At 30.6% G+C, this 72,089-nt stretch overlaps 7 protein-coding genes across 9 annotated transcripts; 2 read left to right on the forward strand and 5 right to left on the reverse strand.

Moving 5' to 3' along the window:
• Positions 1-14,909: 14,909 nt before the first annotated feature.
• LOC108456312 (vacuolar-processing enzyme) lies at positions 14,910-17,968 on the reverse strand. Its single transcript, XM_017754913.2, has 9 exons — positions 17,590-17,968; positions 17,289-17,453; positions 17,052-17,208; positions 16,835-16,920; positions 16,535-16,734; positions 16,180-16,228; positions 15,733-15,942; positions 15,391-15,597; positions 14,910-15,304 (listed from the first exon to the last, which is right to left on the reverse strand). Exons 1-9 carry the CDS (start codon positions 17,794-17,796, stop codon positions 15,122-15,124), a joined length of 1,464 nt encoding a protein of 487 aa, XP_017610402.1. The 5' UTR covers positions 17,797-17,968; the 3' UTR covers positions 14,910-15,121.
• A 180-nt stretch (positions 17,969-18,148) lies between these two features.
• On the forward strand, positions 18,149-20,254 carry LOC108485263 (uncharacterized). Its single transcript, XM_017789097.2, has 4 exons — positions 18,149-18,522; positions 18,601-18,706; positions 19,283-19,426; positions 19,842-20,254. Exons 1-4 carry the CDS (start codon positions 18,260-18,262, stop codon positions 20,007-20,009), a joined length of 681 nt encoding a protein of 226 aa, XP_017644586.1. The 5' UTR covers positions 18,149-18,259; the 3' UTR covers positions 20,010-20,254.
• A 256-nt stretch (positions 20,255-20,510) lies between these two features.
• Positions 20,511-22,719, reverse strand: LOC108485792 (NADH dehydrogenase [ubiquinone] iron-sulfur protein 7, mitochondrial). Its single transcript, XM_017789929.2, has 2 exons — positions 22,165-22,719; positions 20,511-21,000 (listed from the first exon to the last, which is right to left on the reverse strand). Exons 1-2 carry the CDS (start codon positions 22,566-22,568, stop codon positions 20,766-20,768), a joined length of 639 nt encoding a protein of 212 aa, XP_017645418.1. The 5' UTR covers positions 22,569-22,719; the 3' UTR covers positions 20,511-20,765.
• A 7,432-nt stretch (positions 22,720-30,151) lies between these two features.
• LOC108459668 (serine/threonine protein phosphatase 2A 55 kDa regulatory subunit B beta isoform-like) lies at positions 30,152-36,981 on the reverse strand. 2 transcript variants are annotated; one of them, XM_053031101.1, is made up of 14 exons: positions 36,253-36,981; positions 35,306-35,409; positions 35,094-35,192; positions 34,863-34,982; positions 34,491-34,676; positions 34,243-34,334; positions 33,848-33,966; positions 33,307-33,430; positions 33,066-33,189; positions 32,839-32,907; positions 32,649-32,740; positions 31,784-31,861; positions 31,543-31,610; positions 30,152-31,326 (listed from the first exon to the last, which is right to left on the reverse strand). In XM_053031101.1, the coding sequence occupies exons 1-14, from the start codon at positions 36,365-36,367 to the stop codon at positions 31,184-31,186; spliced, it is 1,533 nt and encodes a 510-aa protein (XP_052887061.1). In that variant the 5' UTR covers positions 36,368-36,981; the 3' UTR covers positions 30,152-31,183. The 2 variants fall into 2 exon arrangements, with proteins under 2 accessions (XP_052887061.1, XP_052887060.1); XM_053031100.1 differs by having other exon boundaries at positions 34,488-34,676.
• A 13,969-nt stretch (positions 36,982-50,950) lies between these two features.
• LOC108469428 (protein NDL1-like) lies at positions 50,951-54,518 on the forward strand. Its single transcript, XM_017770315.2, has 11 exons — positions 50,951-51,281; positions 51,893-51,992; positions 52,276-52,373; positions 52,470-52,558; positions 52,910-52,970; positions 53,095-53,181; positions 53,260-53,337; positions 53,424-53,480; positions 53,601-53,656; positions 53,833-53,968; positions 54,085-54,518. The coding sequence occupies exons 1-11, from the start codon at positions 51,222-51,224 to the stop codon at positions 54,295-54,297; spliced, it is 1,035 nt and encodes a 344-aa protein (XP_017625804.1). The 5' UTR covers positions 50,951-51,221; the 3' UTR covers positions 54,298-54,518.
• Positions 54,519-55,848: 1,330 nt separating this feature from the next.
• On the reverse strand, positions 55,849-61,111 carry LOC108469722 (homeobox protein ATH1). 2 transcript variants are annotated; one of them, XM_017770731.2, is made up of 6 exons: positions 60,726-61,111; positions 59,497-60,481; positions 57,453-58,797; positions 56,693-57,045; positions 56,510-56,570; positions 55,849-56,399 (listed from the first exon to the last, which is right to left on the reverse strand). In XM_017770731.2, the coding sequence occupies exons 3-6, from the start codon at positions 58,617-58,619 to the stop codon at positions 56,235-56,237; spliced, it is 1,746 nt and encodes a 581-aa protein (XP_017626220.1). In that variant the 5' UTR covers positions 58,620-58,797; positions 59,497-60,481; positions 60,726-61,111; the 3' UTR covers positions 55,849-56,234. The 2 variants fall into 2 exon arrangements, with proteins under 2 accessions (XP_017626220.1, XP_017626228.1); XM_017770739.2 differs by having other exon boundaries at positions 60,198-61,107.
• Positions 61,112-69,164: 8,053 nt separating this feature from the next.
• On the reverse strand, positions 69,165-70,146 carry LOC108485138 (abscisic acid receptor PYL2-like). The gene has a single exon (XM_017788987.2). The coding sequence runs from the start codon at positions 69,879-69,881 to the stop codon at positions 69,333-69,335; it is 549 nt and encodes a 182-aa protein (XP_017644476.1). The 5' UTR covers positions 69,882-70,146; the 3' UTR covers positions 69,165-69,332.
• Positions 70,147-72,089: the final 1,943 nt, after the last annotated feature.

Below are 72,089 nucleotides of genomic sequence, written 5' to 3' on the forward strand. Positions count from 1 at the left end.
TATTGTGCTTTGTACCTCCTTCATACAAGTCTTTCAGGGAGACCGTGATGTAACGCCCCCACGCCCGAAACCATCACCGGAGTCAAGCTTGAGGTGTTACTAAACTTATCTTACCTTTTAAACAACTCTAAATCACTTATTTTAATTTTCGGAATAAACTGTTTTTCTGCGTCATGGTTACTTAAAAATTCATTTCTCGAGTTTCAAAACTCGAAATTAAGATCCGTAAATTTTTCATGAAACTAGACTCATATATATATCTACTAATTGTTTTCTAGAATTTTTGACTTAGCCAATTAGTACAGTTTATTAGTTAAAGTTTCCCCTGTTTCAAAACTCGACTGCACTGACCTCTTCTTACTACGAACCATTTTTCTTCCTGTACAAAATTCATATGACTAAGTCGTTTGTTTCTCTCAAAACTAGATTCAACAAGAATTCTAACCATATAAATTATACCTTCTAATTAGTTTTGTACAATTTATGGTGAATTTCTAAAGTTGAAATAGGGGATCCAGAAATCGCTCTGACCCTGTTTCACTAAAACTCAGATATATCATAAAATATAATACTTTTACCTGTTTTGCTTATTCCATAAGAAAATATACATAATAAGATTTAATTTCATATATTATTCATCTTCAAACTATGTTTCTACAATTTTAGTGATTTTTCAAAGTTACATCATTTCTGTTACTTGAATCTGTTTTTAGGTTACTTTCACATTTTCATAATTTTCATGTGATAATCATCATTCAATCATACATATTAATAAATATGTATATCATCAGCTATTTTCTTAGCTAATCACTAGCAAGTATTTACACATCATTCATTATTCATATTATACCAAAAGTAGCTAAGTTTCTATACATGCCATACCCAAAACAAAACGTCTAGTTATACTGAGTTATTTCTTTGATAGTGTGATCGGCCTCCGACATTTCCTTCGATCCCGAGTGACTAGATAAGTACTATAAGAAGAAGAAAATAAAGAGATTAAACACTAGGCTTAGTAAGCTTACAAGCAAATAAATCACAACATTTAACATAATGGATAATTATGCATAATATCATCTAACATCATAAATTTCTTTACTTCTCAATTTCTATCTTCTTCTTTATTCCCTTACCTTCTTTCTTACCGACCTTTCCTTTTCATAACTATAATCTACTTTTCCTTTGCTGTTAATTCACTGTAATTTAACTCAGATCCTGACCCGTTGAACCACTTGGAATACTAAGGATACTAGGGTCGTTCTGTCTATCAATATCTCCTTAATGCCATGTCTTTGACATGGACTTACATGAATTATTCTGTCTCCAATGCCATATATAATATGGACTTACATGACTCAATCCTGTCTCCAAAGCCATATTTCTAATATGGACTTACATAGCTCATTTCATTACATCTGTCAACCCTAATATCCTAACATTCCTAGGGTTCAACCGGGCTTTCTAACACTTTTCCTCTGTCACTTCACCTTAAATTCGACTTTAAATATTTTCGTAACATAATATATAAATGCTGAAATTGACAATAATAATGTAAAATAAAAGAATATTGCATTTATTTACTGTAAACTTACCTTGATACAAAATGTGACTAAACCTTACAATTTAGTCCTTTACTTTTCTTTTCCTCGTTCTTCTTTGGATTCTTGATCTATAATATAAAATATTTCTACTCATTAGCATTGATTTGATTTCTATTTCACTTTACAATTTATGCTGTTTAAAATTCGAAATTGCACTTTTACCCCAAAATTTACAGTTTTTACAATTTAGTCCCTACTCAATTCACCCATCAATTGAACTAATTTTTTATAAATTAACACTTTTATTTTATCATTATAAACTATTTCACAGCCTTTGATATTCTGAATTTCAACACCAACATCTAATTCACAATTTTGCTCACAATTAGGTCCTAAATACCATTTTCTATCAAAATGACTTAATAAAACAACCTTAATATGAAATTAGAACTTCAATTTCATAATAATTCATCATAAACTACCCTTACTCAGCCAGGGTAACTTCCAATTTCACCCACCAAATCAAAAACTAATGAATTAGATGATTGGACCTAATTGTAAAAGTCACAAAAACATAAAAATTACTAAGAAATAGTAAAAATTGAACTTACATGGTGCAAAAATATGAAAAACCAGCATAGGAGACCTGCTACGGCGTTTCTGGCTGAGAAAGATGAAGAAATGTCTAGATTTTCAATTACATCATTTTTTTAACTATTAATTTTTATGCTAATTCCAATTTTGTCCCTTGTTCACATTGTTTTCTTGCTTATTTCATACCCAAACCGTCCAGCCATTAACCTTTGGGTCTAATTGCTCTTTAAATCCATCTTTTAAATACTTAAGCTATTTACTCACAATTTAACAAATTTTGAGCTATTTTCGATTTAGTCCTTTTAATTAATTAGCTATCCAAACATCAAAATTTTCTAACGAAACTTTAATACTAACTCAATGACACTTCATAAATATTTATAAAAATATTTATAGCTCGATTTTCAAATTTGAGGTCTCGATACCTCATTTTTGACTGTCGACCTAATAAATTATTTTAATTCACTAATTTCACCATTTCACAAATTCTTCTAAATTCTTACTTGACTCATAAATATTAAGTTACTATCTTGTTCAATCTTATTTATCCGATTTAGTGATCTCAAATCACCATTTTTGACACCACCGAAAATTAAGTAGTTACATTCTACCTCGGTTTGTGGTTTCGCAACCATTGTTCGTTTAGGCCCTATTTCGGGATGTTACATTTCTCCCCTTTAGGGATTTTCGTCCCAAAATCTTACCGTGAAGAGATTTTGGTACTATTTTTGTATAGCCTCTTGGGTTCCCATGTAGCCTCGTCTTCCCATGTGTCTATTCCATAGTATTTTCACAAGTGCAATACTTTTGTTCCTTGATTGCTTTACCTCTCGAGCTAGAATCTTTACCAGTTCTTCACCGTAAGTCATGTCGGTTGAATCTCAACCTTTGTCTAAGAAATCACATGTGACGGATCCGAATGATAACGACGTAGCATAGACACATGAAATACATTTTGAATCTTCTCTAACTCAATCGGAAAGCTAACCAATATGCTAATGGTCCGACTCTCTCAATCACTTCAAATGGTCCAATAAAACATGGACTTAGTTTGCCTTTCTTGCCAAATCTGAGAACTTTCTTCCACGGGATACTTTCAAAAAAACTTTGTCACCAACTTGATATTCGATCTCTTTTCTTTTAAATCTACATATGACTTACGCTGTCTGAAGTCGCTTTTAAACAATTTCGATAACTTTCACTTTTCTTCTTTCTTTAACTAGATCAACCTCAGAATCCGGCTTTCTTTAAGCTCATCCAATATAAAGGTGTGCGACATTTACGTCCATACAAAGCTTCATAAGGTGCCATCTTCAAACTCGATGATAACTATTATTGTAGGCAAACTCTACTAATGGTAAATATTTTTCCCAACTGCCTTGAAATTCCAGTACACAACATCTAAGCATATCTTCAAGTACTGAATAACTCTCTCGATCGACCGTCGGTTTGAGGGTGGAAAGTCGTACTAAAACTCAACTTTGTGCCCAAAGCCTTCGTAATTTCTTCCAAAACCGTGAAGTAAATCTTGGATCTCTGTCTAAAATGATCGATAATGGTACCTGTGTAGTTTGACTATCTCGACATATACAACTCGGCCAACTTGTCAAGTGAATAATCCATACAACCGGGATAAAATGAGCCGACTTCGTTAACTTATCAATCACAACCTATCTTGCATCTTTCTTTCTCGGTGTAAACGGCAATCTGTCACAAAATCCATAGTAACTCGATCCCATTTCCACTCGGGGACTAGCACAGTGCAATAAACTGAAGGTACACGATGTTCGGCCTTTACCTGGCGGCAGATCAAACATCTAAAACAAACTCGAAATGTCCTTTTCATTCCTACCCACCAAGACATTTTTTTAAATCATTATACATCTTTATACTACGGATGAATAGACAAAGAACTACTATGTGCTTCTGTAAAATCTTTCGAATAAGCTCATCATTCTTGGTATGCATACCTGTCTCGGAACATCAAACAACCGTCGAATCGATCTGAAAATCGACTCTACATCCGACTCAGACCGATCTCTTTTGGTTAACAACTCACTTGTCATTTTTTTTGAGCTTCACAAATTTTTCAAGAAACATCGGTTTAGCTCTCAACTCATTAAGATAAAACCATCATCGATAAGGCTAGACTAGTGTTCAAAGCTCTTAATGCAAATAAAGATTCCTACTCAAAGCATCAAGAACAACGTTTGCCTTACTTGGGTGATAATCGATCACTAGCTCATAATCTTTAATCAACTCTAACCATCTTCTTTGCCTCAAATTCAAATCTTTTTGAGTCATCAAATATTTCAAACTTTTGTGATCAGTGAATATGTGGCACTTCTCACCGCACAAATGATGTCTCCAAATCTTGGTACAAAAAACAATGGCGCTAGCTCTAAATCATGTGTCGGATAGTTCTTCTCATGTGGCTTTAGTTGTCTAGAGGCATAAGCAATTACCTTCCTTCTGCATAAGTACACAACCAAGTCCATTCATGGACGCATCATCAGAATCACAAACTCCTTACACGGTTCTAGTTGCACTAAAGCAGGAGCTTTAGTCAACAATGCTTTTAACTTGTCAAAACTCGTTGACACTTCTCATCCATTCAAACTTGACATCCTTTCGCAGCAATCTTGTCAGCGGGGTAGCTATCATGGAAAATCCCTCTACAAATCGCCTATAATATCTGGCAAGACCAAGAAAACTTCTAACTTTTAATACATTTCTAGGAGGCTTCCAATCAACAATGGCTGAAATCTTGCTCGGATCAACCTTAATACCTTCACCTGAAACAATATGTCCAAGAAAACCAACTTCTCGTAACCAGAACTCACTTTTGTTGAACTTGACATACAACTGATTATCTTTCAGAATCTGTAAAACTGTTCTCAAATGCTCTGCATGCTCAGTCTCATCATGAGAATAAATCAAGATATCATCAATAAACAAAACTACAAACTTATCCAAGTACGGTCGAAAATTCGGTTCATTAAGTCCATGAAAATGGCGGGAGCATTAGTCAAGTCAAATGGCATCACAAGGAACTCATAATGACCATACCTAGTCCGGAAAGCGATCTTCAAGACATCGACTCTTTAACTCACAACCGATAATATCCGGATCTCAAATCTATCTTGAAAAACACAGAGCTCCTTCAATTGATCAAACGGATCATCAATTCTAGGCAATGGATACTTGTTCTTTCTTTGTTACCTTGTTAAGTTGCCGATAATTTAAGCGAATCTCATCGATCCGTCATATTACCTTGTTTCAATTCCAGAATTCCTTTCTCTTACGGTCAATAAACCTCGGTGATGTACTTTTTACGAAATTCCTCCCGAAAGAAATCCCAAGTGACCCTCTCCTTTGGTATAAGCGATACAAGTGTCTTCCACCAAAGAGTAAGTGAGTCTCTAAGAAGTGATACTACACATTCCATACATTCCTCGGTGTACAAGATAACTCATCAAAGACTCGATAGTATTTTCTAACCAAAATTCGCTCTTTCTCATCATCATCTTTTGTTGCTCGGAACTCTTACGCCCTTGTTTCTGATTCTATCAATGGTGGCTTTTCTCTTATCAACTGCACTGTGATTGGGGAGCTTGAGCTACATGGGTAGCCCGAGAATCATGAGGGGTGGAGGTCTAATTGCGGATTCGTCTGAACGAACTCGGCAAACAAATCATTCAAAGCTTGGAAGAGAGCTTCTCAGTCACTCCTCCTCGATTAAGCATTCTCGCCTATTCTCGGATGGCGCTACCCTTCTACGGGGCGGTAGCATTACTTTCTACATCATCATCACCAGCTCACTCGGGATCCATTACAATAAAACAAAATATTTAAAAGTCGTAAGGAGTCGTCACACTATCAAAATACAAGTATGGCATGTATAGCTAGACTTTTTCTCACACTAGCTGTTCCGAGAACCGACTAAACCTGCTCTGATACCAATAAATGTAACGCTATGCTATTATTGTGCTTTGTACCTCCTTCATACAAGTCTTTCAGGGAGACCGTGATGTAACGCCCCCACGCCCGAAACCATCACCGGAGTCAAGCTTGAGGTGTTACTAAACTTATCTTACCTTTTAAACAACTCTAAATCACTTATTTTAATTTTCGGAATAAACTGTTTTTCTACGTCATGGTTACTTAAAAATTCATTTCTCGAGTTTCAAAACTTGAAATTAAGATTCGTAAATTTTTCATGAAACTAGACTCATATATATATCTACTAATTTTTTTCTAGAATTTTTGACTTAGCCAATTAGTACAGTTTATTAGTTAAAATTTCCCCTGTTTCAAAACTCGACTACACTGACCTCTTCTTACTACGAACCATTTTTCTTCCTGTACAAAATTCATATGACTAATTCGTTTGTTTCTCTCAAAACTAGATTCAACAAGAATTCTAACCATATAAATTATACCTTCTAATTAGTTTTGTACAATTTATGGTGAATTTCCAAAGTTGAAACAGGGGATCCAGAAATTGCTCTGACCCTGTTTCACTAAAACTCAGATATATCATAAAATATAATACTTTTACCTATTTTGCTTATTCCATAAGAAAATATACATAATAAGCTTTAATTTCATATATTATTCATCTTCAAACTATGTTTCTACAATTTTAGTGATTTTTCAAAGTTACATCATTTCATTACTTGAATCTGTTTTTAGGTTACTTTCACATTTTCATAATTTTCATGTGATAATCATCATTCAATCATACATATTAATAAACATGTATATCATCAGCTATTTTCTTAGCTAATCACTAGCAAGTATTTACACATCATTCATTATTCATATTATACCAAAAGTAGCTAAGTTTCTATACATGCCATACCCAAAACAAAACGTCTAGTTATACTGAAGTTATTTCTTTGATAGTGTGATCGGCCTCCGACATTTCCTTCGATCCCGAGTGACTAGATAAGTACTATAAGAAGAAGAAAATAAAGAGATTAAGCACTAGGCTTAGTAAGCTTACAAGCAAATAAATCACAACATTCAACATAATGGATAATTATGCATAATATCATCTAACATCATAAATTTCTTTACTTCTCAATTTCTATCTTCTTCTTTATTCCCTTACCTTTTTCTTACGACCTTTCCTTTTCATAACTATAATCTACTTTTCCTTTGCTGTTAATTCACTGTAATTTAACTCGTATCCTGACCCGTTGAACCACTTGGAATACTAAGGATACTAGGGTCGTTCTGTCTATCAATATCTCGCCAATGCCATGTCTTTGACATGGACTTACATGAATTATTCTGTCTCCAATGCCATATATAATATGGACTTACATGGCTCAATCCTGTCTCCAAAGCCATATTTCTAATATGGACTTACATGGCTCATTTCATTACATCTGTCAACCCTAATATCCTAACATTCCTAGGGTTCAACCGGCTTTCTAACACTTTTCCTCTGTCACTTCACCTTAAATTCGACTTTAAATATTTTCATAACATAATATATAAATGCTGAAATTGACAATAATAATGTAAAATAAAAGAATATTGCATTTATTTACTGTAAACTTACCTTGATACAAAATGTGACTAAACCTTACAATTTAGTCCTTTACTTTTTCTTTTCCTCGTTCTTCTTTGGATTCTTGATCTATAATATAAAATATTTCTACTCATTAGCATTTATTTGATTTCTATTTCACTTCACAATTTATGCTGTTCAAAATTCGAAATTGCACTTTTACCCCAAAATTTACAGTTTTACAATTTAGTCCCTACTCAATTCACCCATCAGTTGAACTAATTTTTCTAAATTAACACTTTTATTTTATCATTATAAACTATTTCACAGCCTTTGATATTCTGAATTTCAACACCAACATCTAATTCACAATTTTGCTCACAATTAGGTCCTAAATACCATTTTCTATCAAAATGACTTAATAAAACAACCTTAATATGAAATTAGAACTTCAATTTCATAATAATTCATCATAAACTACCCTTAATCAGCCAGGGTAACTTCCAATTTCACCCACCAAATCAAAATCTAATGAATTAGATGATTGGACCTAATTGTAAAAGTCACAAAAACATAAAATTACTAAGAAATAGTAAAATTGAACTTACATGGTGCAAAATATGAAAAACCAGCATAGGAGACCTGCTACGGCATTTCGGCTGAGAAAGATGAAGAAATGTCTAGATTTTCAATTACATCATTTTTTTAACTATTAACTTTTATGCTAATTCCAATTTTGTCCCTTGTTCACATTGTTTTCTTGCTTATTTCATACCCAAACAGTCCAGCCATTAACCTTTGGGTCTAATTGCTCTTTAAATCCATCTTTTAAATACTTAAGCTATTTACTCACAATTTAACAAATTTTGAGCTATTTTCGATTTAGTCCTTTTAATTAATTAGCTATCCAAACATCAAAATTTTCTAACTGAAACTTTAATACTAACTCAATGACACTTCATAAATATTTATAAAAATATTTATAGCTCGATTTTCAAATTTGAGGTCTCGATATCTCGTTTTTGACCCGTCGACCTAATAAATTATTTTAATTCACTAATTTCACCATTTCACAAATTCTTCTAAATTCTTACTTGACTCATAAATATTAAGTTACTATCTTGTTCAATCTTATTTGTCCGATTTAGTGATCTCAAATCACCATTTTTGACACCACCGAAAATTAGGTAGTTACATTCTACCTCGGATTTGTGGTTTCGCAACCACTGTTCCGTTTAGGCCCTATTTCGGGATGTTACACGTGATTTATGGCAGAGACAAACTTTCGTTCGAAGATGTGAAGGGTCATTTGTTGAGTAGAGACAAACTTGAAAATGAGCTTCATTTGGATAGCAAGACAGATTGGCAAGCTTCCATTTTGGTAGCATCAAAGAAATGAGACAAAAGGTGTCACTATTGTAAAAAGTTAGGTCACATCAAAGTAGATTGCTATAAACTGTGAAATAAAAGAGCTGCTAAGAGTAACGAGGAAGATGTAGCTGGTGCTAATTTGGCCAATGAAAATGGTGATGATTTCTTGTTAGTGTCAATAAGTGATAACTCCAAGCTCACGTCCGAGTGGATCCTAGATTCAGGATGTTCTTTCCACATGTGTCCCAATAGAGAATGGTTATCTACATACAGTTTGGTTGAATGTGGAGTTGTGCACATGGGAAACGATTCATCTAGTAAGGTAATTGGTATTGGTACTGTTAAAATTAATATGCACGATGAGACGGTTAGGACACTTTCAGATGTCAGGTATGTACCTGATTTACGAAAGAATCTCATCTCCTTGAGTATTTTAGACTTGAAAGGATGCAGAATTAACATCGATTCAAGAGGCATTAAAGTATCTCGTGGAACTCTCGTTTTGTTAAAAGGTAAAAGAACCGACAGTCTTTATATTCTAGAAGGTTCTATAGTGACTGGTGAAATCGGACATCCCTCGTCCGTTACGGAGTTGAAGTCAACTCGGTTGAAGCGGAGGCAACTTGGTCATAGGAGGGAAAAATGTATAACTGTTTCGTTGAGGAGAGGTTCTCTTTTGGATGCAGGTTTTGAAAAGTTAGGATTTGACAGTGTACAAGTCGAAGGCTAGAAGTCTTTCTGTTTCTAAGCACAAATTCGACTCAGTTAATTCCCTGCATAGGTTAAGATAGGCTCGTGGCGGGCTTTGGCAAAGATGGCATTGTGGAAATATGAGTCAAGGTGGAGATTTGTTAAATATAACTCCTATTTTTAGTCAAAATTTGAAAAATAATCTTTCAGTTAAACTCTGTTTACTTGTTTCAATCAAACACTGATTAGTTTAGATTATTTCATTATTATTTGACCTATGAATTTAGCCTATAAATAGGCTCTTTTACAACCTTAGAAAAAAGACACCCATTAGAGATTATAACTCATAACACATTTAGAGAATTTTTTGTTTACGTTTTGAGGGTTCTTTGTTTTCGGGTTTTCGGGGTTTAGTCTTTATCTCCATCTTTTGTACTATTCGTTCTTTGACCATTATAGTAAAATTATCTTTGCCCGTGGTCTTTTATCCTCTTTAGAGGGGTTTTTCCACATTAAATTTGTGTGTTCAATTTCTCAATTTATTCCGCTATTTTTCTTGTTCGTTGCTTAATCGTGTCGATCCTAACAACATGGATCAACTAATCTAATCCCTCAATTAAACTGATATCCTGACTGATTCTCGATCTGGTTCAAATAACATTGGTGATTTCTTTTTCTTGCTTTTGGTTATTATTAATTATTGCAATTTCCTTTTTTATTTATCTGCTTTTGATGTTGTCTGCTTTAAAATTCTTTGTATTCCGCTGAAGATGGAGAATTTGGATATCTCTGAATAGTATTAGAAGCCAAAAAAAGTTGAAAAATGAGAATTTTGAGCTAACACTAATAAAATTTGTCTAGATATAAACATGAGTTTGAACTCGAAATTATGTAACTAAGCTCATGTTATTAAGCGACTTTGAGTATTTTATAATATTTTAATATTAAATTATTATTTTATTCTTAAAATATATACATATAAAATTTAAACCCTAAAGCTTGTTATTTAAATATAAAAAAATTGTATATAAAATGAGTTTCAACTTAAGCTCGAGCATGTAAGTCATGTAAATAAACTTAATTGAGTCAAACTCAAATAGTCCGAATTTGGTTTGAGCTCAAACTTTTATAATAATATTGTGAAAAGCCTTGATGGATCAAATTTTTCTAAGAAAGGGATGAATTAGTATTTTACTATTTTCTAAAAGCTTAACTAAAAACCTCCCCATTTTTCAAAGGTGAATGCGAGTAATAAAAAATACCTCTCTAACGTAAGTGTTTATGAAGTATAAGCTATCAAGAAGAACATAAGTGTTTACGAAGTATAAGCTATCAAGAAGAGTGAATAAAATTTGGACAAAGATTTACAATAAAGTTTTCCATAAAATTTGTACAAGAGAAAGATGTAGAAAAGAAAGCTCTATTAAATTTTCTCTTGATTTCTTGTATGGATACGAGTTTATTGCTTCTTGAAGTGTTTTTAAGATATATTTATAACAAAAATTCGATTTCTAAAGTCATCAGGGATGAAAAATGATCGTTCAAAGTACAAAAATCATGTTTTGCAGTAGTGTAGAAAAACTAGTTGTTAGCCATAGGGGATCGATCCCTTGGGCAAATCAATCTCCCACCTTTCTCAAAACCTCCTTTAGCTAGTCAATTCCCTGTGTTTCTAAAATGTTGAAACAGTGCTTTGAATCACTTTAAATTAATTTTAATTTAGCTCAAAATTATTTTATAAATATCAAATCATTTTAATAAAAGTGATTTTTGAGATTTAAAGTTCATGAAAATATTTAATGAGATTCCAATAATATTTTCATAAAATGATTTAGGAAAATATTGTAAATTTCATTATTAAAAGTTGTTATATTGAAAATTTGGTAAATGAAAACTAACCTATTGGATTGAGTTTGAGACGAATTTTATGCCACAAGTTTCGAGTTAAGCTTAAAATCTAACTTATTACTATTTGAGATCCATTCGATTACAACATCAATTGAAGCTAGTGATGCTTAGAATAAGATTGTTAACATCTTATTTGGAGGGGGTTGGATTGAGATTTGTGTTTTGGGCTGGACGTATGAAGAATCTTTAAAACAACAGGAAACTTATGGAGGTATCAAAACTTATGTTGTAGGAAGCTTTCTTATGCCTAAGTTGGAGGAAGTGATAAAGGTAATTTAAATAGATTTATCCCAAAAGGATTAAGGATATTCTATAAAAGTAATATACTTCTGACAAAGTCATTGGACGAGTACTTGTTAAATAGTTTTCATAATAGTATATAATAAGGAAGAGCTCAGTCGTGGAATGGCTTCGTGACTAAGTATGTTCATAATTAATAGGTAAAAAGTTGGAACTTCCGCTAGCTCATTAAAACCATAAATGAATCACATGTAGAATCAAATGAATAGAAATGAATGGAAACGATGAAGTAAGAGAAATATATTTCACAATGAATGTGTTTTCTCATTAAGTACAAAAATTACTTGAGAATTAATTGAAGGTTTTTTGAATTATTATTTAATTAATTATAATTAAATAATTAAAATTGAAAATGAAATTAGGCTAATTAGTCATCATGAATATGTTGAATAAAAAATTAAATATATTTCCTCATAGATTCTATTACGGTAAAATAGTTATAACTTTACCGAATTAGAATTTAGTTAAGAAAATTATTTAATTGAGAAAGTAATTTAGTTAATTTAATTAATTAAATTAATTGATTAACAATTATTTATTTGAGAATAGAAAATAAATATTGAGTTGGTTTAAATTATAAAGTGTTAGATCAAAATTTCAGAAAACACATATAATTAAATCTAATACATGAGAGGCTAATTTACCCGTCATGTAACATGAGGAGGTGACAGCCCTAGTAAAATTATGAAGGTGTGCTACCCTCCTTTGTCTCTCTTTCTCTCAGTTAGCCAGAGAGTATATTTTCTATTTAAATAATATTACTTATCAAAGATTTGTTTAAATAGGATTCTTGTATTTCCCTCTCTAAATAAAATGGATCGATTGACCTAAAAACACTTCATATAATTATGAGATATTGTTATTCAATGAAAAGTAGTGATAATTTATTTATTTAAAATAAATATTATTTTCTAGAAATTATAATCTTTATCTGGAGAGAAATTACTTTCCTACTAAAAATAATTAAATTTTTTATTTTGTGCTCTTGATAATAGTTTGGTGCAATTAACCCTTTTTATTATTATTTTATAAACATTTGTTTACATGATTTAAAATTGAAACCCATGCTTTATCTACGTTGGTTTTATCGTTTTTGTACCACTTGTATATTAAAATTACATAAAAATAATTATATGCAATATGGTTGAAAAAGCTTTCTTGTTTAAAAAAAATTTAATTATCATATGGTGTTAATAGTAATTAGCGTAAATATATTGTCTTTTTGTATTAAAAAACGAGAATTAAAAAGTGACGTAACTTCAAAATTTCTGACTCCCAATTTCAACTTATAAAACCACCCCAAGCAACTCTCGACACATTCACATGAAGAGTCACTAAATTCCAACCTTAGGAAAAAGGGCTTAAATTCCTGATAATGAGCCACGGAATTGATTGAATGATTTGTACTTACGCCAATTACAAAACCCACACAGCCTGGATTATGCATATGTTGATATTATATATCCAACCAATGATGAAAGTTTTGAAGTGTGTTTGCTTAGACCCACCCGTCACCTTCCAAATCACTTCATTAACCTATTACTAATGGTAGATGAAAAACATGCCAAAATGGCTACTTTCAGCTCAGTTTCTTTCTTTATTTTTGTCCTTAAAGATGACAATGACCCAAGGGGTTACCACCATGCTCTTTGATTGGAAAATAGAGGGATCTTCTCTTTAAGCACAAGTTAAAATTTTTATTCGTACCGGGGTTTGTTGAGTGGTGGAATAAAAAATTTATTAATGTTTTTTAAAATAAAATTTTGATTTCGTAATTTAAGGACGGAAAAATACAATGTTAAAATAAATTACTTTTCATTTAATAATATGATTAGCTTCAACTTCAAATTTAATTAGAATCAAATGTAATTACCGGACAGTTTGATTTTCGTAAACTTTGGACCATTATCTTCAACAAAATAGTGTAAAAATAAGGTCTTCATGCAGTTTGATGTCATTCAACGTGTTTCATTTCTAGTATTATTTGGAAAAATATTAAGATAAGCTTATATTAAAGTATGATGTAATTTATAATTTAATTTAATAATACTTGTAAAAAAGCTAAAATAATTCTATTTTTATATTTTTAATTAATAATTATTGAATATAATATTAAAACAAAAATAAGTAATTAATACAGAACATATTTATCTTTTAATTTAAATTTCAGTTAATAAATAAACCTTAAACATATTGTGTATTTTCATTAAACATTAAAAGAGTGAATGAATATTTTTAAAATATAAAAATATTTTTTTTATTAAATCTTAGAGGAATTGAATACTTTTCCTTATATGTACTAAAACAAAAAAAAGTAAAATATTCACCAAGTCCCTATATCTTTTGTAGATTTTAGAATTTAACCACTCTAGTTTTATTTTAATAAATTTAGTCTTTTAATTTTTAAATTTAAAATGCAGGTCCAATTATTAACATAATTAATATTATTTTATTAAATTTGTTGGTTTAATATTTTAAAATTAAAAAATCCTCAATTGGTAACCATGTAATGAAAAAATGTTGTAATGACCTAAATTTAATAAAAAATTTAACAATATTAACAATTGGATCTATTTTTAAATATGAAAACTAAAGGAATTAAATCCTAAAAATAAAAAAAAAGAGGACTAAATACAAAAGTACAAAAAATATAGGGACTTGAAACATATTTTAATTTTAAAAAAATTAAATCCAAATATGTGAATATAATTTTATTTTTATTTTTATTTAGCAACTTCCTAAATTTTAAGTTTCTCCAGCATATGTCCGTTACAAACAGTCTCAATATCCTTTATCCTTTATGCAACGTAAAGAATAACTGATAAAAATTCCAATATCTTTAAGCAAAGTTTCGGATTCAAAACTTGAAGAGAGGAAAAAAAACTGCAGTGTCAAAGTGTTGCCCTGCGGAGATTTAAATAAATTTATTTTAATGTAATTGAAAGATGTTACACCAAAAAGATTACATTTTAGGCTTTGCAATATTTCATTTGAATCATAACTGAAGCACATTAATTTAAATTAAGCATGTCTGGTTCAGTGTGGCTACCCAACAATTTTGGGCAGAAGCAATCACATGAATAATCATAAAAATGCAGAGAGTTTATATATATATACATATCTCTTAGGAAAACACATTATGAAATACAACATCATCAAAGTTAAGGTCTTCAACAGTTGACAATTCTGCTACATTTTATGCACTGAACCCTTTCTCAACAGAACCCCAATGTCCTGAAGGAATGTTGACACAAGCTTGTGCCGATACCTCACCCATCTTTTCTGTCTCAATTCCAGCATTGCAGATGTTTGCAAGGGAACGCATGTGTTTCATCCCGTACTGTGCCAGTGATCCGCAGTGCGTCTCAAAGGTTCTGACCTGTGTCAATGGACAGAGCATCTTCGTATGTTGCATGATGAGAAAAAGGAAAATGAGGAAGAGGGACTGAGAATCAAGGGTATTACCATTTTCTTAAGGCATTTCCAGTCATCAACAAGAGGTTGACCAGTTGGTCGAACAGTGTTTAAAACTTCAGGGCCTCTTTCGACTCCGAATAACAGCTTTCCAATGAGTTGTATACTGTTGTCTACATGCATTCTATGGGACATGGCTTCCATAACCTGCTTTTGAGCTTCAACCTTCCTAACTGAGCCATCAGGTGCCTTGCGATACTGCACAATAGGTTCAAAAATAACTTGAGTGGGATGAGCTCTAAACTAGCAGTTCAGCTTTCAAAGTACGGAACAAAGTGTTCATATCTTACTCATTCACAGTAATATCCGATGCAAGAGATATAAGATACAAACCTTATCCCAGAAATGGACAAGATCAGCATCGCGCTGATTAACAGCTTTGGTGGGTGGCAACAAAGAGTTCTCATCGACGGATTTGAAATTATCGTTAGCAGGATTAGTACCCAAATATGTGAAGAGATTGTCCATGCTAATTCCTATATCACCAAATTGCATAACATGAGAGCCATATGCAGAATTGCCATTGATAGTCCTCCTTTTTACCTGTAAAGACCAGCACAGTGAAATTTCACCATATAACGCAACCGGGTAACCATTTAGATTTTAGCATAATACTGAATAGACTCATTGGCACTTCAATTCAGTGTCAAAGGAACTTAGACCGACCACTCATTTTCAGTATATAGTTTCATATTTATTTATATCTATATAGCAGTAATAAATAACTTCTATAGGAAGATGACATTGAAGTCGCAAAGCATAGGTTTAAAAAAGCCTTACAAGTTCATATTGCTGGTGCAAAGTCTCCTTCCGCAGATTATGTATGTCGCTGCTCAACAAGATACAGAACATTAAAAATACATTCTGAGAGATGTAACTCAACTATTAAGAAAAAAAACTGATTCCTTAGGATTAAAATATATCCTAATTTAATCCAGATGATATCAAAAGAATCAGAATATATCCACCTACCTTGCCTCTGATTTTTGTATTTGTTTACCAAATTCTTAGAGACATGAAATAAACTGAAGATGCCAAACTTAAATCTATCGAAAACAGATATAGGCAACAGGCTTCAACTTCAAAAACCTCACAGATTCAATGATCCGAAGGGTAGATGAAAAATTATATGTACCTGTCCTCCATCCAAGCAACACTGTACAAGTCTCCCAAGCAGGTTTCATACTCTGGGGGAGGACTTGGATACTCTCCAGGACAATAGGTTCCCCAGCTACTCTCGACTGCATTTGCCGCAGTCGTTGCATAGATGTTCAAACCCTCGGGAAGAAGACCCTCAAAGATACTTCCAGACTCACAAGCTTCAAGATAGAATACCTACAAAGTTACATACAGGCAGACAAGAAATTAAAAATTACAACATAGTGATGAACAAGACATCTAGAAACCGACAGATATTTAGAACAAAAAAATTTACCAAGCTTTTATAGGTCCCGGAAGCATGTTTTTTCTTTAAAACATCAATCAAATCATCAGCATAAAGATAAGGTAAGGTAGGCATGCCTGGATTAACACACAAGTCATCATTATTCATTAGCAACTCTATAAACCAATATTAAGTTTCAAGCCGAAATGACATACAAGAATCCAAGGTAATAGATATGAAGTTAATGACCAAGCTAATGAGAACTAACCAAGTACACCAGGACCTCCATGGTCAGAGTAATATATGAAGATATGATCACTGGGGCCACTATTAACAACTTTGCCACTACCCCCTGTAAGAGCAGATTTGTTTCCAAGGATAGCAGCAAAAAAGTTGTTAACAGTAACATTTTCTCCAGTGTAATCCTGCATAAGAACATCAATTAGGCATACAATTTATAATCTTTTTAAAGAAGATTACAAGTAACCATGAAAAAAGAATAAACCTTTGGAACACCCTTATAAACATCATCACCATGGGGATTGTTAATGATGATTCCAGGTCTAGGGTTTTCTTCATTGTAGGCAATATCATCATACATAAAAACAATGATATTTTCCTCTTTTAGGCCACCATTTCTCAACAGTTGATAAGCATGACAAACATCAGCCTGAAACAAATATATAGATAAATATGTCCTTCAAAATTAATACGACCCATCAATCATTATGAATTAAAAAACAATAAATTCATCATAAAATTCCCCAAAATAAGTAACTTTTTTGACAAATTAGGCTATTTATGACCTGATGCCTGTAATTCCAATATCCATTAGATCCGGCAATCAAGACCGCCCATCTCGTGCCTTCAACTTCATCATCGTCGCCCCCATGGAAGAACTTATTAGCTTCTGAAGGTAACCGGAGTATGTCTCCGGTTACATCTCTACCGGCTGAGACAATTCCGGTCAACGACAACAAGAGAAGAATCGCACCAACCACAAGAGATGTCATGATTTGGCCAAATTATAGAGAACCATAAAAAGGAAACAGATTCTTCAGACCTTTTGCAGCTGCTATACATAGATATATTTACATTATCACATAGTAAAGGATACGTAAGGGGCCCAGAGCTACATTATCTATAATTTTTTTATAAAAATGTGTGCTTGCATCTGGGGCGTCGATATTGATGATTAGGAATCGTATATAATTGGCGGTTGTGATGAGAGTTGCTTAGAAAATTGGGTGAAGGCCCATTTAAATTTTTTTATGGGCTTTCTCTCCGACAATCGGCTCATACTATTCAGTTGGGCTTCCCTTTGCATTACATATACAAAACCGAAAAATCCCCACTAATATACACTCAAAAACGTTCGCACGTTCACCGAAAGCTCGGCCGGTAAACTTCTCCATTGTCCATTTAAGGGCCATAAAATTTAATTTTTTTGGGATTGTTTTGGTTTTGAAATTCTTGATGGAGAAAGGAGAGAGCATATTGGAAGCGATTTACGAAGACGAAGATTTAGGATATGGAGAAGATGTAGAGATGGTTGACGTTGAAGAAGGAGAGCTCGTGGAATGTTGTAACTCGGGAAATGACCGGGAAAAAAGCGGCTCTGCTGCTGTTAATGGTGAAAATCAGGTGCCCCAAAGTAAAAATAAAAAGCGCCGAGCAAATAAGAGGAAGAATAAGAGAAAAAAGGGTGGTTCTGGACATAAACCTTCGGATATAAACCAGTAATTCTCTATGAAAAATTTTTCTTCCATCAAAACATAGTTAATTTGTTTATAAATTGATAAATGTGGGTTTTGCAGGTTTGTGTTAGACACTTGTAGACGATTAAAAGAAAAGAAGTCATACATGGTGTACAACGCTGTGGGGTGCTTGGGGGTTTCTGCATTGAGTGATCTTGTCGTGGAGGTATATTTTTTACTCAATTATCTGTGTTTATAATGTACAAATGATGGGTTTATATTTATCATTAGTATCCCATTTGCAACTGATAATGGTTAAAACATTGAGCTTTTCTTTTGATTTTGGAGCTATGTTGCTCGGACTTCTCATTTTTCTATATGTGCCCGACGTATGTGATATGACCTTTGAGTACAGGAAAATCTAACCATACACATGTCGGATACATATACCCAAGTATTATGTGACATAGTTTTGGAGATTCCTTGATTTGGTGTCCGGTGTGGAAAACAATTTTCATCATGGCCATGGCTCATAAGATTGTTGTGTTGAAGTCCCTCACCTTGGCTACCATTGCTTGATGTATATATAGGAATAAGTGGAAATTCATGACTTGTTTCTTCTTCCTTATGCCCTTTTTACCTCTGTTGCAAATTATGGTTTTTGTTATATGTTATGATAATCTCAATATATCTTACTGTTCTATTCCATGCTCGGTTTGATACTTTCTTTCCTTCATTTTCCTTCATTTTTCCTATTGCAATTTTCCTTCTGGGATGGTATGATGAAATACAAAGTTCCCAGGTGGGTGCAATTCAATCTTGTGGAGGTCAGATGACTGCCGATGGAAAACGTTGTCGGACAGGTGGTGGCATATTATGGAATATCCTAAAAGTGCGACAACCCGCTGCTTATCGCGAAATAATGAAAAAAACCAAAGACTTCGAGGTGCGTATTAATAGGCACTTAAAGTAAGCCTTTTGATTAGCTTGCCTTTTCATTAGCTTATGAATATATATATACACGTGTATGCATGAGAGCTTTCTGATTCATCCAGCAATCAGATGTCTAAATAATTGTCTGGTTTATATCCAAAGGTAAACCGTTAGCGGTTAAAGCCTGATGTTTCTTATAGTTTGGCTACCTAATGACTAATCTAATTGCATATGACATGTTCCTTTATGTTGAAATATAAGTATGATTCAAGCAACTCTTGTTTTTGATATAGTAGCCATTGAACTTGGGTTTAGATTTCCAGGCCTTGGTTCTTGTTTCATGTTATGAGTAACCAAAGCTAGTAATTAGTTTCGTTCTTCGAATTGTAACATCGAATATGTGAGTTGTGGTATTTATAATTTTGCAGAAGCAATTCAAGCAAGAAAATGTCGGACGGGCACTAGCACAGAACAAAGAGAACTCGTCCCGAGAAACTGCTTGCAATCTGACTAATGGAACCTCGGTAAGTGTTTTGGAAGATTCTCAACTGCTTCCACAAACTCGGGAGGAACAGTTCAGTACCGAAGGAACATGAAAAGCTATTCATGACAGGATTAGAGTTCCTATTTCGTATGAAGACATTCTTGGTGAGGATCTAAAAGAAGATCCATGTCATCAGTAACTAAACTTTGAGTTTGGATTGCCATCGGTTTTGAATGCAGAGAATTGTTGATAGAAGGGATTTTCTCTTATTTGGGAAACTACATATGAAAGCATCATTAGTTGTCCTTGAATCAAAATTCACTTTTGGAATAAAATGGTTGTTATTAGGGTATAAAAGGCCTTTTTTGCAAGGTTAAATTTTTGGTACTGCCGACCTAAAACAATTTATCTAATCAAATCAATTTAACATCGATAGGCCGATTCAATAATGAATTCTAATAATCAATAATTGACCAATTTAACATCATAATTGACTAAACCAATAAAATTGAGTTAACCAATTATCAATAGAACTTTTTTGACCAAATTCGTCTTCCACAAAATAAGAAGATAAACACTTGCATGAATGCAAAAACCATCAAATCCAGATAAATACCACAACAAAACAATGAAATTATTCATATTTCATACCCATTTAAATCCGAAACAAAAACTGTAAGTTCCAAATGATACAGGAAGTACAGTCACCATGCAAAGTAATAGAAACCCCATGAACTTTTATAATCAAAAGCTTTTCTTAACAATCTCCATCTACATGGCATTTCACCGGAAAGTTTGATTTTATTTATTTGTTACTCAACACTGCAAAATGCAGTGCAAATAGCCCTGAAATAACTTGCAAAATTTCTTACTTGGACCACCAATGGAGGAAATCCTTGCGCCTGTTGATCTTTTTCTGCAATTGAAGAACTCCGTACAATAACGCCTCCGCAGTGGGTGGACAACCAGGAACATAGATGTCAACAGGGACGATTCTATCGCAACCTCTTACAACTGAGTATGAGTAGTGGTAGTACCCACCACCATTTGCACAACTTCCCATTGAAATCACCCACCTAGGCTCTGGCATTTGGTCGTAAACCCTAAAAATATTACAAACCATAAACTAAATTACCAAAGCAGAGCATAACCGAAGACTGGAAAACAAACAGGAAATATGAAGACAGGCAGGAAGAAGAAGCAGAAATGGAGACACAGTGTTGATTCTTTGCCAAGTCATTCACATAATTCGTAGAGAATCCCTCGAGCCTAGAGTAACAAACTTCAAAATGAAGAATTTGTAACATACACGACCAAGCAACAAAATTTGGGGAATGCTAACAAGAATCTTAATATTCAAAGCAGAGAGTGGGATACCATCAGGGGTGAAAACTTAATAGGTTGGATTTGTTCAGCACAACAAAGGGAATAAATCATATTTGTCAAAATACCATTAAAACAAGAAAACTTTTCACGGACATCCCACTCTGAATTCACCATCAGACGTTTAGGCTAAGGCTGTCATGAGACAAAATTGCATGCCAAATAAGCTAGCTCATTCTGGGTTTGGGTAGTTCTCCACAAGTCCAGAAACACCATAAAATAAAAGTTAAAAATAAAAATAAAAAATCAATGTGTACTAATATGTTTGTAATAACTATGAATCTTCTTCCTAAAACATCAAGCCCCAGTTAGACCACACGAACTTATCCAGGACCATTCAAGCTTGAGCTTCAGGTTTTACACCATTAAGATCTATGTTTGGTCAACCGAGCTAAGGGCTTAAAAGATTACAGATACAAAATGATGCAATCATAGTTTTTTATGTTACTAACTCTTCAACAATTCTCCCGATAATCAGAAAGAAACTCATAAGTTGAATAGAGTAATAGAAAAAATATACATAACCTTCTCGATTTATGTATCATGTTAAAGAAGAAACAGCCTCAAGTAGCTTTTCAGTTCATTTTTAATTTATGTATCATATTCCCAAAAACAATCCACCAATTTCAAAGAAAAAAATATCTTCCAAAAATCAAAGCAATTCAGTCACAAATTAAATTGTAAATATATCCTTAACACAAATCAAATAGAGGGTTCACGAATTGAATTTTGCGATTACGCCTGTAACCCAACGAGCTAAGAAAAGGTTGGGACTGCAACAGTTCACATTCTCATGAAATCCCAAATCTAACATACAGATCAAAATAAAGGATCATAAATTAACTTTTTTTAAATGAAACCCTAAGAATGAGATGAGATAATACTTGCGAAGAGCAGGGGCCATTTTGTTGGTGAGAGTGCCAGCAACAATCATGCAATCGGATTGGCGAGGGCTAGGCCTAAAAATGACACCAAAGCGATCGAAGTCGTAGCGAGAAGCACCGGTGTGCATCATTTCGACGGCGCAGCAAGCGAGGCCGAAAGTCATGGGCCAGATGGACCCACGACGGGCCCAGTTCAAGAGGTCATCGACCTTGGAGATCACGTACTCAGCAGGCTTAGAGAGACTGGAGGGAGTGCCGGAGGTGGACGGCGGAGAAGGCCGGGCGTATGTGGTTGGGGTGGCAGAAGAGGAGAGAGAAGGGACGGTGGTGTGAATAGCGAGGGCACGCTGTAGGGAGAGGAGGTGAGGGAGGCGATTGGCGGTGGTTCGGGTGATTAGAGCCATGGCTCGACGGTGGTTTCTAGAGAAGAGAGGATTCCCTTTGGAGAGGCCCAGAGATTTGGAAGATTTTGACTCAGTTACCAACTCACTCTCGGGTTATGGTTTATGTTTTGTGGTGTTATTAATTGTCTTTGTTGTAATGGTTCGTTGCCTACCACGTGTGGGTTAGGAGACTAAACAAAGTGTTTTCTTTCGTAATGCATCCATTTTAATCCGGGAATCAATCTAATTTAATCATAAAAAGACAATAACTTAAATCTAAATCGATTCAAAACTAAAATTCGTGGTGATTCGAGCTTGAAATATCTCAATTTAAATAGTTTAAAAAGATTTAAAGAGATCAAAACTCAAAATTATACAAATTTATGATGACAGAATTGAGCCTTAAACTCGAATGATAACTTGAATAAATTCTACTCAAAACTAAATTAATCCGTCCAATTATTAAGTCCATGTATATTTTATATAGATATTTATAAATATTGATTAAATCTCATTTAATTACAATTGTAAATTTTAATTTAAAATATTATTTTAAAAATTTTACATTTTATTAGATGTCTAATGCAATGTTTCACATGTTTGAAATAAGATAATTTAATAACACGTGTGATTTGTTAACGCAATCTAAATTCACCAATTTTACTCTACTTAATTTTGTTAAGTGAATGATTATATTCAACAAAAAATTTAAATTCATATTAAAAAAAAAGCTCAAGATACGTTTACACAAAACACCTCCAATGTTACAATTATTCACCCCAAACAATTTTACTTAAAACAAATTTTATTCTCCAATGAAATACCTAACACAAATGCAAAAATAGGGAGCAAAAAACCACTTGACAAAAAGCACTGACGATTCACCCCCAACATGTGGGGTAATAAATAGGCCGAGTTCTACATTTTCTCCAAGAAACAAAGGAGATAAATCAACATTTAAAATAAAGAAATTATTGACATAAAATCTTCTCTTTTAATTTTAAGAAATGCTTCATCTCTAATTAAATCTGATCAGCTTTATGTCCAAGAAAAATAAATTTATTTAAACCTTAATACATAAGGATAAAGTTTACTTTAAATCAACCGATCCTTCTTCCTTCTTTTCTTTGAAATTAAATCTACCAACAAAATAAGAAAAAAGTACAGCTTCAATCAAAGATAGAAAACTTTCAGGAAAGAAATAGGATGTCAATAGTCTTCCTTCTTCGAAATAGTTCAGGTATTATTATTCCACTTAAATTAAGATGTTAATATTCTTTCACTTTTAGAAGTTGAAATCAATTGTAAGTTCTATAATAATTTTTTGTTTTTGTAACGGTTATTCTCGTTCTAATTAATATTTCTATAAATAAAATAAATTGAGTAAACTTAATATTAACAAATACATAAAACAATTGTATAATAATTGAGGAAAATTTAAGAATGACAAATTTTGTGAAGAGGGTGATAATAATGAAGTAAACGTACTATCCTAAACTCTAATTATACTCTTTTGAGGGCGAGATCCAAATATAAGGAGAAAGATCTTTGTACGAGGATTTGAATTGATAATATTTTTTCAAGCTTCCATCTTTCAAATGAAAAATATCAATATCTCATATGTATCCCTATCAATAAAATCATCCGTGAAATATATAGAATTAGGCTGGCCTTCAGGAAAATCCAAAACTGAAACTGCTAAGGTCTTATTATCACCCACAAAAACTATATCTCCATCTATACTGTCTACCTCTTTCTTTTCTAACAATTTACCGTTTTCATCATCTAAAATCAATTTGAAAATTGTGAATTTTTTTTTCCAATGAACACTTCTTTCACCAACCTCTTCAAAATCTAGATGTTTATGGATGGAGTATAAATTTCCCATAGATGACTTAACAAGATATACTTGTGTTCAATTTTGGTGGCTTTGAACTTTCATCATCTTCTACACCATTAACATCGAATGATACAGATAGCATAAACCAAACCTTTATGGAAAAGAATATCAAGGAAAAGAGATTGATCTTCATCGACATCCATGTATATCCAATTTTCTTGGCGAGGCCTATAGAAGGCTAATCTGCCATAAACACTATAAATTATGACAACTACAAAATCATTCGGATGCAACAAGGGATCATCTGATAACACAACCTTTAAAATTTTATATGTGTAGTGCCCACTATCATATGCCATGCTGTCAAACTGAGGAAGATGAATGCTAAGATTTTCAAAAGGATTTGAAAGAGTTATATTGAAGCTCTCATCTACTGTGGCTAACCAACCATAATAAGAACCACAGTATCTCTGTAACGCCCCCATTACCCGAGACCGTCGCCGGAGTCGAGCACGAGGCATTACTAAACTTATTTGAGCACTTAAACAAATTCAAACAATTTATATCACACTTTCCAGACAAGCTGTCCAACTGTGTCATAGTTGCTAAATAATTCATATCTCGAGTTATAAAACTCGAAATCCAAATCCATAAATTTTCTCTGAATTTATACTCATATATCTACTTACCAATTTTTTTCTAGAATTTTTGGTCAAGCCAATTAGTACAGTTTATTATTTAAAATCTCCCCTGTTTCAGGGTTTGACTACTCTGACCTTTGTGTATTACGAATCAGATATCTCTCTGTACAGAGCTTCAATGACTATGCCGTTTGTCTCTAATAAAACTAGACTCAATAAGGAATCTGTACATATAAAGTATGACTTCTAATTATCTTTGTAAAATTTATGGTGAATTTCCAAAGTCAGAACAGGGGATCCAGAAATTGCTCTGGCCCTGTTTCACAAAAATTTAAACATCTCATAAAATATAGCTCATATACCTATTTTGCTTCTTCCATATGAAAATAGACTCATCGAGATTCGATTCCATAATTTATTAATTATTTAATTCAATTTCTACTATTTTTAGTGATTTTTCAAAGTCAAACTACTGCTACTTACGAAAACTATTTTAGTACAAATATTGTTAACTAGTTTATAACATCTTTACTTCAATTCATTCAAATTCTATACATGCCATATAAATCTTCAAACATAAAACAAAAGCTACCGAATTGATCTGGATAGTGTGCTTTGTTGTGTTGATCCGATCTACCCACTTCACTTCAAGTCAATCTACATAAAATATTAAACACACACAAGTAAGCTTATTGAAGCTTAGTAAGTTCATAGGTTAAAAGTAATGCTTACCAAACATAATATTTCCAAACAATACCAAAACATTTACTAAAGTTTCCTGCGATTCACAACCATTGTTATAATAATTCACATAGTTGAGCTCAACAAGAATAACTACTCAATCTCTTTCATTTGGATCACTTCTCTTTTATTTCTTATAATCAAATTAGGAAACGGCTTACGAAATTGAGTACGTCGTTGTTCAATGCCACGATTCACAACTCAGTATGGTTTTCCTCATTGAAATACCATACCTACATTTTTTAACTCGGTATGGGAAATGCCATACCTACATTTCTTAACTCAAGATGGATTTGATAATACCATACCTACATTTCACATGACTCGGTATGGATAATACCATACCTACATTTCACAACTCAGTATGGATGATACCATACCTACATTTCACACTTTGCCATGGAACAACCATGGTCTTATCCAATCAATTCATCACACGTCACGATACTGAACGTACTCAATCTGCGTTTTTCCTAATTTGCATTTCCACATTTATTCTTTCATTAACAAAATCTACACAATCCCACAACAAATTCGTATATAATAACACATTATATACTTCAATCATTCACAAATAAACATCTAATTTCAACCATATGAACTTACCCGGCTAATTTGTAGAAGATATTGAAATTTTGGGACTATTCCGCAACTTTTTCTTTTCCTCGTTCTTCTTTAGATTCTTGATATATAATATAAAATATTTCTACTCATTAGCATTTATTTAATTTCTATTTCACTTCACAATTTATGCTGTTCAAATTTCGAAATTGCACTTTTACCCCAAAATTTACAGTTTTCACAATTTAGTCCCTACTCAATTCACCCATCAATTGAACTAATTTTTCTCAATTAACACTTTATTTTATCATTATAAACTATTTCAAAATCTTTTATATTCTGAATTTCAACAGCAACCTTCAATTCACAACTTTTTCACAATTAGGTCCTAAATATCATTTCCTATCAAAATCACTTAATAAAACCACCTTAATATTAAATTAGAACTTAAATTTCATAATAATTCATCATAAAATTCCCTTATCCATCCAGGGTAACTTCCAATTTCACCCATAAAATCAAAAACTAATGAATTCTACAAGTGGACCTAATTGTAAAAGTCATAAAAACATAAAAATTATCAAGAAAAAGCAAGAATTAGACTCACATGATGTAAAAATATGAAAACCAGCTTTCTCCAGACCTTCTATGGCGTTTTGGCTGAGAAATTATGAAGAAAATGTCTAGATTTTTCAATTACATCATTATTTAACTATTAACTTTTATCTATTTCCAAATTTTGCCCTTGTTCACATTGTTTTCTTGCTTATTTCATACCTAAACCGTCCGCCATTAACCTTTGGGTCTAATTGCTCTTTAAATCCATCTTTTAAATACTTAAGCTATTTACTCACAATTTAACAAATTTTGTGCTATTTTCAATTTAATCATTTTCAATTAATTAGCCATCCAAACGTTAAAATTTTCTAACGAAACTTTAATACTAACTCAATGACACTCCATAAATATTTATAAAAATATTTATAGCTCGATTTTCAACTTTGAGGTCTCGATACCTCATTTTTGACCCGTTTGACCTAATAAATTCTTTTAATTCACTAATTTCATCTAAATTCTTACTTGACTCATAAATATTAAATTACTATCTTGTTCAATCTTATTTGTCGAATTTAGTGATCTCAAATCACCATTTCCGACACCACTGAAAATTAGGCCGTTACAATCTCCATGTATAAGGCTTGGGAAATTCAATCTCAGCGATTTTTGATTTGGCTTGTAGGTTGTATATTTTTCGCTTTGTGGTGCTCTTTTTGGATGGAATCATCAGCATTGGAACTAGATTTGTGGATGTTCGCCTCTTGATGTCAAGAAAAGTATTGAAAAGTGAATGCCAATATCTGCTAACAACACCAAATTGAACCCGACTGATGGGTTCATCTATTTTCTCAAAAACAGGAAGAAGACAGAATTCTGGTAGATATTCCCAATCTGGCATAGAATTCTCCATACTTGTTCTTTCAGAAAACCAGTAGCAACTTGGTCCCTGCAAATAATTCAAGTCAGGAAATAAAATAAGAGGTGATGAAACTAAGTATTTTCAGCACTTATATGGGTATTTAGAGCGTGCAAATATTAGATTTTTAAATTTAGAGCGTGCACTTAAATGGACTTCAAATATTATTTTTCCACTTAAATTAGGTTGTTAATAGTCTTCCACTTTTAGAAGTTGAAATCAATTGTAAGTTTATTTAAATTAGGTTTCTATAATAGTTATTTGCTATTCCTTATTAAAATATTCCTTAATTTACATACCTTTTTTTTTTTTCGTGTTGTTAATTCACAGAATTACAATCTTCAACTTCTAGTTTCAGTAAGTAAAGGATTAATCAATTGTAAGCTAATTTAAATTGGGTTAAGGAATAGGAGAAATAAGTCTTTGAAACTGTCCATTACAAAACTTTAATATCAATTTTTATCTTTGTGCCATAACTTTAGGTAAAAATTATATTTGTTTGTATTGCAAAATTCCTAATCTGTTGATAATGAATGGTGGCAATAAACTTTGTAAAATATTTTCCTACGATCGAGATTCCACCATTGATGGAGTCGCCATGGATGTTGTTGTTTCTCTCCAGCTTATACTATTGATTGATGAAAATGGTTGGAATCTTCGATACGTTAGAATCTACGAGCCATTTCACTCTTGATTTTGTTTCATCGAATGCTTTCAATTCATTTTTGCAATTGTAATCGGGCGCTTCAATTGCTTCTAAAGCTTGTTTTCGCCATTTTTAACAGCAACTCGAGTAGGTCTTTTGTTCAAATCATGAACAGCAACTGGAGCAGATTTTTTATTCGAATCTTGAGCAACAATACAAACTCTACGAACCCAAATATTTGCAATACAAATATATCAAAACCCTACATTTCTTTCTAGCGCTCTTAACAATCTATCAAAGTCCCTAACCTAAATTTCTCAGCTTTTGGAATTTTTGGGATTTTTTATCCCGATCCGTCTAGACGATATCAAAAGATTTAATCTGTCTTTTTAGGGCTACAAAATGTTTCAATTTTTTTTTACATGGAAAAAAAATAATTTTATTGACATCGAAAAAATTCACGTGGTAATGAGGTGACTTGTAATATCAGATGTCGCTAATGACTTGACGGTTGAGTGATTAAAATGGAAATTATCCTAACAACAGGAAAGTTTTTCCAACAACGATGAAAGTGTGTTTTTCCACCCAAACGCAAAAGTTGGAATTTAGGTGCTTTTAACTTTTAACTTTTATGTTTGAAAGCGAAAATAATCAAAATATCCTTATTTATATTAGTTATTTACAAGTACATAAAAATTAGATTAATTTATATTTTATGTACCATTATATCAAATTATTTAAATATAATTTATCATTATATTAGATTATTTAAATATAAATTATTATTATATTTAAGTTTTTAAAGTAATTTATGTATCATTAATTTACAAAAAATTATATTAATTACTTAAAATTATTTAACATTTATACTTTATGTACCATTATATTAAATTATTTAAATATCATATAATTTAATTAATTTTAAATTTCCACTATCATATTCAAAAAGTACATTTTAACCTTCAAATGAAATTTTAATAGTAATGGAGAACACTAAAATTAATAAACTATATTTTTCACAATACTTTTCTTCCAAGCTTTTTAAAAGCATTTTTCTAAAAAGTATTTTTCAACTATAACAAGAATGGAGAACTAGCCGTTAATAATTACTAATTACTTAGGATTCAAGTAAGGCTAAGACATGCTTATAAATAGATAATCTAGCCTACCACCATAGCATGTATTATGTTTGACTTTCTATAAGTAAAATGCTCAAGGGAGATTTTCTTATAAGATTAATTTCTTATTTCTTTTTTGATAGAACTTTTACTTCAATTCTTTAATATTGTGGAGGAGGTTATCATAACTTCAGCTTGTTTAATTTTGAAAGAGTTGATTAAAGCCAATATAGTTTTTTTGTAAATGGTTGTTGTGATATTTATAACAATAAATTATTTATCAAATTCGCACTTGTGTTAGGAATAGACAATATAAGATATTCCTAGCTTTTGACTAACACGATCTTCTCTATTATTCTCAAATCTCTACTTACTTAGACTGTAAGCTCTAATTGCGAAGCAGTGAACACTTAATGAAAACTTTATTGATACTTGAAATGAATATCAATAACTCTCAAAAGTTAAAAACTGAAATACAAACCCTCTTAAAATTTAGAATTTATTTAAGAAAATAAATCTAACTAGATTTTAATAGAGTGTCAACACTTAAGTGATGCCTTTTTAATCAAACCAATAATCTCTATTTATAAAGAAAATCATAAAAAGTCTTAATTGAACAAATATGAACAAAATAATAATATTTTAATAAAAAAATACAAATAGTCCATACTCGAAATACATAAGGGTGGTCTAAGAACTAAAGTTGCCACCCACGACATGCCAAATAGGCCTTTGGGCTTGTCTCTTGTACTAGGAACAATTCAGGTACCTAAAGTTTATAATACAATAATGTCCAATAAATTTAATATTTAAACATTTGCATCTCTGTCTTATTCCTTTATTTTAATTTTTAAGCTACAACCGAAGCTGATATTGTGTGCATAGTGCATACAACTCATAATTTCAACATCTACACAGATACTGATAAGTAATTAGCATTTTATTATTTGTTTAGATCAATTAAAATGGACATCAGTAAATTTGATTTAAAAGGAGAGCTTCTTCCACTTCTACACCATCCAAAAACCAATACAAACCAGCGGCAATTCTGTGGAGTAACAAAAAGAATAGTTAGGAATTTGATAACAATAATAATTATTAATAAACTAAAATTCAGAAATGTGTTAAACTTATATAGTCTAAATGGTACAATAACATTTTAACCAATGAGAATTATAAGCTCCTTTTTTTCCTGAAGATTTTGGTTGACATCTCATTTATCTCAAACTCAAACCTGGTAACATTGCAGCAAAAGCCTCTAATTATAGAAGTTTTTTTTTTTTTTGGGGGGTGGTGGTTGAGTTGTTAGATGGAGTTGTGCTATTGAATTTTCTTCATCCTAATCAAAACAGAATAGGGATAGCACTGTGTGTCTATCCCTACAAAAGAATATTAATATCAGTGGCCATCAAATCATAAAGTCAATGTACTTCATCGACAAAATCAACAACAGCGGCATTGAGCTTTGGTGGTGGTCGACATGATTGGACTTCGAAGCCAAGAGTTCAACAAATGGGTGCAGCTTTTCTGCATCATTAAATAAGGTATGAAGGCAAAGCAATCTCTCCAAAAGCTCTGCCCAGCAAAAATAATTGCAAGCTTCGTTGGATCCTCTTCATGCATAATACATGTAAAGACTGTTGGATGCAGCACAGGCAATAGAGTTCTCGGTTGGATGCCATGCTAAGTGTAGCAGCTTCGAAGTGAAATCAAAAGCATTTCCATTTGCATCAACTCCCGAGTTATCTGCTCCATTCACTAAAATGGCGACGAGAGATGCATGTAGTTAAATAGATGTTTACCTCAAAAGATATTATATATAATGCTTTTTGAGTCGATTATTTGAAAACTAGGTGCTCAGGAAATGGCTATAATACTAATTCACTAATAATCAAGCGAAATCATGAAAATATGCAATTAAATGAGTTACAAATCATTTCAAATTACGAATCAGTAAGGATGTGAAACACAAACCTCGTCGGACAACACCAGAGAGATTACCAAGAGATCTTGAAGGCCTTGATGTCGCCTGACCTTGTCTCCTGGAAATTAATCACAAAATTAAAAAAGGGAATTTCTGACAAATGATGATACATCCTTTTGACTCAGGAGTTCAAAAATCAGGAAAGGTGAAACAATTTTCACTTTTATTTTTTTTACAGCAACTAGCATCACTAATATCAACAATAGCCAAGCAGACAACATCAAAACATACCTCATGGGGTTTTTGCTGGCTTCCAGTGTTGTTGCTTCCGTACTACCTTCAGAACAACCAAACACCCGAAACAGATTGCTGGAATCACAGAAAACACTAGATTATATGATGCTCAAGTCCTGACATATTGTGGATGTTTTATTTCGGATGATAAAAAGAATCACTACTAAAAGAGTTAATTGCACCAAACATCCATAAACTATGAGCCAAATTCTAAATTGGTCTCTAAACTCTTAAACGTTCTAATTAGGTCTGTAAACTATCACATTGTTCCAAACAGGTCCTTCCATTAGTAATTCTGTCAATTGGTGACGCATATCTAGTTGCGACACCTATTTGCTTTTTCTGTTTTTGTTTTTATACTTTATTCTTTTCTTTATGTTCTTTATTCTTTTATTCCTTTTTTTATAAACAAATAAGAATAAATAATAATTTATGTTATAATTAAAGAAATTTAAAATTTTATAATTAATTAGAAAATTATTCATTTGAATTAATTTTATAAAATAATTCTAATTTCTTTTTTATATAAATAAATACAGAAAAATAATAATAATTCATATACTAATTTAAATAAAATTCTAATAAACAATTTATTAAAATCTATTCAGTTATATTAATTGTATAAAATTATTATTTTTATTTGTATTTTTATGAAAAGGAAGAAAGAAATGATGAAAGAAAAAAGTTTGAAAAAAGAGACGTGCTGCATTCAACTAGTGACGTGTCATTAATAGACATATAATACAAAAGTCAACAGAATGGCTGACAGAAGACCTGATTGGAGTGATATTGATAGTTTGGAAATTCAATTAGATCATTTTGAAGTTTAGAGACCAATTTAGAATTAATGTAATGTGCGTACCTGTAGGAACCAGTAGCCACTCGAAGTCCATTTCCACTTAGGCAACATTCAAATTTGTCAAAGATGGAATCATTTTCATACAGATCACAAAGCTGTTCAGGGTCCAAAAAAGAGAGGAAAACATCATACCGGGTAAAATATATAGCATTTTTTAAAAATATTATCTAAACCAAATAGTAGAATATACTACCTTAGGTCTAAGATATTCATGAACCTGGAAAGTTGCAACCGGACCTGAATCCATATTTATGTCCCACAACTGAGCCAATAAATCAAAACCTTGTCACAAAACAATTGAAAAAGGAGGAAATATATAGAGAAATTCAGCTATTATACTGGCATCATACCCAGCAGGTATGACGCAAGAGCAAAGTGTAGTTCAAAAGAGAAGAATCAATTCCGTAAAAACAAATAAACCTTAAGGGTCATATAGTCACGAGTTAGTATATGCCTTCCATCTTTGGCAAACTTAATGTCGGAGATTGATGCTATGATCTCTGTGAAGAAAGACCTGGAACCTGGAGCTTCTTGTCCCTCAAACCTGTACCATCAAGGGGAAACTTATAAAACCAGAAAGAAAACAGCATAAAAAAAGAATATAATAGTACAGAAAGCTAGTGATGACTTTTCAAATGACATGATAAAACAGGTCGCTTACAATTTGCTGTGAGTATCACATAATGCAGATTGTCGCATATCAATAAGACGAATTGAGCCCTTAGAACTACTATATGCTAACATATTACAGTGTGTAGGATGAAATTCTGCTGAAGTTATCACCTCTGCAAGTATAAATAGCAAACGGATCATGCAAACAGGAAAATACATAATAGTATTATCTTTACAGGGAAACATCATAAATTCATAATATCAGCAGAATCCAAAGTGTTGTATGAGGACAGAAGAGAGTCAATGAAGTACAGGATAATGGGAGAGAAGCAACTCAATTGCTACTCCTCCATAGCGCTTACCTCCCTTCAACCTCCCAACCCCCACCCCTGGTAACCCAATGAAGAGGAGGGTGTTGAAAAGAGGAAGAAAAATTTGCAAATAACCAAAATACATAAGGGGAAAAAAAGAGGGATGGGAATACTGGAAATAACTGAATCTTTTACCAATCAACCCATAAGCAATAAAAGATGAAGATAAAAAATATCAAAATTAGATCCATAATTTCCATTTACAAAACAGATACAGACCAGTCAAATCCTCCATGTTTGCAGGTTTCACATCAACAATGTTAAAACTTTGGCTGCTAATTTCCAGGTTCCAAAGATTGATTCGCAGGTCGTCTGCCGAAATAAAAGTTTCACCATCACTGCAAATCAAGAAAGGAACAATAAGTACTTCATAAAATAAAGAACAAGCTTAGAAGACCAAGTATTCTAGGTTCAAAAGTTGAGCAGCAACTCCTATTACTTTCTCTCAATCTATAATTTTTATACGTGTAACACCACCCCCCCCACCCCCCAAAAAAAAAAAAAAAATTAAGCACAAAAAGGATTCAGCCCCAAGAAAGTGGAAACCCAATGAAAATAAAAGAAATCTACCATATGTAAGGGTTTGCTAAATTCAGCCAAGTAAGTATACGCACCTGTTATTGGATATGGAATTGATATGATAGTCGTGAGCATGAGTATATATTCTTCGACATCTGGCCATAAGGTTTGTCTCATGACTGGTTACCTAGATATGACAGAAGCATTACATGTTAGATCAGTAAACCATATAATAAAAGTATTGGCATATCAAACACTGCCTAAACCACGGAAATATGACAAAAAAAATTAATTGATTCCAAAGTATCTTAACAAATAAGCATTCTGGATTCACAACAACTACCACAGGCAAATGCAAAGATGGGAAACCCCCAGTTGGGAATGAGAAGTCATTGCTCGTGCATCCTCCATTTGCAATGTATTGTTTGGAGCTTGTTGATATACTTGAACCAACAATAGGACCATTTCCCATGGCTTTGGTTGAGTCCACGTTCATGTTACATACTTTTTTGACTTTCTTCTCTTGTACCTTTACAAGTTTGAAATGACATTAGAAATACCCAACAGGATAACAAGGTTAAATTTGTAGATTTGCTATGTTGCTGCTTTGGGATATTGATATTCCTTGGGAAAAAATAGTGGAGTTATCACAATAATAATTTGTGTATAACTTCATAACTGTAAAATCCAGAATAGAAAATATGCCTTTACCTACCTTCCATAACTTGATTGTTTTGTCATTTGTCGACAAAAGAAAAAGAGCACCATTAGATGACTGGCACCACCTAATTTTGTTAATTTTCTCCTCAATTTCCAAGCTCTTCAGATAGTCAAACTGTATTAAACCAAGGGAGTACGCATTTTCAATATTCAAGTCCAGAAAGTTTTTAGCATGTACTCCCAATAATCACTATGTTTATGTCTACCACAAACCAAACAAAAATACCTCAGGTTCGTGGCTCTGAAACTCTGTTTTATAGCGAAACTCAGGATGCCTATTGATTGGATAATCCATCTTCTCTAGATCTCTTCGATGTCCAACATGCTACATATTATAAAACGGTATGACAAAGTGTAAGAACAGAACACTGGAGAATCACAATAAGTGAAACAAGCAGGTTCAGAAATATTAAAAAGAAAAATGGTCAGAGAACGTACGTCTTGAGTGTCAGTCCTTTCAAACAAAACCACCCGACCCCCACGATCACCGGTAGCAAGGTGATCGCCATTTCTATTGAATTCAATTGCAGATATGATATCAACTGAAAAAGAAACAATGGCATGTAAATGAAGTGAAAAGAGAAGCAAAACATGTAGGACATATAAGTACCAAGTATATCACGCCCGCAACTGTTTTCTTCACACAAGCAGACTCATCAAGCAAAGTGCATCATGGAAAAGCTCTTCAAAATATTCTATTTAATCACGCTTAGAATTGAGGCCAATGCAAGGAAGGAATCATGAAGAGCAAAACTAATAACAGCCAAGGCCGAGGTGGTTCACAAAGAAATTATGGTTCTTACTGGATCAAAACCTCATCGAACTGTCACTTGCATGGCCAGACTCCTAAGTAAGACCATCTGATTAATGCATGAAACTAGTTTTACTTCCATGTTAGTCCATAAATAACACCCTAAAGTCAAAGAGCATCAGTCACGCAGGCAAACTCAGTCTCTTACCACAAAGGACTTGCTTAGTACATTTTTTACATGGTGCACCACCCTCCAAGACCAGGAACCTAGTAATTAGATCAATTTAGAGTTCATTGAATTCCTTCTTCAGACTTTCAGTAAATAACATCTAATCTCAACTTAATTACTGAACTCAACCGATAATTAGTTAATTCCAGAACACAAAAAATTCTTCATTGCTTCACATCACACCTTGAGAAGCTATAGAGTGCGTGAAGCTAGACCTAGATCCTAACATTATACACTAATCCAACAATATATATTACCAATTTAAACAATGGAAAAATAAATAGCAACGGAAAAAAAAAGATTATTAGCTATAAGGATTAAAAAACAATAAAATTCCATAATTCTTAGCACTGAGACAAAATCAACACTAAGAGAAACAAAATCGAATAAATCCAAATAGCACACCTTCCTGAATTTCCTCTCCGGCCGTCCGTTCTCCGAACACCTGAGAGAACTTCCAGTCAAGCGGTTGCGATCCTCCCACCGGAGCCACGGCTGTTTCGGAACCGCCGTTGATCATTGTTTTCCCCAAAAAAAGGAAGAAAGAAAATTATATCGATTCCACTCCAAAAACAAAAGAAAGAAAAAAAGTAAACTCAATGCATCAAGAAGCCGATCTAACACTCAGATTCATAACAAAACCGGAAACACTTCATCGATTCGAAGAAATCTCCATTTAACAAAACGCAAAGTGTCGATCGATCATCATCTACACAAGAAACAGCTACCGCAACGAATAAATTATCGGTGCTCTCATTCTTTACATCGATTGGATAATAATAGTAGTAAATTTATTTCTCCTTAAATGAAATGAACATCGACGAGATTCTTTTCTTTTTTTTTACTACTCTCTTTAGCTAGCACACTCTATCGCCGTCGATTTCAACTTGCACAACAAAGGAGATTGGAAGATAATGACGGAGCTGGAAAATGGCGACGTAGCTATTTTGGCTGATTATTGGATCTCTCTATTTATTTTATTTTATTTTTAATTTTCATTTTTGGTGACTGTTTGATGGAAAACGACGTAGAATTCTTTTGTTTCGATTTTAATAGCTTAGCTTACCCTACTCAACTTTTTTTGGATGAGGTTTTTTTATCATTTATGTCATGTTTGCGTAGCTTACAATGCTCTATCCTAATCGATTTTCTGCACCAACTACTAAATAAATAACACTAGTTTTCTTAGTTGTGGGGTGTGATCGATTGTGCCAGGTCAGTTTAATCTATATTTTAATATTATATATTTATTTTTTATATTACAAAATCAAAAAACAGTTCGGATTAAATCGGATTTAAACTTTAAATGTTTAAGTCTAAATTTAACTTATATTTTAAATGAATTAATTTTTTTAACTAAGCTCGTTTTTCAAACTTAATGTTTTTGCTCAAGTTCTCCCATATTTCATGTAAGCTTTCGAATTTGGACAGGTAATTTATCCCTTAAACAAGATTAATTGTATGTATTAATTGAAAGGGTAAATTATACAAATTATTCCTTAACTTTAGTTAAAATTATGTTTTAGTCACCAAACTTTTAAAATTATCACTTACAGTATCATGTTGTCACACAACGATCGCCCACTCATTATCTTTTATTACTAAGGTAATGAGTTTCCTACGTGACATGTTAGTTTGTCACATGGTTTTCACGTGAAGTATCATGACATACATTTAGGAAAATTTTAAATTTTCTAATGTAAAAAGTTAAAAATAATTATGAACTGAAAAGATAAAAAAAAAAAAAACAATTTATTTTGTTCTCTATTTAAACCCTAAGCCTATTTTGTTTCTTTACATACCGTGAAGAAGAAGAAGAGGAGGAGGAGCCCAATGTAATTTCAGTGTGCTATTATGGAATCCGAAAAATTTAAGATTATATTTGCGATTGATTATTTAGCATCGTCTTAATATTTTTATTGTCATTAAGATTTATTGTGTAATACTTACAATCTTTTCTGCTAAACTTGACATATTTATATTTCGAATTGAATATCCACTTAATGCCTCCAACCTAGATTTTTTTAAGATTATCTCTTTTCATATTCTTTAAGGTAGCATCATTCTTAAAAGTCATATCAAAAGGAGTTTCTAGTTGAAAAAAGACACCATATTCAATTGAAATAATATATCCATTCAAACTAATTTGGACCATAAATCAGTTTATCATATTCTCAACTGAGCCTACTAAATATTAAATTTGAACATTACAAACAATACTAACAATTTCAACAATTCTTAATAACAAATAACTCAACAAAATCAACACTAACTTACTACAATTACAAACAAAAACAATAATACAATTTCCTTATAGAATACATATAGCATATTCAACTACTGATAATAAAAGTAATAACATAATATTTACTTTAAAAAAACTTACAAATTTACTATCAACTATTAATAAACTCAATAATAACATAATATTGGTAAAAATTTAAGACAACTTTCATATTCCTAATAAAATAAAAGCTTATAGTAGGCCCTTAAGTAAAAACCAAAAAGTTATTAAGTCCATTGATTTAATTTGAACCCAATCGAGCCCTTATCATTAACCTAAAAATTAATTAAGCTCTTATGTTAATAATTTTCACATTTGATTGTATTAATCATTAAAATCAATCGATAGACCAATCAAACAACGAAATGTGACAAACTGTGATTTAATCTTTCATATCTCCAATAAAAATCATAAAATATCTATCTAAAAATATATAAAAGCACGAGTTTTAAAAAACTTTGAAACCGACAAAAATATCATTTATTGTTAATTATATTACTAAATTACATTAGAATAATAATAAGTAATATTAATTAAAATGATAATATATTAATATGAAATTAATTAATTTGGTCATATATTATAAAGGCTCTACTTAAAAATAACATAATATATTATTAATTAATAAAATTATAAATCTATAAAATCATGGAATATAATTGAATGAATTTAAAACAATAAGAAATCAAAATTTTAATTAAATAAATATATTTTTTATATATAAAATATATTTTATATATAAATACTCTTTATAAATTTAAAATAATTATAATTTAATAAAATTTGTGAGACAATTATTATTAAAAATATTGTGCTAATTTTAAAATAGAATTGTTATTTAAATAGAACCCCAAGCATAAAATATAGGAAAAAGATAAAAACTTATGATAATTATAATTATATTTTACTATTATTAGTTAATAAAATTTGACGTTGTTACTTTTATTAAAGTAAAATAGAATTATTACTTAATTAGAATTTTAAATATCTTAATTATTACTTAATTAATATTTAATTTAATTAAAAAATCATAATTAAGTTCATAAAAATTATCAAAATCCTAACAAAATTCTCACAAAACTTAAAATCATGTGGATTCAATAACATCCAATTCATGGATAATATAATCATCCATTGTTCCACAAACCATACATTCAATCCAACAGTAGAGTTTAATACCTAAACATTTAATGCCAAAATTTTACGGGAAAATATCGAAATCCTTCCTTACAATATCCAAATCATATCATAAAAACCATAAAACCTAAAAACGATTCATTCAAAAAAATAAAATTTAATTTATTCTCAATAATTCAACATGACGAAACTCGAATATCACTTGTTAGAATTATAAAATTTTAATATAAAACTTAAAATCGTAAACCAATATCTATCATATCATATCAATAATAATAAAACTAGATGCGAAAGCGTACTTGAATTCATTGATATCTTGAAGACTTCAAGTTTTATGGTTTTGATTTTTAAATTAATATAAATATTTTAGAAACACAAATATTTTAGAGAATGATGGCTTTCTCTTTTCTAAATATGGGATATTAGAGTACGTGTAATTTGAAGATTATAACCCTAATATATAACTTTTGTACATTAACCTTAATTTTTAATCAACCTATCATCGATTAGAAACTAATTACTAGAGTATCTACACATATTTGACTTAAACTTTTATTTAATAATTGAAGCCTGTAATTATTATTATACATGTAATATCCATAATTTTTCAACATTTATTTTATGCAAACATAGTTAATTTTTCTATATATTTGAAGAATTCTTAAAGATTATATCATTTTATCCATATATCAAATAGAAATACTTTATGAATAATATTTGATTGACATGACAAATTGTGTATAGGAAGCCACTATGGGGAATCTGATGTCTGCTTCTGCTTCACAATGCTTTTTATTCATAGCTTATCACCAACTATGACATGATATTCCTTTTTGTCATAAGCTTTGTTTTATATCCTTGCAACGTTAGTAGTTGTAGTTCATTGATGTTGTGTCACTCATATTTTGCTGTTGGGGACCAGTTTTTACATGTCCACTTTAATTTCTTGGTCTCAGATCATAGGATAAGTAGTTTTGCTCCTTTGAAATTACATTTTAGAGTTCAATAGCTACATGTTGAAATAGCAAATTTTGTCCGATAGGATTATTGTTTTTGGTCATTCATATATCTTGGAATCATGTACCATCAAGTTATATCTTCCCTCTAATAAGAGATAACTTTACTGTAAGACGTTCAGTGACAATTCATCAATAAAAAAAGACATAATTTAGAGATGTTTTCCTTAGATACTTACATAACTAAGGCACACAATTAACCATACTCCCCAACTCTCGATTCAATCTCCATCCCCTTAAATCTTTCAAAATCCTCCCATTTCTCACAAGTCTCCTACCTCCGTAGCTAATCAACAGGGAACATCTTATTACTATGATATGAATTTTAATCTGGTCCTTGCTTTCTCATTAGCTAGCGCTTATGTAGGATTTTTTTTTCAACAATTTATTTAATTAAATAATTAATTTTAAATTAAAAATTTATTAGTCTAAGTAATATTTTAATTTTATTAATTTCAGATTGCTAAAATATATATAGCGTAAAAATTTTAAATACAAATTCTTTATAATTTTTTTGAGAAAAAATTCCTTTATAACTTGAACAGTTGGGTTAGATGCTTAATCCACCGGATAGGTGGGCTTCTTGGGCTTTAGTTATATAGTAAAAAAAGTATTTGGATTTAAGTTTGGTGGTAGAATAAATTTTTATAATTTTTATTTTTAGAAATAATTATAAATTATTTTTATAATTTTATTTTAGTAAAAACATTTTATTCAATTTGTAATAATATATTTTGGTTAATAATATTTTAATATTATAGAATATAGATTAAACATGGTTACCAATAGGATTTTAATTTAATAGAGTTGTCCATTAGTTGATCTAGGTCAATTTCGGGTCAAATTCATATATATAATATTTGAAATATGAACTTTAAATTTTGGTCAAACCTATTACTTTTATATTCTATTGATATTTTAAACAATAACAACATTAAGTTTTTTTAATATTTACACTATATTATATTTTTAATTTTTATATTATATAAATTATACAATATATCAAAATAAATGAATAATAATATATTATAATATTAAAAAAGTTATGGTCAAGTTGGAGATCACTTTGAATATCAAAACTCAATTTTGACTAATATTTTAAATAAATATATATATTTTTTGTCTAAATTCATTTTTCAAATATATTATTTTATATCTAAATCCTATAAATATCGAACCAATCTTCAACATTGAACAAATAATCATTCCAAAGTTTAACTTTAGATGCATTGATTTGTTATTATGGACTTACATTTATTTTTATTCATACTCATTTTTCTAAAAGTAATTATTTTATTTATTGTCGATGGATTGAATTTTACGAGTGAATTTAAGATGATGTTAGATATCTTTTTAAATTATTTTATTACACTTTAAAAATAAATGATATCATTCTAGATTTATTTATGGAGTTTTTTTATGTTTCTAACTATGTATAAAATAATAATCTATTTTAAAAATACGAAAAAGAAAATTTAACAAAATTAGCTTTGGTTTGGTATAGATAAAAGAAAAAAAATTTGCTTGGAAGGATAGAGTTGTGTTTAGTTTGGTTTGATTGGATTGGATTGGATTTTTTAGATTTTTAAAATATTTGAGGTAATTTATTTCAATTTTGTTTTTAGTTGTTTTAATACTGATATTTAATTGGCTTATCAATAAAAAAAAACTGTCGATGAAAAAAAACCTAAGTAAATCTTCAACAAAATTTAGCACTTAACTGAGCCTTTAAAGGATGAAAAATTAATCAATCAATTCCCTCCGTTAATGGTGATCAAGTTTGACCATTATGTTTCATTGATGTGGTTGATAGACCAATCATATGGTGACACATGGTAGACACATGTACATCATTCTAACGTGGCAAAATGTCATTTCAGCAATTAAAAAAATTATTAAAAAAATTATTTAAAATCGCATCTAGAATGTATATGGAGAAACAATTGTCCATATGCATTTAAATCCGCACAATTATATGTCCGATTCTTCCTAATTATGATTTTTTAAAAATAATTACTATAAAAATACAAAAACATATAAAAATTATGGAAAACTTATTAAAATAAAAATAAAAATAATTATAAGAAGTTATAAAATTTATTAAAATTAATAAAAATGTTTAAAAATTTATTAAAAACCATGGTTGGAATGAACTTGGGCAAGTTAGTTCTCTAGATGCAATTGAACCTAGACAACTTGTAGTCTAGGTTCATTCTAAGCTTGGTTTTTAATAATTTTAAATATTTTCATTTAAAAATAATTGTAATAACTTTTTAAATTTTATTAATAAATTTTAAATTTTTTGTACCAAAAATAATTTAAATAAAATTTCAATAATTATTTAAAAAATCACTTCTAGGATGAACGTTTGTCTTAGTTCAAATGAATATGGCCAAGTTTTTATCCGATTCATTCTAAATATGATTTTTTTTAAATATTTACTTTTTAAGATTTTTTATTTTTTCTAAATATTTATTAATATTGTATTTTTTCACGTCAGCATAATATACATGTAGCTCCACGTGTCATCGTCTAATTAGTCTATTAATCAGATCAACGAAACATAACGATGAAACATAGTCAATATTAATGGAGTAACTTGATTGATTAATTTTTCATCATTTAAGAGCTCAATTCAGTGCTAAATTTTATTGAATGCTTAATTTTATTTTATTTTGTAATTTTTCACTGAATACTAATAAGTCTTTTGAATTTTAAATTTTTATTTTGACAAAACAAAATTAGCTATATGAATTTTGTACAAAATATTTAATTTAAATTTTTTGAAATAAATAAAACAACCAATCATTCTTATATTATATTTTAAATTATCCTTTGATATCTTAAAACTAAATTAATTATTAATTATTAATTATTAATCAAATAATCGTAATTTTTAATTTCATTTTTTTTTCGGGGCGGGGGGGCACTGATCTCCATAAAAGAAAACTCGTATCATCACATGTAACTCATGGTAGGTCCAATTCCAACCATAAAATAAACATTGCCGAAGAAGATTTCATAACCTTTTTTTTATTTTATTTCTAATTTTACTTTTTAATAATTCATAATCAATTCATCAACACATATAAGTATACACAAATTTAAAATAAAATCAGTACACATCCCAATCATTACAGTTCAATGCCCTCTAATTCAAGCAATAACTAAATTACTTTATAATTAAACACGTGGCTTCTCTCCCCGCCATGACATCACTGTAACGTCATCTTTGCATAATTTAATTTCAAACTCCATAATTTATCGTATATAAAAAAGAAATTCAAAAAAAAAATCATTCACCAAATTTTTCCAAGTCAACGAGAAGGTGACACGTAAATAGAAATTTTTGCACTTTTTTCTTAAAACTTTGCTTTGGTCCAAATCCTCATCCCTTATGACGGCCGATCAAGTGATCCAACTAATCATGTCAGCCGACATTTTATATTTATTATTATACTAGTTTTTAAAACATTAAAATTTAAATTTATGGTTTTATGGCTTTTAATTTAAATTTATATTTAATTAATTATAGATAAATTATTCGAAGCGGCTTCAAAGAAAATTTTAAAAAGAAATCCCTTTTGCTTTACACTTCAGAAATAAAGAAATGTAAAGACAAAGTGGCAAACATGTATAAATATATTTAATTATTTTATATGTAATTTATATGTATTTCCATAGCTTTTTCTTTTCCCCTTCTATCCCTGTGCACAAATAAATGACTTTCACTTAAAAGTTATTATTTTTACCAATAATATATTGTTTTATTTTTTATATTTTCATAAATATATAATAGGAAATTATTTTGTATATTCTACCGGTGATAAGTGTCCTATAAAGATAATATTAAATTAATTTTTATAAAGAGTAAATAATTAGAATTTTACCTCATCATTGTACACTATAATCCTAAATCTTAAATTTAAATTCTTACCCTAAACTCTAAAATCACAACTTTATAACTCTAGATTCAACCTTAAATCTTACTCTATTATTATAACATAAAAATAAAAAATTAACTAAAACTAAAATATTATTAAATATTGATATAATGCTAATGAAATACATAATATTATTTTGAAATAAATCTCAAAACTATACATGAATTATGGTTGTGTAATTTTATATTTAGAAATTTTAATTTGATTAAATTTAAAAAATTACTAAAATAATTATCGGTGTAACATCATTTTACATTTACATATTACATTTATAAATAATTATATTTATCTAATATGAAAATAAAGCAATGTATTTATTTTTTAAACTCGTATAATTGATTTACGATCAAAATTTATGCATTAAATTACACATTAAATTAAAATTTATCTCTAATTATTTTAATAAATAATAATTTAAAATAGTCCTGATATTATTTTAATTTTTTTCGTTTTTCTCAGTAAATTATTATTTATTATTACTACTACTTACTTATCATGAAGCTCAAATGGGAAACTAAACTCAAAACTCGGCTCAGCTTGTGGGCTCATGGCCTGAGTCAACTCGGTTGGACAACGACCGTGTGTCGGTGTCGGTGCTGACAAATGCAGAGGCAAGTCTTTGGTCGTAAAAACTAAAATGTACCAAAAAAGGAAAAAGATTTTTTTAGAAAAACTTAATTTGTTAGAAAAAATTGTGTACTGTATTTTAATAGATTCTAGGGTAGTGTTAGAGTCGACAAAACTCACGTGTACTTGGTTGACTCACATATATTTTCTTGGATCTCTCTAAAATATTTATATATATATATATATATCACATCATAAATATTATAGTATTACCAAAATTACTTAAAATTCATCATAAAATACAATACCAAATATAAAAATATAACAGGACACACAAATATAATTAAATAGAAATATGAAAATGTATCAAATTTTAAATTAAAGGTTTCATTACACTTTCCTTTCTCTTTTGGGTTTTCGAAAATTAAAGTGTATTTATCAAATTCAATTTTAACTGTATGGATATTATTTATTATTATATGGACTGAAAATATTTATGATCATTATTTCCTAATTTTTGAAGGAGAAATATCTTAATTTAGAAAGAAAAAAAATCATGCAAGACAAGTAGACAACAACGCTAGAGTTTTGCATATGACATTTGTTTAAATATAAATAAATAAAATGAAAGTAATGTTTTGTTTTATGTGTGGGACAATTTGATGAATAAGCTTCTGAATGGCGTTTTAAGACGGCCCTTGTTTGGAGTTTGTACTAATTTTTCAAAGGTCCATCTCTCTAGCATTTGATATTAAGGCACCATGGTAACGAATCCAAGGACATTGAATTTGAAGACAATTTACTTGAATTAATTTAGGGGTGAATTAGTAAAAACTCTGGATCAGAATTTAATTATATATTTTTTATGATAGTCGAATCGTGTTAGTTACGTTTATTGTTTGGGTTTTGTCCTGTTATTGTAATTCACAGGAAAAAATGATGTCACCATTTTAATAGACTATGTATTTATAATTTTAAAAAATCAAATTAAATTTTTATCATTTTGAGGGCTCAAGTACGATTTTATCATTATTAATTTAAAATTTTATAACTTATAAAAGAGTCTAAATGAAAAAATCATTTTTAAACTCACTAATTTCATTATTGAATTAATTTATTATTTTAATAAAAATTAAGAATTTTTCCAAGATCGAACTCGAAATTGATATTACATGAATATGCAAATATAATCTATTTTCTGATCTTTTATAATAAATGGATATATGTGGTAGTATAGAAAATATTTTATTTTATAATTAAATTTAAATAAAAATATAATATTAAATTCTAAATCAAGTCGGGTTTAACCCACCCAAATTCTTGAAACCTCTGTCAAAATTAGCTCTTTTAAGGTAAGATGGATAGTAAAAATTTTGGACAAATCTATAGATTAAGAAATAAAAAAAATGGGTATTTTGTGAGGTAAAATGTCTACCTCTAAAGGTTTGAAATTGGTTCATTTTAAAGCATGAACTAATTAAAAGATTATATTATTATGCACCAATGAGTACATGGTTTAAAAAAAAATAAAAATAAAAGGTCATGTTCTAGGCGATAATGGTTCTTAACCCACTCATCACATTGAAACATATATATATATATATATATATATATATATATATATAGATATATGGTTTTTGGAATTTTGAGTGGATGGTGATTTTTAACTACATGACAAATTAGGACTAAATCAACGCTCAAGTTAGAAATTTTTTAGGGTGGAAATTAAATTATAATTTTTAATTATTAAATTAAATTTATATAATTTTAGGGAGTTAAAGTGTAATTTTATTTTTATTAATTTAAAATTTTAAAAATTTTAAAGAATTTAAATAGATAATTTTATATTTTAGAAGGGCATGACCTCTGCTAACCTCTAAATACACCAATTGAACTAAATATTTTAGATTTTAAATTTTAATACACATTCTTCAATTTTCATATTTGAAGAAAATCAAACACTATAATATGTAAATTTTTCATTGGCTAGTTATATATTAAATGTGAAATTAAATGAAATATGTAAGAGTTTTTACTTTTATATATTTATAAAATCAAAATATTTAAAATTAATATTAAAAAACAAATTTATTTACACATATTTAGTTATACGCAAACTCAAATATGGATATTATAGGTAGGGGAAATGAATTCGAATGCTCACGTATTTTTACAAGATAAACATGAGCTTAAAAAAACGTTGGAGCTTATGTTCTTAAATATCTTTTGCTTAAGTTACTCTAATTGCTTTTGCAAGGGAGAAATTAAAAAAGGAAAGATCACACAGAAAAGAGTCCCATCCATGAAGGAATATTGCCATGTATTTATTATTCTTAGTATACAAGATTATCACAAAGGAGTGGTTTTGAGCTAAGATTAATTGTCATTGTTAAGTCTTCACGGTTAGCATTGTTTTTTTTTTTTTTATATAGGATTTATAAATTATTAATTATAATTAAGTATATATGTTTTAAATTACAACAATTTTAATAAAATCAATCATTCTTGAAGAATTAAATAATTAATTAACAACTATCTTAACTCTATTTAAACTAATTTATCATAATAAATCTAAATGAAAACTCAAATATTAACGCAAAGTAACTCTCGGACTTAAGAACTCAAAATTCGAAATCTTAATATTGCTATTGGGCAAAGGCAACATTAACACTTGACAGTTAAGCATATCATTTTTAGTTTTCTTTATTTATAATAATGTGTTGTTAGATGGAAAAAGAAAAACAATGTTTTAAAAATTAGATCAATAGTTGAATTGGTTAGATCGTTATTTTCAATTTGATTACTGATTCAACAATAATTAAATAAACAATTAAAATTTATAAAAATTAAAAATCAAAAATTATAAATCAATTCAATCGTTAAATTTTATCTGAAATTTTAATTGTTTATTAGTTTTAAATGGTTCTCTGTCTGAGTTAATATACTTATTTATTTTTGGTTCAATTAATTTAACCGATCAATCCGAGTTAACTCAATAACAATAGTAAATAATAATGTCTTATTTTCTCTCTTCATTTGTGAAAGTAAAATATATAAAAATAAGGAAAACGTTTCCTAAAATTGAGTAAAACGACATGAAAGCGGTATGAAGAGGGACTGGACCTAGGGGGGAGGAGGGTTGTTGTCGGCCTCTGGTGAATGGTAATGACAAATACCAACTTGAGCTGAAAACGACGTAGTTTGCATGAGATGGATTGTTGATGTGATTGATTGGGCCCCATTTTGATCAATGATCTCTCAACCGTTGGATTATATAATATATGGCTGATTATAATTTATAAAATATGATAAAAATGTTTTAATCTTTTTGAAGGAAATCAGAATCTTTCCATATCAGTGGGAACAAATCTTGCACAACAAATGCCAACAAAATAAAAACAAATATTAAGAAAAATTAAAATTATTTGTAGTAGTTGCCTTCCATTTTTTTAAAAAATAAATTTATTATAAGTTTAATTAAAAGAATAATGCGTTTCAGTACACTTAAACTCACATCCTCCTACATTAGCAACAGTACGCATACCAATTAAGCTAAAATTCAATCATGATTGAGTTCATTTCATTGTACAGTATGGTTAAATACACAAATCTTTAAACTGCGAATAAAATTCTAAATTGATTTAAATTCTAATATTTTAAGGTTTAATACTTTACCAATAAGTATTATTAATCCATTTGAGCTCATGTTTAAGAGCAAGCTATAAGTACTAATAAATGGTCGGATGTAATGGTAAGATACATTACACTTTCAATAGGAGGATACAAATTCTAATTTTAAAGTCATTGTTGAGAGAAATAGTTACGAAACCCAAAAACAAACTAATAATTAGAATATTTAATTAAAATATTTTGAAGTTTGGACAATTAACTCTTAATATTATAAAAAAATCTTAGTTTTTGAATTCAACTTTTAAATAAATTTATTATAGGAATAAATCTCAAAATTATACATGAGTTTTTATTTAATATGCAATTTTATATATAAACTTTGATTTGGTGCAATTATAAACTATATCAATTTATTTTTGTATTGGAAAATATAATTATCGTGAATGAAATACATAGACATAAAATGATGTTATATCAATAATTATGTTAGTAACTTATGTGAATTGAATTAAATCAAAATTTTATATATAAAATTACATAAAATTAAAATTTTTGTATAATTTTTAGATTTATCTATTTATTTATACGATTCTATTTAATTTTTAGGAGAAAGTTTATACTCCACGTGCATAATTTATTTATAAAAATTAGATATTGCACACTCGTGTTTAAATATATATACAATCTTTATAAAATAAAAGATCCTTTCTAGAAAATAAAATAAAAAATAATATATTAAGACTTTATTAGGTTTATTTTAGATTAGAATTATCTTTTGAAGTTGCTAGCGATTTTTTAATAAATTTATTACAGGTTGTGATTATATTTGTTTGTTTTGATATAATATCTAGAATTACTTATGGTTCCTTCTCAACTCATAAATAGGATGATAATGCACTTCGATGTACTTGAATTCATGTCCTCCTGCATTGGCAACAATATTCATGCCAATCAATTAAGACTCAATGGACAAGTGAATATTTTTTAAAATAAGCTAACTATTTGGTATAATTTTTAAATAAAGAAGGTTAATTAATCCGTTTTGATTTTTTGTAATATTTTATATAAAATAATAAAATTCACATATAATGTGACTTTTATCATTTTAATCGAAGCTTAATTTGGTTCTTAAATAGATTTTTAATAAATATATTTTTGCAAAAAAAATCACATCATGATTGTGTCATAGTCTAGTATAATTAATTTATTTTTTATATTTATCTAATTGAATTGGTATTCGATAAACTCATGATACCAAATTAGTTAACCATCTTTATATTAGTATAGATTTATCTAATTGAGTTTGTTTCACATAATGTGAGATTTCTTTTGGTAATAGGACTACCAGAAGGTAAGACAACATGATTTTCAAACCTTAACTTTACTATTTAAACTAAAGTTTCACTTTTTTATATCAAAATTTTTATAAAATATTTGTTACATAATTTTTTTATCTATATCATGGATGTCTATAATTTAATGATTAATAAAGCATTGAATCCAATTCAATTAAAGGAATTTATCAAAATATAAATTACAATGGTTATAAAGTAGGAGATATTAGGTTTTAATGTCTTTTCAATTATTTTTATCAATGGTTTTAAATTAGACGTTGATTAAATCATTCAGGCTATTAGGTAGATTAAAATTAAAAGAAATTAAAAATTTAAAAATCTAATTCTTCTGATTTTTAATCGGTTCAATTAATTCAGTATCAATTCTCAATCTAGTCGATTCAAAACTACTATCCAAATGGATACTCAAAACAATACTAATTTTTATTTTAAATTTAGAAAAAAATTCTCAAAACAAGGTGTTTTTAAAAGTATTGAAAAAAATAGTTAATTATAAAATTTTCCTCAAATTATACTAGTTTTTTATTTAAGTACTTAAAGTTTTAAATTAAAATCGGTACTTTAACTGTCAATTTCTTTTTATTTTATTAAAATGTATGATATTTAATAATAACGTATCACGTGTCACATCGAAGCAAGAATAAAATAAAAAAAACTTTTTAAGGAGTAAAAATAAATAAAATAAATTTAGTACTAAAATATAATTTTACTATTATATTGACTTATGATTTCATAAAATTGAAGGGATTATATAATTAATTTTCTATTGGAGGGGCCAACGCTACTACCAGTCCCTTGTTTTATCCCTTATGCTATATTTTTATTGCTTGATTTCACGTTTTAAGGTAAAATAAGAGGAAAAATTTAGATATTGCTATTTAATAAAAAGAAATACTTCAAGTAACTAAATAAGAAAATAGTATAATTTTAAAGTTAAATTTGCATTTAAGTAAAAAAAACCCAGCCTTGCAAATTGTAGTTAGAAAAAAACAAAAAACAAAAAACTTGCTCAATACAAATAGTAAATGAGCAAATAGCAAAAGGAAAAAAGGGCAGTACCGTAAAATCGAAGAACTGTATGCCTCTTAACTGGGGTTAAATAGACCCGAGACCCAAGTTAAAGTCCGCTAGTACGGACCCTTGTGAGTTACGAGTTTTCTCTCTCTCTCCCTCTCTCGCTCACTGATTCCGAGTCATTACAAATCAAAGCGTCGGTGACTCGGTAAGAGTTAACCACGAGTTAAACTTTTGTCTTTGAAGATAAACATAAAAAAGTATATTAAATATTTAATATTATAATTTTCTCGTTTTTATTACTTTTTAATAGCATGGGAAAAATCTGAAAGGGAAATAAAGAGGGAAAATTTGGTATATATAAGCAATGCAAAGCCAATTCTAAAATTGTGTTTTCATTTCGGTAGAGATAAGAGAGAGGAGGAAAATGGAATTTTCTAGCGATTCGGTTTCCATTGATATGGAAACGATCTCTCTAGGCGGCAAGGTAAACTTGCATTCATATCTTATTGTTTGGTTACCGGGAAAATGCGGGAAATTGAGAGAAAATGAAATCGGAAAAAGTTTAATGCAGCTATCTAGCTGGATTATGCTCCCATTTGTTGCTTAATTCTCTATTCCTTAATTTGCTTTCATAGTCATTTGATTCACGGCTTCTGATTTTTCTTTTTTTCCTCATTTGAGAAGCACCCAGATAAACTAAATTCAATTATCTTTTGAAAATTTAATGGGTTCTTGCTTTTTTTTTGCTCTAAGTGCAAGAAAAAAGAAGAAAGCTGACTAGTAATTTCATGAGTTTTTATGTCAATGTTTGCTTAAATTAGGAGTTTAGATGATTCAGAACATGGTTAGATGTTAGCTTTATTTAGTTATAATATACTTAATTTGGGCTATGCTTGAAGCAGTTCTTTTAAAGTGTATGACACCCAAGTAAGTTGGGTTTTCTTTACTAGATCATATTTTGTAATTTTCTGCTCTAGTTATTTGTTAAAAATTAGGGGTTATTTGGTTTGATGGTAATTTGTTTTGATTCATTAGGGTGTTTTCATGAAGGTTTGTTAAACGAATAACAATGCATTTCGTAAACTCTATCTGCAGGAGTACCTTGTGAAAACTCGTCTCGGTACGGTTTCTGTTGTTGTGTTCGGAGACCAAGATAAGCCGGCTCTTGTTACTTATCCGGATTTAGCTCTAAATCGTAAGCAATGCAGAAAACATTATCGATTCATCGATTTTCCTTATGCTGATCTTTATTTTTCACTAACAATTTAGGCTGAAAATGGTTCACTCGAATTTGTCTTTTATCTTTGCAAACTGAATTTCCTCCTTAAACATAGATATTGTTGTAATGCTTTTAATCCGAGCTAAAGATTTACATGTTAGTGTCATATGTCTGAATTTCATAGCATTATTTGTTAGATTTCCACATTGACCAAATACTTCTTGCATCTTAATTTTTTTAAATATGCGGGATTGTGCAGATATCTCCTGTTTCCAAGGCTTGTTCTTTTCTCCAGAAGCTAGTTCCTTACTCCTGCACAACTTTTGCATATATCATATAAGTCCTCCAGGGCATGAGGTCAGTTTTAATTAGCCGGTTTTAATCATTTTTTTTTGGGTTGAATCCTATAATTCACGCCTTCTTATCCGGAACTTCCTTCAAGAAATATTGCAGTTGGGAGCTGCCTCGATTGTCTCCGATGACTTTAGTCCTTCCGTCGATGACTTGGCAGATCAGATTGTTGAGGTTCTCAACTTTTTCGGGTAAAAATATAATTTCATAGTTACTTTATTTGCTTTTTCTTTCCAAGTGTCAGCTTATTAGAAATTTACTTTACTGTATTCTCTTATGCTCTAGGCATTCTATGACACATATTATGTTGTAATGATGGCTGGTAATTGGTGTGCAGTAGTTGTCTGAAAATGATGCATCTTGAGGCACCTACCACCCTTATATAATTTCTTAAGCTGTCATCTTCTTTAATATATATACATATATATTTATTTATTTATTTATTTATATGGAAAATAATAAAGGCAAGCAAGCTGATATTGTTTATCTTTTAACTCTTTCCTTTTTATTTATTTATTTATGTTTTTAACTTTTAACCACAGGCTTGGTGCTGTAATGTGCATGGGAGTTACAGCTGGAGCATATATTCTTACCTTATTTGCTGTAAGTCAACTATCTTGGCATAGCATATACATTTTTCCTTATTCCCTTTTTCATTTCAAATTAAAGATCATGCTCTGTTGACTTGTTGGAAGTAATTGTTGCTGCATTTTCTTTTCCTTAATAGATGAAATACAGACAACGAGTCCTTGGGTTAATACTCGTTTCACCCCTCTGCAGAGCACCTTCATGGACGGAATGGTTGTTAAATAAGGTTCATGTTCTACGCCATTTTATTTTCTTTTAGGGGTTACATAATTACGTGCTTAGATGGATTTTCATGTTATTTCAGGTGATGTCGAATTTTCTTTATTTCTATGGCATGTGTGGCATGGCGAAGGAGTTATTGCTTAAGCGGTACTTCAGTAAGGTATTTTTCTGCTTCAATAACTTATGCAATTTATTTCCTTCTGTCTAGAACTGGACTAATTGTGAGATTCTGAATGACAATGGCAGGAAGTTCGTGGTAGTGTTCTAGTACCAGAATCTGATATAGTTCAGGCATGCAGAAGAGTTAGTTCTTCAGCTCTTTGTATTCGACTTTTATTTGCTATTCAATTGACCTATACGGAATATAATAGTTTGTCTCATGGCAGTTTTCTGACATAAATCTTGTTTTCTTTCCACCTGCAGCTGCTAGATGAGAGGCAGAGTATAAATGTTTGCCGATTCCTTGATGCAATGAATGAGTAAGACCGTAACCATGGTAGATCAATAGACTAGGTTTGTTTTAAAGATGTTCTTAAAATAGGTTCATGTGATTGGTTTCCACCTTTACCAGGGGAAAAGAAAAAGAAAACTTTTCAGTGCGTGCACGCAGTTACTGGTTTGATCCAGCATAAAAGTATTATTTACTTTATTTCAGGAGACCTGACCTTAGCGAAGGATTAAGAAAACTATATTGCCGTTCGCTAATATTTGTTGGGGAGAACTCACCGTTCCATTCCGAGGCTCTTCACATGACATCGAAATTAGATAGAAGATACAGTGCCCTAGTGGAGGTAAGCAAACAATCTATTGCCTAACCTGTTATAATACCTTACACATCCAACTTTCAAAATCATAATATCCATACGGCAGTGAACTAACAACCTTGAAATGGTGGTGGAATCTACAGGTTCAGGCATGCGGGTCAATGGTGACGGAGGAGCAACCCCATGCCATGTTGATACCAATAGAGTACTTTCTAATGGGATATGGTTTATACCGACCAACTCTAAGCATTAGCCCGAGAAGCCCTTTGAGTCCATCTTGCATCTCTCCGGAGCTTCTTTCACCGGAAAGCATGGGACTGAAGTTGAAACCGATTAGAACCCGGATTTCTTTGTAAGCTGCGGAGGTAAAGATGAAAGAGAAAGGGCAACATCACCTTTTTGTAATCTATCTATATATATAAGGTGTTTGTAACATCTTTTGATCGGCTGGTGAGGGTTGTAGATAGAAATACAGACAGAAAAAGAGATATTGTCAATTCTTTTATTTGTAACAATAAATCTTAGATGTTAAAAGTCATCTGTAAATCAATGGAATAATTATTATTTACCAGAGAAACACCAATTTACTGATAATAACAGTGGGTTTCCATTGGCAAATTATTGTCAAATCAGTGGGGTCTAAGAGGCTATTATGGGGGATCATCTGGCTATTGAGTCAGCCATTGAAAATGGGTTCATGTCACTTTCCAGGAAAATGATAAGATAACTAGGAAAAAACCATTAGACCTGTTGCTGTCAAATAGTCGTATTATTTGTCTTTACCAACAACTTTCCAGGGAAATGATTTGATTCCCATCAGATTATTCTTTTTCAGAACTTGGTGACACCAAATAGTATTGAACTTTTTATGATTGAAGTAAGACTTGAAAAAAGGGGCAAAAATAAACATATTTTCCCATCGTTTCCATGATCAAACCCTATTTATATTGCTAGTTCGTGTATATAGTAAACGAAGAGATGTTTGTCATAGAAGTTTGTGATGATAGAAATTTTGGATTTTTAACAATCACCTTGGGAGGGCAGAAGTTGGCAGGCATGAGAGGATGAATGAAACTTGTCTTGTCAAAGTGAAAAACAAAACACCATCCCTGCCATTGTTGATTGTTGTTCAAATTGCAGCACTAACAGCTTCACCAATCAGGTATCATCCGCAGCACTTTGATTTGCTGTTGACCAACAGGATTACAACTTAGCACGCACTATATATATAATGGACAAGATATCTGTCACTTACATGAACTTGGGATCCAATTACGTGCAGGAAAAGAGAACATGTTGACACTAAACAGCTGTAATTTTAGACTTGCATGTATTATAGCAAATAACCCCCAAATCCTAAATGATAAAAAATAGGATTCCAATTAACTTGGGAAGAATTTGTAGTAATTATAGAAGACAATGGTGCTCTTCCAAATAAGCTCTCTTGCTTTTTCTTTTTCTTTTTTTTCTTTTAACTCAAGCTTCAAATTAGAGCCGAATAAATGAGTTTTTAAGAGCTCACTTTTATTAGGGCGACTCAGTTCAAACTTGTATTCTCACTTGGGCACAGAGGCAAGACCATTATCACCTCAAATTGTGTTCTCACTTTTACAATGACAAGACCATCAACCAACAAAATAGTTTGATGGTAATAAGCTCTTGCTTTACATGGTGATGTGAGCATTTCACAAGAGTCCAAACTCTTGCACCTTTCCTGTTTCTTTGCCCACATGGATTATTTGTCTATGTAAACCCTGAATTGCTTCTACAATTTTCAAAACTTCTACAATTTTCAAAACAAAAGTAAACGGTAGCTGTACAAGAAAGGAGAAAAAAAGGGGTTCATCTTCATCCTTGGATGGTATGCTTTTGTAATGCAGAAATGGAAGTATGAAAACATTCCTCAATTTCAAAGTACATTTTGCTGCCATCACATTATGTATTACTATAATATATATACTAGTGTAATATTGGTATGTTGTGGAACATCATAAGTACATTGGTAACCCATGAATCCCCCACATGCATAAAAACAAAAAAGTGTGCCAGTACCACTACCCATAACAAGGCATTCAATATACCAAGTCCATGAAAATTTTACTATGAATTCAAAAATACTTTCAACAAAAGAGTTCCCCGTATGAATTAGAATCATACCCTTAAAGCTAAAGGTCCCAACTATAATGGAGCATTATGTACAGTTGTAACCTTGAGGTGGATGTGTTTCTTTCCTACTGAAAAACGTGCTCAAATCCAGAATCCATTGTCCGCTGATCCATTCTTTCTTGTGCTTTTAATTGAAGTTAAATCTTTGATGGTTGATGCTTATCTGGCTTCTGGGGTTGCTCTTGGTTCCTTCCTCATTTTGTCGAGCTTTTCGTTTGTTCATCTCCGAATACATTTCCTCTATCATTGGCTTCCAAAGCCGAACACGAGCATTTATGAACCAATTAGAGACCTGATCATTCATTGATCCAAACGGACATGATGAAACAATCAAATCATATAGAAGTCCATTAGAAGATTAAAAAACTCCAACACAAAATATGTATCTAAAGCTCCAAGTACCTGGCTCCTCGTTAACCCACTTTTTATTGCAAGTAAATGTTTCTCTGCATCCTTTGGATACCTGCAAACACGAAATTCTCAAAATATGCAGAACTGTGATGATTTTATGTGTGAAGGTGAAAAATAGAAAACTATTTCTCTCCTAGTTTCTTGTAGAAGCAACTCTCCAGTAAGAAGGCTCACGGGTGAAGAAAGTTCTGAAACATCCACGCACGTAAAACCGAGACAGATTTTTCAGGCAACCCTCTCTGCGGTCTCCATATTTGATCCTTCTTCTTTAGCTGCTGTAACGCCCATTGCTCCTGGATGAATGAATTCTGAAAAGATTTTTCCCTATCTCTACTGCATTCACTGTTGAAATTTGCTCCCATGGCTAGGATTTGGTTGCTGATCCTCTCTCTAAGGTTCTTGTATAAGAAAGAGATCGTATGTAGAGCAAAACTAGCATGCACCCGGGGGTCCAACTCAGTTGCAGCATGGAATGCAGATATAACCGTATGGATCTCATCCAAGCATTGACTGTATCTGTCATCAACCTGGCCTCGATAAAAGCCAAAGCAAAACCATTTAAGTACACCAGAATGTAATGTTAAATAAACCAGCAAATAGAGAAAAGAAAGCGATTGGAGAACAAAAAGAAGCAAGGGAAACAAACAACTGAAAACAGTTCGATACTACATAGGCACACCTACTTCTCTAGAAAAAGCCAACTTGCTCAATTATAGTAAGCTATGGCCGAACTCAAGGTTGTGACACTGTTTAGGCTTAAAGAATATTGAAGTTATGACATTCAATCCATGTTTCACTCGACATCAAATCAGCACCAGTTTATCTTATCCATTCAATAACCAAGAAAATTATGCAGTTCATAATTGAAATCCGAAAAAGCAATTGAAAGAGGCCAAAACTGATAATTCTACCAGCACAAATTAGATCAACATACCACTTGAAGTAAAGTCAGCAGTTGGGTTTTTTTGGCCTCGACAGTCCGTTTTTGTAATTCTGCCTCTAACTGAACCTCAGTATCACCATCAACATTGGGACAATCATTTGAATCCATCACTGCCATCCATCTTCCAGCTAGACAACTTGAGGAGAACGGCATAGTTGCTCCAGGTCCAACACTCATCTGCTCTAGATTATCAAGTGAATAGTTTGCAATTTGAGCAAGTATTTCTTGAACTGCATGAAGATATCTAGATCCCGATATTAAGTGTGATACTTGAACGGGTCCATCGGAACCAAAACTCAGAGAAAGCTCCTTAGCATTGGAAGAGGTTTGTTCTGAACCTAACCTTGTTGTATTCAAGCAACAGTTAATTTCGGAGGACTGATCGGGTATATTATTCCCACTGATAACACCAGGAAGAGATGTTGCAAGACTTAACGAGAGCTCATTACTATTTTTTGAGGAACCACAAGGATAATTCAGGCTCATATTTGCACCATTAGGTGCCATCCAACTGTTTGGATCTGGACATCCTATAGACGAATATGGTTGAAATGCAGTCTTCAATGTGGTTTTGCCAACATGCTCAAGAGGACCAGGAAACTTCTCAAAATCCCATTTATTTGTCATACTACCAAAAACTTCATTCAATACACTATTCACCGAGGTTACTGTGGTAGAATTTATACCATCAGAACATTCAGTTGAAGAGTAATTCCTGAAATCCTGAGGGTAGATCGAAGGCGCTACAATTGCTAACTCGTTTAAGTTTTCTTGAAGACCACAGCTTGCAGGTGGAGTTGAAGAAACAGGTGTCCTGCCAATAAACTGCTCATGAAACTCAATGTTATGTTCCAAACCCGAACTGTCAAGTGAAGCATCACTGGCAACCTTTCTTCCAACAGATGCAATCAATGCATTAGAGTCGAAGAATCTGGCATGATTAGATACATGGAGATCGGAACACAGATCACCGCCAAACTCTCCTTGCACCGAGGGAAGCACGGGAAATCCAACTAGAGTCTGATTTTGGTTGATCTGGTTAAACAAGTTGGACTCAACTACTGAATTATTAGTGATAGTCTCTGGTGGAATCCCATTGATAACAACAGAATTTTGGCTCACCATAGGTCGTGGAATGCTGAACATATCATTCTCCATTATACTTTGGGAACAAAAATCACATGGCCTCAACCATACGAAGCTCCTTTAACATGTAGGGTTCTTAAAGCTTAGCCTTCATTTCATCATTCGGAGCATTAAGCCAACATAAGTTCATTATATAACTTCCTTGAGTTCAAAAATGATCATTCAGTTGATCCACCGTGAACCTGAAGAACTGATAAACGAAATGAAATCACCAAATTAATATATAAAATAAGTATACTACACATACTTGCAAAAATGGAGAAACCAACTTGTGACCACCATTCTAAAACCAAAGTTTTAAGATAGAAATTATATTAGATCCCATTCTTTTGTTCTTAAAGAAAAGAGTAGAGAATAGGTACACAGACTTCTCAGAAGCATTATGTGAATGATTTAACCTTTCAAAATTATTGAGGTCATTTCCTGCCCCACTCTTACACAAAAGATAAGACCATTGATAGAGAAATATTTCACCACAAATTCTAAGTGCAGAAGGATGTCAGTCAGTGTAAATGGGACACATTGCCACAAAAATAAAGCATCAGAACTTGGAGCAACTAAATAATGCACACACAAATATATATATATATATATATATATATATATATATATATATTCAAGCTAAGAAAACAATGTTTATATGGAAAGATCATGATTTCAATAAACTTACAGATAAAAGGGTATGGAAATGAACACAAAAGCACAGTTGAATGGAAGTCTAAAGTTGAACAAAAAGGAACATGAGAACCAATATAAACCCTAAATCTTCATTTTAAACAGTTCATGTATTAGAAAGTAGACCCTTGAAGATTTAGGGCCTTCAAATTTCATTTTCTTTTGTGCTTGTGTGTTTGAAACAAAGAGCTAAGCTGAAAAAAAGATGACCAACCTGATATTATATGCAGGTTTCAACCTTGCTTTTATCTACAGTACAAAAACAGCTAAGGGAAGCTAGTGTCTTCACCCACACCCTAATTATAACTATATAGATTGAAAAATGAATGTTGGGTGTTCTTAGAGACACACAAAAGAAGCCACTACAATGCAAAGTTCACATGAAATCATTAGATTTCTGTTTCTCCATTAAAAAGACCATTGTCAAAAAGCTAGAAAACTGTAGTTAAAAAAAACTTTGTTTTCTTCTTTAACATAAAGAATATAAAAAAAAGGAAAAAAGCAAACACACACACACACAAAAGGTGGTGTTAATTTGTTTGCATGAACAGAAAAGTGGAGCTTTTGTTTTTCCTTTCAAAGAACAAACACCAAGAAACTGAGATCACAGTTTCAGACCCCAACAAGATTTATAATCCGTCCAACAAAGATTTTAAAGCTCTAAAACATAAATTGGGTTTTTAATATATATATATATATATATATATAAACAGCAACATCATAGAGAACCCACTAAAAAGGAGGGAGATAGAGTCCAAAAAAGCCCCCAGAAAAAAAAGATAGGAAAAAAAAAGCAGATGTGCAGAGAAAACTATGGAGATGGCCCGTTTTATTTAGATAGAAAGAGAAAGATAAGTAAAAAACAAGAAGATAGAGAGGAAATTGAGACAGAGAAAAGGAAGGGAAACACATTACTCCTTGGTGCAGCAGTGCCACTCATTTCTGTTGCAGCTTTAGGGAGGGCCCCTCCTTTGTTGCTTCTCTCTTTCTCTTTCTCTTTCTCTTTCTTTCTGATCTTCTTTGTCCTCCTCACCACATTTCTTTATCTGTTTTCTCTGCAATCATCACAATTAAAATATCTGGATTCTCTCTGTTGAAAACTTCTGTTTGGTGTCAGGTACCTCCTCTCTCTTAAAGGCACCATTTTTCAGACGAAAGTCTTTTGCTTTTTTAGCTCATTTTAGACAATGGATAACACCCTTTTGATGAGAAAGATGAATGAATTGAGTGAACAAAAGTGTAAGCAAATCAACTAAAGTTTTAAGCTAAACAAAAACAAAAAACAACCAAACCAAAAACCAATGCAACATTTGTGAAGGTATTGCAAGAAAACACACTGTGCTGTTTTGCAGTGTACTTTGAATATGATGATGCAAGCTATGCCAAAGGTGACGAGAATATCTGATGGGCAAAGATCTTTGACGAATTTATTCAAGCACTTACCATGCTCCATCTAACTCCCTTGTTCTTTTCAGCTTATTATTACTCTAGGTTGGCCCCAAAATCACCCAACTCAGTTAAAAACTCTAAAAGCAAAGTTTAATTGTAGCACCACTAACTAAGAGTCTAGTCTAGTCTAGTGTACTTAAACTTGAAAGGGCCTTTAGAGAGTACATAAATAAATCTAAATCTCTTGACTACTTATGATTGTCTATAGAGTAAGGGAGGCAGACCAAATCTTTTGTAATAATGAACATTTGAACCATATCAGTTGATCTTCTGATCTGATACTTGGATTTTTATCAGTAATGGCTAATGTGCTAGCAACCAATTTGATGTTTTTTCTTGTGGGATTTTGATGTGATAATTCGATCTCTTTTTTCCCTTTTCTCTTTTAACTCTCTTTACCTTTCAACAAAACAAGAACTGTGTCTTTGCTTGCCATGTCCAGTTTTTGAGAAATAAATGATGGTTGGAAAATGTTTTTTCAAGTCTTAAATTTCTGAATTTATACTCTATTTATGTTTCCATTTTCAGAAAATTATTTTTGAACAGTACTTTTTTAAGAAAAATGTGATATTTTAATATTTAAATAATTTATTTTAAAATATTATTTATTGTTTAACAACTTTTCATTAAAATCATTTTTAAAAGTTATTTTTAGTGAAATAAGTACAATATAAATTATATTTATTGCAAAATATTATAGAATGATCCCTTTTGACAATTAACTTTATTTTATAATAAGATAATATTTTTATAATAATTAATGTCTAAATTAATACTTAATTTGAAGTTATATATGTTACGTATATGAAAGTAGAAAGTATCATATTAAAGCTAAAAGGAATAGATGAAGTTAAATAGAATTTAAACAAATTCTCGAATTTATATTGTTACAAATTCATATTTTATTATTGTATATTGTTTGGACTTGCAATTAATATTAACAAATTTGTATCTTGAAGGTGAAGACAATTGAGATATCTTGGAAGTACTTGGGTATTCAAATTAGATGTCTTTGAAATAAGAGAGCTTTCTTTCGACTTTTTTAACCAAATTTATTAGGTTCAAATATTAATTAACAAAATAGTTAGGTATCAGATTTATTTAGTGATATATTTAAAGTCAGCACCATAGCGAGCTGACTTTAAAATTGACACATTTAGGGACCAACTTCCTATTATCATTGTGGAAGTCGGCCCCTTAAAGTGCCGACTTCAATATATATGTTAGGGTGAGGCAATCGATGAAATGTTAAGGTTCATGTGAAGGCAACTAAATTAGGGTTTACATAAGGTTGAAGTAATACAGTATTGTCGTGCATGCATGCATAATTGAGATGATGGAAGCCTAAGACAATGGAACAAGCCTTGGAGGCTTCTGGTTGAGTAGACGGAAGAATGAGATGGTAAAACAAGTCACTAAATGAGTTTACGGAAGCCTGATGATAGAATAAGGCGCTGGAGGCTTCTGGTTGAGTAAATGGAAGATTGAGATGATAAAACAAGTTTCTTTCCTTGAGCATTGTTATATTCTTCTTGGTATTATCTTTTAAATATTCAAGCAATCTTCATTTACCTTATTCAATCTTCATATACCTTCTCTGATATACAAAATGAGCAACATGTTTTATGATGTGAACTATAATGGCCACATCCGTAACACGAATATCAATGTAATTTTCAAGTGCAGAAGTCTAATTAACATGATGGGATGCAAAATTAGAGTTTTGATGGGATTATTGAATTTTAGATTTATTACGTGTGACAATCTAATGAGATATACTGTAATTCATGTAGCGGATAATGATGATCTATAAACAATAATGACACTTCATGAGTCTAATGGTATTGGAAAAGTGAAGTTGTATGTCAAGCTTGATAGCATTGAAAAAGGACATGAAGGCCAATATCCCAAGCTCATTTAAGATCCCTTTAGTGGATTCACAAATTGAAACACCAACTCGACATATTGGTTGATTAATAGTTCTGTATTGCTGTTGGAAACTCCTTATATATATCTAATGAATACACATAGACGAAAATGCAATCAAGATATCTTGCATTAAAGTTTCTAGAATCCAAATTTAATGTTGCTCATAATCCATATAATGTGCCATCAACTTCTGCTAAAACACACCATTCCCAACCATATAAGGTGTCGTCAATTTCTGTTGGATTACACCATTTCGAACTAGGGCAAGAAGTGCATGAGAATATCACTGGATTGTTATTTGGAGTACCCACAGTGACTTTAGTGATATCGATTCCGAGACTGATGAACCTGTAAATGCTGGTGATGTTGGAAAGGATAATCTAAAATTACAACCTCTTACTTGTATACTCAAAGTTAACTTTGATAGGATGAGAGTACTTGAGTTTCTAGAATATCCGCATATCACTCCAGGATATACCACTCAAGCTGCTACACATCAGGACAATTGACTACTGGTATTCAGTTTATAAGCTAAATTTATCACATTTTGACTTTTAGTGGTAATTCTTTTAACTTTGACATATTATTTTTTAAAATTTATTATAGATAAAAATTGAAAAAAATTATAAAAACTTTCAATGATTTAATTCCTTAATATATTTTTATAAATTTTAATTAATTAAAATGTTAAAATAATTGATATCATAATTTAAAAGTCTGAACTAAAAATACTTGACATTTTTACCGAGATAGAGAAGCATTCTTTTTACTAAATTTTCCTTAATTTATCGAGAGTGAAACTTAAACCATGAAAAAACTTGGATAACAATAATAATATGTAAAATGTTAATTTTATTAAATTAATAATAGTTAAATAATGAGAAAAACTCATTTATAATAATAAAAGCAAAACTAATTTATAATAAATATTTCTTGAGAAAATACGTGAAATCATTTAAAAAAAAAACACTTTCCTAAAAACTACGACAAGATCCCTTTTTTTTTTGTCTATTAAATAATTGTTGTAGGCTAATTTTGGGCCTTTTACAAATACCCAAAACCCAATTACTAAAATGCCAAACCCATACCCAATACCCTAAACTAACCTACCCTAATCAAAAACCCCTAACCCAATAAGCCCACTAAGCCTAAACAACTAAACCCGAAGCCCAACTACCCCAGCCCAACTACCCCAGCCCATCTGCAACCAAAACCCTAGCCCCCATGTTCGGCTTCCACTCGTTCTGACATCAGACATTAACCCATGCCCTAGTGCCGCAGCTCCCCATGCCACCATCGCCCATGCCCTGCAAAACAACAAACAACAGCAGACAAAAAAGCAGAGAAGAATGGCAAAATAATAACAAAATATGTAACAAAACAGCTATAAAAAGCCGAATGGAACACCAGAACGCTCTCTTTTTTTTTTTGAGATCTTTGAATACACATATATTTCAAAAAGTCAGAGATATAACAAGAATACCATCAGAGGTAGACATCAACACAAAAAGCAAAATCAACAAATCAGAGCTAAAATCGAACCGATCTAAGGTGATTGTTTTTTCTAATTTCGCTTCTTTGGTCGAATTCATACATATATTCATCAAAAAATACAATAAAATAATGAATAAAAAAACAAAAAATCATATTTTTACCTTTCCGCCCATCACGTGCAAGGGTGGCCGGCGACAACTAACGGACGGTGGTCCGTGGCGTCCGTCCGACCGGACCCACTGGCCGAGTCCCACCGAGCTCCTCCTCTCCCTTTCTTTTCTCTCCCTTTCTCTCTTTCTTTTTTTTTCTTTCCCACCTCACAAATGATTTTTTTTGATTTTTAGGCTATTTATAGCCCAAAGAAAACAGTACTGCTTTTGGTACCGGATTAAACACAAAACGACGCTGTTTTGAGACAGTCGGGTCGACCCGATCCGCTCCAGGGTTAGGATCCGCGTGTTTTTGCGGAAGGGTCTAATTGCGCGAATGACCCTTCCGCTTTTTAGGCGTTTTACAATTTAGTTTATATTTTTTTAAAATTGGCCCCGTTGATTGTTGCGTTCTGCAATTTGGTCCCCCTATGATACGCACCGTTTAAATGTGCCGGAAAATTGCGCGGTAAGCCCCCTATCGTCCCAAGCGCATTCAAATAGGTCCCTTCCCTTTTATTTTTTTTAAAAATTCGCCCCAAAGCTTTGTTTTAGTTCATTTTTTGTCTTTTTTTTCTTATTTATTATTATTATTATTATTATTATTATTATTATTATTACTATGTATTAGTATACGTTTTTACATGTGAATATTGTATATATTCATATATAATATTATTTTAATTATTGTATTTTAATATTATTATTATGTTATATATACTTCTTCGTATTTTATTATTATTAGTAGTATTATTATCGTTATTCATATTAGCATATGTGTGTTATTATATATATATACACATTTAATATAGTATTATCTTTTACTATTATATTTATTATTATCCTATTTTCACTGTTATTATTATTATTTTCATCATTATTATACATATATGCATATATCTACGTAATATTATTAATAGGTGTTCTAACATTATTATTATGTATGTATATACATTCTAATATTGTGCATGTGTATGATTCTATTCAATTGTTAGCCTTGTATACTAAATTCATACGTATATTTCTCATGTCATTTCATGTATCCATTTTATTATTATATATGTATATAGGTAATAATTTTATTCAAACCTCGTTTTAACCTTATGCATTATTTGTTTCGTTCCTTTCATAATATCGTTATATATATTGGTATATATGTTCTTTAGATGCATGTGTTCCTCGATATTTATTTTGTGTACATACGTAAATATTATGAATATGTATTTAACATCACTAGTTATATATTTTATTATCTTATACATCTTGCTAATACCATTAATATTTACATATACATATTTTACATATACACTCTTAATTATTTTCATGTGTATGTTCATCGTATTCTTTTTGTGCTCTTGTATTCAATACTATATCATATTTAATCTTGCATGCACGGTTATTGTTTTAATATTTTTTGTTATGTTTGTCATCTGCTTAAATATATATACCTAGTCCTTTCATTTGTTTATTTATTTCTGTATTCGTTTTGTCTTACACGTTTTAAAAATCACGTTTTTGTTTCTAAATTAATTTCGATAATCAAAGGCAACATATCGGTTTAATACCAAGTCGACGGTTCCATTGCTATGTTGAGTGGAATTTTTCGGTTCGTGTTTAATCGGTATACCCTTCTCAAAAAAGGGAAATCAAAAATTGAAAGTTTTCGTGTTTTGAATCGGATCACGATTGAATATTACTTTGAACTCATATTTTTGAAAATAAAGACAACACTTGTTTATGAGATACCAATTTTTGGGCGTCGCGAGGGTGCTAATACCTTCCTCGCGCGTAACCGACTCCCGAACCCTAATTTTTCTCTGGCTTTTTAACGTAGACCTTAACTCGGCCTTTTTTCTCGTTTTTAAAAAAGGGGAAATCTAACAGGTGTCCGGTCACACCTCATAAAAAGGATCGGTGGCGACTCCCGGTTTATTTTAAATCAAACTTTAATTTCTAAGTTTTTAATCGCCACAATTAGCGACCGAAGCTAAAGCTAATTTTTACGTCGCTACAATAATTAATCTATTTTTTCTTCTAAATTGAAAAAAAAAAAACGTGCTCAGGCCCAATAAACAGTACCCTTTTGGGTTTCGACTATAGTTAAATAAATTTTCATGAAATTAAAAATATTGGCCCACAAATAAAGTTACAATTAAGTCCTTCGTTGTGTCACCCTCAATCGGATTATCAACTCAGTTAAGAAATTATAGAGATGTTTTTCCGAAATTAAAAAAGTTATATTGTTTGAGGGTGTTTTAGTTTTTTTTTATTCTAACAAAAACAAATTAAAACATACATGGTCAGATTTGAACTCACATCAATTGAATTACTAAAGTTTTAAATTTACCACTCAACCAAAGTTTCATTTTAACATATTTTATACATTTTTGTTTTAATATACACAATTGATTATATGCATCTATACTATTTATTAAGCCCCTGACTGAGTTGGTGTCACCTTCAACTGGGTCACTAACTCGATTAAGAAATTATGAAAATATCAATCCATAATTAAAAAAAGTTATATTATTCGAGGGTTTTTTAGTCTTTTTATTTTAACAAAACCCAATTAAAATATGCATGGTAAGATTTAAACCCGCGCCAATTGAATAAAACCTTAAATTTATTATTCAACCAAAGTTTTATTTTGATATATCTTATACATTTTTTGTTTTAATATACATAATTTATTATCTACATTAATTGTTTATATATCTATACTATTTTATTAAGCTCCTAACTAAGTTGGTGTCACTTTCAATTGGCTCACCAACTCGGTTGAGAAATTACGAAAATATCCTTTTGTAATTAAAAAAAAGTTATATTATTCGAGAATATTTTAGTCTTTTATTAAAACAAAACCAATAAAAATATGCATACGGTGGAATTCAAACTCGCACCAATTGGATTATTAAAACCTTAGATTTATCACTCAACTAAAACTTCATTTTAATATAATTTATATAATTTTGTTTTAATATACACAATTTATTATCTCAATAAGTTGTATAATTAGTTTCAAACTATATGTTTCATTGTTAATTTAACTTCCTTTTAAACAAACATTTGTATTTTAAATTTGTGGTTTTCATACCTATACGTGTGATAAAATTTCTAGTAATTATACTTCCAATAAATGTATTTAAATAATTACAATTAGGAATTATAATTATAAAAAAACATTTGTAAAACTATAACCAAAATTAATTATTATATTTTAAAATGAATGAATTGATAATCAAAATATATCTAAATTTAGATTATGATAAATCTAAACAGGGCCAACGTATAATGGGATTGAAGCCATAAAAAAATATATAGAATGAGAATTTACACATCGTGTGACTTGAAACCTAGGACATGCAGTTTCTAAGTCCTCAACATTATTATTAAGTGAAGGAGTAAATCTTAAAACTATATATTAATTTTTGTTTGATGTGCAATTGTATACATTAGTTTTAATTTTGTGTAATTTTATACATCTTTTGATTTAATCTAACTCTCACAAATTATTAACACAATTATTGATATAACATTATTTTTGTTTATATATTGCATGCAAAAATAATTATCTTTATTAAATATAAAAATAAATTGACGTGTTTATTTCTTTAAATACGTATGATTGAAATCAAAATCAAAGTTTTATGTGTATAATTACATTGAACCAAAGTTCATGTACAATTTTGAAATTCATCCCTTAGGCGAATGTCTCATTAATGTTATTTGTCATATTTGTTATTTGTTTTTCTTTATAATGTTGTATTAATCGTATAATTTAACTCGGTTAATATTTGATGCATCCACAAATATAAATTTATACATCACCAGTGAATCAAATAATTACCGATAATTTAAAATTTTTAAATAAATAAATTTATATTTATTTTAAATAATATGTCTCTATTTGATTTAATGATGGTATATACAGTGGTGGAACTCAAGGGTTTTATTTGTTGAAAAATTAAAGAGAAGTATTAATGGGGGGTTTCTATCAATAGTCACATGTTGTTTGAAGTTGATCACAACTTTGAAGGATGAAATAAATGAAGGTAATAATTGATATATTTGCCCATGAATTAAGGGTTGACATTGAAGCCACACGAAAAAGGTGTTCACCTACTCTTAATTTCGGTGCTTTCAACCATTCCTCATATCCCCCTAACGTATGATCCATTCACACAATTACTTGTCAATTAGGGTCAAGTCAAAAATTTCTTCTACCACTATCTAAAATTAAATTTTTATTTTTATTTTTATGACGGTGAAAATAGAAATTTAATTATTTTAATAGTTTATATATTTATATTTTTAAAAGGTTAAATTAATTTTTATCATTTTAAAGGGATTAAAATATAATTTTATTTTTATTAAATTTAAAAAATTTTTAAAAAAAATTTCTATGAGAGTCGAGCCCTGCCAGTGCCCTAACTACGCACCTGTTTGTCAACTCCATCTTATTAAAATTTTTGAATAATTTGTTTAAGTGGCCATTTATATCAAATATTAATCTTAATAAATTACATAAAATTCAATGCATAATACTAAAGTGTTTTATTAATAAAATTCATCATTATATTTATCTTGCGATTGCAAGATACATTATATTTTAAGAAAAATTAAAACTAAATCTTGAAGGTAATATTATTAGAAAAAATAGTTATAAATTTTGAAAAATCAGTAAAAAAATATAAAAATTGCATTACTAATAATAATAATAATAATAACAGTAAAACACTCAAATTAATTAGTCAATCTTCGCTAAAAACGAAGATGCATGAAATAATTATTTTGGTTTAACAATGATATATATCTAAATTAATCTTTAAAAAAATTCTCAATGAATAGAATACAATTTAGATTGATGCTTGAATTTTCTTTGTAATAATTTATTGAGAGCTTAAAATAATATCCAACATCAAAATTATCACTGAATTCGTTAGCCAACAAATATATAATTTACTAAAAGCCAATATCCCAGACTTTAATTTCCAAGATTTCCCTTGGAAGTTGGATCTTCTTCTTCTTCTCAATCATGCCCATGAAAAGAACCCATTGCTACAATCCCAAGCTTCTGCAGATTCAATTTCACGACAGTGTCCACAAACATCTTAGTATCTTCCCCACTGTTCCCTTCGGGTATATCAACTATATAAGACTCTAAAACAATGGTGTAAACTTTGCCTTCATTGCGGAACTCATTGACCGAAGTCACTGACCAGTAGTTCCTCAGCCTATGCTCACCGCCCACCACCCTAAAGCTCAATATACGCTTCGCGTCGTCCAAAATCTCGAGCCTCTCGGTACTCGTCGAAGCCGGAAGGCCTGAAACGACGGTCACTTCCCGAACGCTACCGACGCGGCCGTCGCCGGCGCTGATGTTACAGCTCTTGATGAAGTGTTTGTATTTCTGGGGGTTTTCGAAGCTTCGAACGAATGGCCACACGGTTCGGGCTGGGGCGTCGATGCGCTGCGTTATTAGCGACGTGCATCTGTTTGGCGTTGGGTCGAACTTGTGGTATGTGTCGATGAGGGGCTTTAGCTTATCGAATTCCTCTTGGGTTAGGTCCGAGTCCATGGCTACCTTGCTTGCACTCGTTAGCCTCTGAGCTCACCACCGGTTTTTATCTCCGGTCACGACGGTAGGGCTTTTGGTCGCTGCTAGATGTGGATGCTACAAAGAAGGGTTTTGTGGCTAATGAATAAAAGTTGAGGCTTTTCAATCTGTGAAGGGCAAAAACAAATAAAATAATTACAAAAAAAAAAAATATGAAAAAGTGAATCAAAGGGTTTTCCTTTTTAATTATTTTGAAAATGTTGTTGTTAGAGAGATATGGGGGTTTGGCATTGCACTTTTTATCAAACTTGTCAGTGGATTTTGTTTGTCTTTTTCTTAAAATTGTGTTTACTTCTAAATGAAGAGATTTCGTGGATGGACCATAAAATGGCTAAATTTAGAAAGGATTTTTTGTCTTTACCTTTACTTGGGATTCTCCCTTTGGGAAAATGATAAAAAATTGGGATTAGTTTATAATTAATCCATTATCAATATTCCTTGGCTTAAAGCATTATGTTAATTAATATTATCAATAATAACCCCAAAAGGTGGCAATCTTTTATTTGAAGCTTTTTCAACTTTCGGAAATGAATATGTTTAATCTTATCCCATCGCATCAATTTGTCTTTTAAATTACGGTAATTATAGTAGAGCTGATTTTTAGTTTTTTAATTATAAAAAAAAAATACGAAATCATTTTTAGGCACAAGTTAACTAAGGTATAAATGAAAACACTAAAATTTCAAAATAATTGGATAGCCAGAAAAGATAAAATTGAATAATTATTTTATAATTTTTATAATTAAATGATAACAAAAATTATAATTGAGTGATTACTAATATAACTTACCCTTTAAATTATGGATAGATTTAGGAATTTAATAAAATTATAAGATAATGACAAGTTTTACCTTAATTTATACTTTAATGATATTATTAATGTGGTATCTGTACTTTTAATTTATTCATTTTGGTACCTATACTTTAATTAGTTGCCGGAGCAGTGGCGAAGGTCGAAGCTCGCTTAGCTTTGCAAGGAGTTGCCTGCTTATAAGGCAAGGACTTTGGTTAGGGTCTTGAATTCGCAAGCAAGAGGATGCTACTTACTTGGCAGTTCGTTGAATGAAAATTCAAGAAAATGAAACAGGCTTCAGGGTGTATTAATTGTATGAATATATTAGTTGGGTGATGAATTTAAAAAAAAAAAATCATAGTTTAGTAACCAAAAAAGAAATAAATCTATGATTAAGTGACTAATTTTTAAAAAATAATAATTTGGTGACAACAAAGAAAATGACCCATAGTTGAGTAATTTACCCAAACAGAAAATAAATGAAAAAGAGAGGGTGTTGTCTCCATCGATGAAAAGGTAAGCAAGAGATTGGTGGATCATTGACAATTTCTAACAAATCTGTGTAATATATTTACCATTTGGTTGTTTAATTTTATTTTATTTTTTCTGTGAGGTTCTGTTGGTTAATTGTATTGAGAATTTATTTAACTCAGGAGTTGAGTTACGTTAAATTATAAAAAAATTATTCTTTTATTCATAAAATTTGAATACGAGATCCTTACTGTTCAACCCAACAAACCTTAGTTTATTAAAAAGTATTTTTAGAATTAAAGTAATCTTAAATAAAAATTTAATTGATACATTGTCATTGAAAATATAAAAATATATATATATTTTAAATTTAGACTATGATATGGTACAATATCGAGTGATACATCATAATAGAGACCAACATTGGAAAAAAATTATCAAGTTTCAAAACTATTGTGGTTAAAAAAAATTAGGGATCAAATTAAGAAAAATTGTTAAGTTCAAAAATTAAATGTGAATTAAAAAGATTTAGGGACCAAGTTAAGAAAAATTATCAAGTTCAAACACTAAATTATATTTTATCTCCTTAAAAATGACATGATTTTCTTTTCATATTAAGTTGAACTGTTAAAAAATAATTTATAAAATCATAAAAATTTAAAAATATTAACTCTCTTAAATAATACATAACATTTTCTTTAAATAATAAACGTTAACTATGTTAAAATTTAAATTTATTTAATTTTTTACAATATAGAAATTAAATCAATTCATTTATTAAAACAATTTTAATATAAAAGGAACTACTAAATAGAGTTACCTTTTTACCCATGATTTATATTGTGGTGGTTATTTATTTTGTCCTTTAATTTTATGATCGGAGATTTAATTTTCGCTCATAAAAA

The sequence above is a fragment of the Gossypium arboreum genome, chromosome 7, assembly GCF_025698485.1.
Source record: "Gossypium arboreum isolate Shixiya-1 chromosome 7, ASM2569848v2, whole genome shotgun sequence".
Classification (NCBI taxonomy): Eukaryota; Viridiplantae; Streptophyta; class Magnoliopsida; order Malvales; family Malvaceae; genus Gossypium; species Gossypium arboreum.

Excerpts from the sequence above, each read along its gene's own strand:
- LOC108456312 (XM_017754913.2), bottom strand. The coding sequence starts at position 17,796 with ATGACATCTCTTGTGGTTGGTGCGATTCTTCTCTTGTTGTCGTTGACC. Across the intron at positions 17,209-17,288 it reads TTTATAAGGGTGTTCCAAAG|GATTACACTGGAGAAAATGT; the intron begins GTTTATTCTTTT and ends GTTCTTATGCAG. Across the intron at positions 15,305-15,390 it reads GGAAATGCCTTAAGAAAATG|GTCAGAACCTTTGAGACGCA; the intron begins GTAATACCCTTG and ends CCATTGACACAG.
- LOC108485263 (XM_017789097.2), top strand. The coding sequence starts at position 18,260 with ATGGAGAAAGGAGAGAGCATATTGGAAGCGATTTACGAAGACGAAGAT. Across the intron at positions 18,523-18,600 it reads AAACCTTCGGATATAAACCA|GTTTGTGTTAGACACTTGTA; the intron begins GTAATTCTCTAT and ends TGGGTTTTGCAG. Across the intron at positions 18,707-19,282 it reads TGAGTGATCTTGTCGTGGAG|GTGGGTGCAATTCAATCTTG; the intron begins GTATATTTTTTA and ends CAAAGTTCCCAG.
- LOC108485792 (XM_017789929.2), bottom strand. The coding sequence starts at position 22,568 with ATGGCTCTAATCACCCGAACCACCGCCAATCGCCTCCCTCACCTCCTC. Across the intron at positions 21,001-22,164 it reads ATGGCCCCTGCTCTTCGCAA|GGTTTACGACCAAATGCCAG; the intron begins GTATTATCTCAT and ends TAATATTTTTAG.
- LOC108459668 (XM_053031100.1), bottom strand. The coding sequence starts at position 36,367 with ATGATCAACGGCGGTTCCGAAACAGCCGTGGCTCCGGTGGGAGGATCG. Across the intron at positions 35,193-35,305 it reads AAAGGACTGACACTCAAGAC|CATGTTGGACATCGAAGAGA; the intron begins GTACGTTCTCTG and ends TATAATATGTAG. Across the intron at positions 34,335-34,487 it reads CTTTGCATTTGCCTGTGGTA|GTAACCAGTCATGAGACAAA; the intron begins GTTGTTGTGAAT and ends TGTCATATCTAG.
- LOC108469428 (XM_017770315.2), top strand. The coding sequence starts at position 51,222 with ATGGAATTTTCTAGCGATTCGGTTTCCATTGATATGGAAACGATCTCT. Across the intron at positions 51,282-51,892 it reads CGATCTCTCTAGGCGGCAAG|GAGTACCTTGTGAAAACTCG; the intron begins GTAAACTTGCAT and ends CTCTATCTGCAG. Across the intron at positions 52,971-53,094 it reads ATATTCTTACCTTATTTGCT|ATGAAATACAGACAACGAGT; the intron begins GTAAGTCAACTA and ends TTTCCTTAATAG.
- LOC108469722 (XM_017770731.2), bottom strand. The coding sequence starts at position 58,619 with ATGGAGAATGATATGTTCAGCATTCCACGACCTATGGTGAGCCAAAAT. Across the intron at positions 56,571-56,692 it reads TTTCAGAACTTTCTTCACCC|GTATCCAAAGGATGCAGAGA; the intron begins GTGAGCCTTCTT and ends TCGTGTTTGCAG. Across the intron at positions 56,400-56,509 it reads GTGGGTTAACGAGGAGCCAG|GTCTCTAATTGGTTCATAAA; the intron begins GTACTTGGAGCT and ends ATGAATGATCAG.
- LOC108485138 (XM_017788987.2), bottom strand. The coding sequence starts at position 69,881 with ATGGACTCGGACCTAACCCAAGAGGAATTCGATAAGCTAAAGCCCCTC.